The sequence below is a fragment of the Medicago sativa genome, chromosome 8 (genome assembly GCF_051527215.1).
Source record: "Medicago sativa cultivar Bolivia chromosome 8, Bolivia_mono, whole genome shotgun sequence".
NCBI classification, from domain to species: domain Eukaryota; kingdom Viridiplantae; phylum Streptophyta; class Magnoliopsida; order Fabales; family Fabaceae; genus Medicago; species Medicago sativa.
Window position 1 is genome coordinate 91,522,072 of NC_140756.1, and position 69,715 is coordinate 91,591,786.

The 69,715-nt window shown below is 33.8% G+C and overlaps 9 protein-coding genes across 42 annotated transcripts in view; 6 read left to right on the forward strand and 3 right to left on the reverse strand.

Annotated features, from left to right (window-relative positions):
* Positions 1-6,219: 6,219 nt before the first annotated feature.
* Positions 6,220-8,660, reverse strand: LOC146903242 (tetraspanin-8-like). The gene is made up of 2 exons (XM_085738786.1): positions 8,110-8,660; positions 6,220-6,651 (listed from the first exon to the last, which is right to left on the reverse strand). The coding sequence occupies exons 1-2, from the start codon at positions 8,611-8,613 to the stop codon at positions 6,355-6,357; spliced, it is 801 nt and encodes a 266-aa protein (XP_085594912.1). The 5' UTR covers positions 8,614-8,660; the 3' UTR covers positions 6,220-6,354.
* A 7,553-nt stretch (positions 8,661-16,213) lies between these two features.
* LOC146903243 (uncharacterized) lies at positions 16,214-19,844 on the forward strand. The gene is made up of 3 exons (XM_085733997.1): positions 16,214-16,368; positions 16,456-16,739; positions 18,883-19,844. Exons 1-3 carry the CDS (start codon positions 16,272-16,274, stop codon positions 19,684-19,686), a joined length of 1,185 nt encoding a protein of 394 aa, XP_085590123.1. The 5' UTR covers positions 16,214-16,271; the 3' UTR covers positions 19,687-19,844.
* Positions 19,845-23,564: 3,720 nt separating this feature from the next.
* On the reverse strand, positions 23,565-29,145 carry LOC146903244 (Cytochrome c oxidase, subunit Vib family protein). The gene is made up of 4 exons (XM_085738791.1): positions 26,652-29,145; positions 25,120-25,208; positions 24,958-25,039; positions 23,565-23,819 (listed from the first exon to the last, which is right to left on the reverse strand). The coding sequence occupies exons 1-4, from the start codon at positions 26,658-26,660 to the stop codon at positions 23,766-23,768; spliced, it is 234 nt and encodes a 77-aa protein (XP_085594917.1). The 5' UTR covers positions 26,661-29,145; the 3' UTR covers positions 23,565-23,765.
* Positions 29,146-29,279: 134 nt separating this feature from the next.
* On the reverse strand, positions 29,280-31,705 carry LOC146903245 (FLX-like protein). 3 transcript variants are annotated; one of them, XM_085738790.1, is made up of 3 exons: positions 31,063-31,705; positions 30,012-30,151; positions 29,280-29,883 (listed from the first exon to the last, which is right to left on the reverse strand). In XM_085738790.1, the coding sequence occupies exons 1-3, from the start codon at positions 31,509-31,511 to the stop codon at positions 29,705-29,707; spliced, it is 768 nt and encodes a 255-aa protein (XP_085594916.1). In that variant the 5' UTR covers positions 31,512-31,705; the 3' UTR covers positions 29,280-29,704. The 3 variants fall into 3 exon arrangements, with proteins under 3 accessions (XP_085594916.1, XP_085594915.1, XP_085594914.1); XM_085738789.1 differs by having other exon boundaries at positions 29,280-29,886; XM_085738788.1 differs by having other exon boundaries at positions 29,280-29,916.
* Positions 31,706-35,125: 3,420 nt separating this feature from the next.
* On the forward strand, positions 35,126-36,067 carry LOC146903246 (uncharacterized). The gene has a single exon (XM_085738792.1). The coding sequence runs from the start codon at positions 35,255-35,257 to the stop codon at positions 35,717-35,719; it is 465 nt and encodes a 154-aa protein (XP_085594918.1). The 5' UTR covers positions 35,126-35,254; the 3' UTR covers positions 35,720-36,067.
* Positions 36,068-50,461: 14,394 nt separating this feature from the next.
* LOC146903247 (uncharacterized) lies at positions 50,462-60,104 on the forward strand. Of its 31 annotated transcripts, none has more exons than XM_085738798.1 (21): positions 50,482-50,806; positions 51,198-51,268; positions 51,373-51,426; positions 51,607-51,636; positions 51,710-51,819; positions 51,947-51,991; positions 52,333-52,451; positions 52,813-52,917; positions 53,625-53,699; positions 54,436-54,476; positions 54,578-54,697; positions 54,830-54,889; positions 55,067-55,174; positions 55,804-55,882; positions 55,980-56,188; positions 56,424-56,462; positions 56,545-56,712; positions 56,817-56,868; positions 57,094-57,246; positions 57,812-57,918; positions 58,197-58,588. In XM_085738798.1, the coding sequence occupies exons 17-21, from the start codon at positions 56,600-56,602 to the stop codon at positions 58,255-58,257; spliced, it is 486 nt and encodes a 161-aa protein (XP_085594924.1). In that variant the 5' UTR covers positions 50,482-50,806; positions 51,198-51,268; positions 51,373-51,426; positions 51,607-51,636; positions 51,710-51,819; positions 51,947-51,991; positions 52,333-52,451; positions 52,813-52,917; positions 53,625-53,699; positions 54,436-54,476; positions 54,578-54,697; positions 54,830-54,889; positions 55,067-55,174; positions 55,804-55,882; positions 55,980-56,188; positions 56,424-56,462; positions 56,545-56,599; the 3' UTR covers positions 58,258-58,588. The 31 variants fall into 31 exon arrangements, 27 of the variants coding, with proteins under 27 accessions (XP_085594924.1, XP_085594919.1, XP_085594931.1 ...); XR_015023975.1 differs by lacking the exon at positions 51,373-51,426 and adding an exon at positions 59,692-60,104 and having other exon boundaries at positions 50,489-50,806; positions 56,545-56,726; positions 58,197-58,438; XR_015023976.1 differs by having other exon boundaries at positions 50,462-50,806; positions 54,830-55,174; positions 56,545-56,726; positions 57,166-57,246.
* Positions 60,105-60,972: 868 nt separating this feature from the next.
* On the forward strand, positions 60,973-61,897 carry LOC146903248 (uncharacterized). Its single transcript, XM_085738822.1, has one exon. It carries the CDS (start codon positions 61,100-61,102, stop codon positions 61,556-61,558), a length of 459 nt encoding a protein of 152 aa, XP_085594948.1. The 5' UTR covers positions 60,973-61,099; the 3' UTR covers positions 61,559-61,897.
* A 1,601-nt stretch (positions 61,898-63,498) lies between these two features.
* LOC146903249 (uncharacterized) lies at positions 63,499-65,820 on the forward strand. 2 transcript variants are annotated; one of them, XM_085734554.1, is made up of 2 exons: positions 63,499-64,019; positions 65,413-65,820. In XM_085734554.1, the coding sequence occupies exons 1-2, from the start codon at positions 63,752-63,754 to the stop codon at positions 65,592-65,594; spliced, it is 450 nt and encodes a 149-aa protein (XP_085590680.1). In that variant the 5' UTR covers positions 63,499-63,751; the 3' UTR covers positions 65,595-65,820. The 2 variants fall into 2 exon arrangements, with proteins under 2 accessions (XP_085590680.1, XP_085590681.1); XM_085734555.1 differs by having other exon boundaries at positions 63,628-64,034; positions 65,341-65,820.
* Positions 65,821-69,397: 3,577 nt separating this feature from the next.
* ATP3 (gamma subunit of Mt ATP synthase) overlaps positions 69,398-69,715 on the forward strand; it is a 5,147-nt gene continuing 4,829 nt past the window's right edge. The window contains exons 1-2 of the mRNA XM_085738823.1: positions 69,398-69,606; positions 69,691-69,715. The exon at positions 69,691-69,715 is cut by the window's right edge and continues 22 nt beyond it. Coding sequence (XP_085594949.1) covers positions 69,500-69,606; positions 69,691-69,715 — 132 coding nt within the window. The 5' untranslated portion in view covers positions 69,398-69,499. The remainder of the gene's footprint in view (positions 69,607-69,690) is intronic.

Below are 69,715 nucleotides of genomic sequence, written 5' to 3' on the forward strand. Positions count from 1 at the left end.
ATCTTCTTTTTGCCGACGATAGCTTCATTTTTTGCAAAGCTACCCCAGCTGAAGCGCAAATCCTAAAGGGGATTCTGTCCAACTATGAACAAGCTTCAGGTCAAGCAATAAATTATCGAAAATCAGCTATCGCTTTTAGTCAAAATACCAAGCAAGATGAAATTGATGCCCTCAAAACTATCCTAGGCGTCTCTGATACTATTGGGAATGGTAAATATCTAGGCCTCCCTTCTATGATAGGGCGCAACAAAAAAGCGATATTTGCTTACCTCAAAGACCGTATTTGGAAGAAATGTCAAGCGTGGAATGCACACTCTCTTTCTCGCGCCGGTAAAGAAGTTCTAATTAAATCGGTTGCTCAAGCTATCCCTTCTTACTGCATGGGGGCATTCCTTATTCCTAGTTCATTATGTGAGGAACTAGAAAGAATCATGAATTCATTCTGTTGGGGATCCAAAAAGAACGGTCGTCGCGACATCAATTGGATGAAATGGGACAAGCTCACTCTTCATAAAAGTCGTGGTGGTCTAGGCTTTCGTGACATGGAAGCTTTCAATCTCTCAATGCTAGGTAAGCAAAGTTGGAAACTCCTCACTGACTCAAACTCCTTACTTACTCGTGTCCTCAAAGCTAAATACTTCCCTAGAAGGGATTTCTTGGATGCCCCTCTTGGCCATAATCCAAGCTACACATGGAGGAGTCTTTGGAGCACTCAACCTTTACTTACCTTGGGTCATAGATGGAAGATTGGAGATGGTTCTAACATAAATGTATGGTCTATGCCTTGGATTCGTAGCATCCCTTCACACAAACCTTCAACTCCGCCACCCTCACTTTTTGAAGACCTCACAGTCAATCAATTGATGAATTCAGATTGCCTTTCATGGAACCATACGATGGTATACTCTGTCCTTAACAATCATGATGCTGCTGCAGTGACTACCATTCCCCTTTTCAACCGTGCAATGGTTGACACAAGAATATGGAAAGCAACACCTGATGGCAATTATACGGTCAAGTCCGCATTTCGTATCTGTATTGACCTTCTTCACTCATCTACTCCTATACAAGCAGATATTCCTTGGATGAACATTTGGAGCCTCAAAACTCCACACAGGGTGCGGTCCTTTCTTTGGCGTTTAGCACATCAATGTTTGCCCACTCGTAATAATCTCACTACTAGAGGCATCCCATGTGAAGACTCTTGTGTTGTTTGTGAATCCTTTGCCGAATCTCACATACACCTTTTCTTTGTATGCATAAAGGCAAAGGAATGTTGGGAGAGTATTGGTATGGGTAACTTGATCCGGGAGCTCCTACACCAAGCTAACAATTTTACCACTTTTTTATTTGATTTTCTGGACAGGTTATCAAACCATCAACAACTACTTGCCGTAATGCTACTCTGGAGTCTTTGGAAGAGTCGAAACACAAAACTTTGGGAGTCTTCCGATACACCAGCCACTGTTATTATTTCTCGAGCAAAGGACACACTCCGCGAATGGACTTGTATGCAAAGAGTTAAACCTCAGGTACAAAATTCGAACCACATCATCTCTTGGGTCAAACAGCCTTCCGGTGTGATAAAATGCAATGTTGACGCGGCAATTTTCCACAATAATACAATTGTTGGATATGGAATCTGTTTCCGAAATTCTGAGGGGCAATTCTTAATGGCAAAATCTGCGTTTTTTCCTTCCTCGATGACTGTTTTAGAAGCTGAAGCTACTGCATTGTTGGAGGCGATAAAATTGGCGGCCTCTTTGGGATTCCAAGCTGTCCACTTTGAAACAGATTGTATGACCCTTGCTGATGCCATTCAGACTACCTCCACTCACCTCAATGAAGTTGGAGACATTATTTCTCAATGTAGAGGTCTCTTGTTTTCAAATACCGACTCTAAAGTGTCGTATATTAGGAGGCAAGCAAATAGAGTTGCTCACAGCATAGCTAGAGCTTCCCTATCTCATCCTAGCCCCTATCTTTTTTATAGTGTACCATCCACTTTGTACTCTTTGTTATTGAATGAAATGCATTAATTTTGCCTTTGCTCAAAAAAAAAAAAAAGTTGAAACCCTTGATTATAATTTATTATTAATAAAAATCTTGATTATAATCTAAATTAAATAACTTAATATTTATTTATTTTCAAGGAATAACTTGATAGCGATATTGATTTAGAATTTTAATTTTCAGTTCTTTATATGTCCCTTCAAGTAATCCTAATCATTTAAAAATTTAACTATGTGCTAATTGATCTTTCATAAAAAATATATATTCTAAAAAATATCTTTGAGGATACTTCTTGCTGAAATAATAAGATTAAATCAAATATAGTAAAGTTAGTTTTTTTTTTTTAACTCAATATAGTAAAGTTAGTTGAAAGTTAGATATATTTTAACTTATAAGATTTTTTTAAAGAATTTATAGGATGTTGTTTATAAGATTGGAACAATTCCTCAAAAAAAAAGAAAAAAAAAAGGATTGGAACAAGAGTTCTGATGTAAAAAATGGATTGGGACAAGAGTGGAGGGAAGCGGACTCAGCCATGAAATTAACAATTGATAACGTAGGGTCTTGTGTTAAACCAACAATATTGTATCTATCCTCAGCCACATCACCAACCAGATAGGAAAATGTGGAAAATTACGTGCTGAAGTGAACCATGGCAAACTAGTCAAGTTTCAATCAACATTGGACGGACAATATAACCTCTTTCATCAATAATTCATATTATTACCAAATCTGAAAATGACACTCTGGCTTTCTCCACTAATTCTCTTTTTTGGTCATGTGGAATCCAAGGGCAGATAAAACTCACGTCCCATCCTTATCTTGAATATTCAGCTCTATGCAATTTGGTTTTATGTTCGGAAGGTAATCATGGGAATATTTTACTTGCTATCCCGACTGATGGATTGATAACGAAGAAAATGAAGAAATTTGCAGATAATTTTAGTTGCTGTAACTTTAATGAAGTTGCATATATGACCGACTAGATGTAAGACAAAATATGTACTATGTAAGTTTAACAAATGGAAAAGGTTATATCTCATCTCATATATATAAATGTTAACCCGTCAAGCTATCCTTAACTCTAATTAAACCCTAATTTTAATCTCAAAATTTCCCTCCTTTTTCCACACAATTAATCTAAAAAATCTTTATTGAAAATTTTTTTTGTAGGGATTCAAACCCAAGTCTTAATGGCTTCTTCTCAACAATTTCACCACTAAGTCATTGACAATTTTCTCTTACTTATAAATCTTAACCCGTCTCGCAAAATTAAACCTAATTTTAACATAATTCTCTCGCCTAATTTCCCTCCACACTTTTGCATTTAATGTGAAATATTTACTTTCTAAAATGTTATGTTAGGTTACAGTACCAAGACGATGTCATCAAAAATATTATGTTATGTTACAGTACCAATGGTCTAGTTCTAATCTAAAGATTTCCCTCCTTTCTCCACGAAATTAATCTAAAAAATCTTTATTGAAAAAAGCTTTTGGAGGGATTCGAGAACTCGAGCCTTAACGGATTCTTCTCAACATTTTCACCACTAAGTCACTGACAATTTTCTTGATTTAATTTTGCTTCCATTAATTGATATCCAATATCAAACACCCTGTTTTTTTTTTCAGGGAGTATCTCTTATCTCTTATTTATAAATCTTAACCGGTCAAGCTATACTTAACCCTGATTAATCTCTTATTTATAAACGTTAACCCGTATCGCAATATTAAACCTAATTTTAACCTAATTCTGTCGTCTAATTTCCCTCCACACTATATAGTTAAATTATGTTCCTAATTTTTTGGATGGAATCTCTTATCTCTTATCACTTATTCTTAAAGCTTATTAGGTCTTGCCATCACTTAACCTAATTTTTTCCCTCTAATTCTATTGCATTAATTGTTAATCACTTTAACCCTAAAAAAATTTCCCTCCTTCTAGTTGTCAAATTTGAATTTCAAATTTTGCATTAAAACTTGCCCACTTTCTCTCCCTTGATAACTACTCTTTGACCAATTTTATTCCCAATATAAAGGGTATCATATTTCCAAATCTCTCATGTTTATTGCTCCTCCTCACCCTATTATTCTCTCTATTTTCAGTCTCTCTTTCTTCTTCATTCCGTTTGTTAGCGACTATTCTTACTATATTAGACCTCATAATATATGTAAAGTTGGATGATTATCATGTGCTTACGTGAATTGATTGTTGAATATTTTTCATTCAATATTCAAGTTAGTTTGGGCATTGATCTATCATATGCCAATCTGTTTTACGAAAATTGGTTGGTTTATATAATTTGAGGTTGTTTAAATTTTTTGAATTTTCATATTATCAAATTCCATTTTTACTTTTTTGCAATTCTAATTTGCATATATAATAATATGTTGCTTTCTTTGAGGGAATAATTTGCATATATAAGTTTGCATATATAATTTCCATATTATCCAATTCCATTTTCTTTTTTACACCTCTAATTTGCATATTTAATTTTTAAGTAGGTTCAATGTGGAATTTTGTAATTCTAGATTTTTTAATTTCAAATCGAATAATAAGGATCTGAATTTTTTTTTATTTTAAGATTATATCTCTAATAAAAAAAATCAAGGGAATAATTTGCATATATAATTTTGCAAATATAATTTCCATATTATCCAATTCCATTTTTACTTTTTTACAACTCTAATTTGCATATTTAATTTTTAAGTAGGTTCAATGTTGAATTTTGTAATTTTGGATTTTTTAATTTCAAATCGAATAATAAGGATTGAATTCTTTTTTATTTTAAAATTATATCTCTAATAAAAAAAATTCAAAGATGATTAGTGTTACAATATTTTACAATATTTGGTGATACAATATTTTCCAATATCGTAGCTTTTTTCAGCGATAAATTTCGTTTTTGTTGCATTTTATATCAAATTAGTTCAGCTTATAAAAACCGTGCTGCGCACGGGTCGACAATCTAGTCTCTTATTTATAAACGTTAACCCGTATTGCAATATTAAAATTAATTTTAACCTAATTCTGTCGCCTAATTTCCCTCCACACTATAGTTAAATTATTATGTTCCTAATTCAAGGGATGGTTTAAAGATATTGATCAATGATGAGGACGGCGAAGATACCGATGTGACATCAAATGTGGTCTACAAAGAAGTGTTCCGTAATGTGTAGGACTTTGTTTCGTAGTATTGTTTTTATTTCATATTGGTACTATTTATATGTCGACAAACATCATATTTTCTTTTCTTCAATAAACTATGCCATTAAATTTATATGTTATGTTACGGTACCAGGGTCGATGTCATGGAAATATTTTAATATGGTACAGTACAAACATTTGTGGCAATTAATATTATGAATTGAATTATACTATTATTTCCATTCAACTAAACTATTTACATACATATTAGCGCTTATTATCTTCATCGGTATGACCCGGGTCAATGGTCTAGTTAGATGTAAAAGTTGCAAATGGAGTACAATACCACAAGTTACATGGTTTAAATATTTTGGATGCATAAAAATGAAGAAGAAATAAAAGAAAAAATCCGGTGTTTATAATGGGGGGGCCCTTAGTGTTGAGAGTAAAGCTCAAGCTATAGGAAAAATTCTCTAGTATAGTGTTAAAATGTCAACTTAAAGTACCAACTCTCTATTTGTGCTAATAGCTTGCTTTAAGGGAAGCCTAACAGTGGTAAAATGTAAACATAAGAATAACCACCGATGTGTAGAAAAGATGATAAAGTTGTGTTGAATGTGTGAAAATATTAGACCGGATAAGATTAGGAATCATAACTTTAACAGAAATGAGACAGCGCCTATTGTATTGAACATTGTTAATCTCAAGTAAGATGGTTTGAGAATGTTGTAGATTGCATATAGAAAGAGTAAATAAGAAAGTATGTAGATCAATAGTTAGAGGCAAACAGCATAAAAACTAAAGGAGAAAATATAAGAGGTAAATTGTTTGGGTAGAGATATGATTCATGACTGAAAATTATTATTATGACATCATTTGATTTGTGTAACTTACTCCTCCTAGTTGAATAAGGCTTAGTTGATGTCGTTTAATATAAGAGGTAAGCAATATAATGTGTGGGAACAGAAGGGAAGCCAGTGTGGCCAAACTAAGTCATGTCTAAGTAAGAGATAGTAGATGACAATTGGAAACTGCAAAGAAAAGAAAGATAGAAGACAATTGGAAACTGTAAGATAAAATTGAGCCATTTAAACAGCAAAGTCAAACTGTACTGAAAACAGTATGAAATCCATGACATAAAGTAAAACCATAAAGTAAAACCAAATGGCCTAAATCATCTACATGCTAATGATACTAATATCTCTTCCAACCGTCCCTCCTGTTATTCCTGAAAGCACAGCAACCAATGGAGTACACAATGATCAGGAAAATCAGGAATATGATGTTGACAACAGCCACCTTCTTCCAATTAGTCTTGAGGTTATCCAGTAAGCCAGCCTTGCAAGATTGGCAATTGAAGCACAGAACTTTTGGATCATTAGTCCAAGCATCACAGTCAGGGTTGGTGTATGTACCACTTGCGGGCTTCGTCCAGTTTGTTGGGTTCTGATAAGTAAAACCACAATCGTTTGAAGGCTTACAACATCCAGACTGCATAAAACATAAAAAAAATGGATATCCATAAGTCCGAAAATTTACAAACCAGAAGCTGTCTGAAATACATCAAACATTTTAGAATCAATTTTCTGAAATCAAGGAATTGCATTTGTAGTTTAGGGAAATGAATTCCAATCCTAGCGAAAAATTACTGGAAAGAAAATGCAGAACATCTGCTTTAAGCACATGGGAATGAAGTTTAAGCCATTGAAACTTAAATTGATCACAAATAAAGAGAGACACAAATTTAAACTATGTGATATTTTAATATGAGAGAATCTAAATTCACATGTCAGCAATCAAAATACCATAAAAAAATAAGTAATTAACACGACATAACACTATAAGGATCAGTATGTATGTGTCATACAGAAATTCAATTGTAAGTTGTCCTATCAAGTTAAGCAGAGTCAGTGCACTCAGTTATGTACGAGAAGAATCTCATGCAAAGAAGATTCTTATATGTGAATGTTCTTGAAGGAAGAATATTAAATTTTGACCATTAGATACCACCAATATTGCAAAGCAAAGGGAATTCAAGTTTGGAAATACTACTACAAGAAACAAGTGTACATTAAAAAAGTGATCAACTTTTAGCCCAGCAGCACTAGCATACAGAAAAGGGGCAAAAACTAACAAAAAGAAGATGCAAAAAAGTTCTACAAAAGATTCATTAGAAAAAAGCAAATAAAATAAGAACACTTTTCAGATAAAAAGCAATCTCAGTTTAGAAGTCCACACTTTTTCAGTAAGAAACCACGACTACCCAGAATATCCAATTTAAAAGTCCACTTTTCAGAAACAGTGACAAAATCAGAAGAAAAAAAGTTATACTCCCTCCGTCCCGGAATAACTGACCTATTTTCTAAAAAAAAGTGTCCCAAAATAACTCACTCATTTCAATTTTCAATACAACTTTCATCATTTCCAATACAATATAACACTAAATAATACTACTTTTATCATTCCCAATACAATATATTCCACTTTCCCCTTTATTTATACACTTTTCTTAATCTGTGTGAAAAACCAAAGTAGGTCAATTAAACCGGGACGGAGGGAGTAAAATTATCTTTTCTATTCAATACTAAAAGTACAATTTTATTATTATACCGTCTGCACATAAATTCTCACATTCCTTTAAAACCAAGAGAGACAAATAAATAAATAAATCAAGATTTCTATTTGTAATAAATCAGGACTGAGTTAAATTCAACTTTTCTCAACCCTAATTTTTTGTGATGAACACGATCAATCATACACAAAATTTCAACCCCAAATATAAATAACAAGCAAGTTCAAATTTTGACGATAACCCAGAAAAGCAATCAACATCAAGAACATAAAACCCCAAACATAAATCACATGCAAGTTAAAATTTTGATAATAACTCAGCAAATAAAACAACATCAAGAACATAGATTCAATAAAGAAAGATAAAAGGAAACTAACCTGAAGAGCATTCAAGTGCTGGAGGTAGAATTTATCAGCAGTATCATTGAGAAATTGGGAATGAAAGTCAGTGCAAAGTTTTCCAGATTGCAAACAGCTCTTAATCCTATTCCAATTACCATTATCATTAACCCTTTTCTGCAACCAATTAGAATAATCACCAAGCCTATACTCTTTGTAACCCTTATTGGAAAGAGATTCACCAGCACCTTTGTTAGTAACAACAAAAGCAAAGATGGTGAAAACGAATAGAACAACGATGAGCAAGAACATGAAAAAGAGATAGAACCAAAGAAGCCATGTGACACGACAACAACCACCAATAAAACCCAATAGAGAAACGAGTAAGAGAAAAGCACCAAGGATGATGATGGGTTTTTCAAGAAACCTTTCGCATTCTGAAGTGGCTTGTTTGTGGAGCCATATGCCGGTGAGAAGGATTGGAATTGAGAGAAGTAGGGTTAGGAAATTGAGAATTCCGATCAAGTTGTTACTGATCTTCATGATGATTGAAAAGGCAGAGAGAGAGAGAGAGAGAGAATGTGAATGATGAGAAGAATGAAAGGGTTTTGAGGATTTTATAGGCAATGTGTTTGTGTTTGTGTTTGTTTTGAGTGTGTTGAGAAAGACAGCTAAGGTAAGTTAAAAAAAAAAAAAAAAACGGAAATTTCTAATTAAAAGGGGAAATTAACAAAAACATTAATCAATTTAATTTCACACGCTAACTATCAATTAGTTTGAGGTAATGGCGGTGTTGTTTGTAGTATCTTCTTTTTTTTGAAGGAATATGTTTTGAGATAAACATAAAATAAATAGTCATCCGATTTAAATTAAAAATTACGCGTGGTTCGATTTGTGATATACTTTATATGTGGTTTTATTTGGTGATATTTTGGATATCGAATATAATTTTTGTTTTGTTTTGAAAAAGTCAAATTAATGTATTGGAATTGACATAAAAGATAATCAAATTTGAATCTTTGTATTTTTTTTTAATATTTTTTTTTGGTGTTCGGGGTTTGAAACCCGAACCTTGCATATACAAAAATATATAAAAAAAAATGTTAATTTCTCTTTAAAAAAAACAAACATGTTAATTTTTTTATTGAAATTGTAATTTAAAATATATTAAGGATGAAAATGTCCGGTTATGTTTTAAACATTTTTTTTAGGAGTTATGTTTTTACCATATGAAATAGTAAAAATATGAATTAAATTAAACTAATACATATTGGATTAAAAAATGTGATAACTATATTGTTCATGAATAAAGTACGGGCATTTTAAAAAAATCAATAATACAAGGTATAGGTTTTTTTTAGGCAAAATATAAGGGTAGAGAGGTTAACAATTTGAGTTGGCACCAATCAAGATATGTACATTCATCTATTATATTTTCCTTAAAAAAAAAGGTTAAATATTTTTTTATTCTTGTAAAATATATCAATTTTTTGTTTTAGTTCCTTTAAAAAAATTCTTCAACTTGTAGTTTTTATAAAATTTTCAATCTTTGGTCTTTATTTTTAACTTAATTTTTGTATTTTTGTTTTAGTCACTTTTTATAATAAATAAAAAAGAATGTTCGGTGGTTCAAACTCTGACCTTGTATATAATAATGTATTGTTTCCATCGATTTTTTTTTTTGGTTACAAAAGATTTGAAAGTTAAATGATATGAATTTCCATCGATTTTTTTGTTTCCATCGATTGATTTATGCTCACAAAACCAATATACGATTTTATTTGAATCAATTTGAATTTGAAACCCTGTTTATATTTTCATAAACAAAAAGCGAATAAAACCATTAAAACTCGTATTAATTTCACATGCTAATTATTCGTTAATACCTTTTTCAAAAACAAAAGCGGAATAACACCATTCCTTCCTTAAAAAAAACACTAAAAAGAACCATTAATACCAGAATTAATTCACAGGATTCAGGTTTTACGCGCTTCTTGTTGTTTTCTTAACGACGACGCATTACCTTTTCTTAATTTCCTTTCTTTGTTGAGAAAATTTCCTTTCTTTGTTGAGAAAAAAACGATTCAGAATCCTTTTCTTTTACGGATTTTCTATTTTTAAATTTCCTTATTGAATGCGCTAATTTAAAATTGTTTTGTTTCTAATAAAAATAAAAATTTAGGCCTCGTGAGTTTAGCTCAGTTGACTGGGACAATGTATGCAAGATTCGGGATTCAAACCACGACCACTACCAAAAATAAATAAAAATTTAGAGTGATTTGGTAACAAAAAAAAAAATGAACCACAACTTCCGTATAGATAATGCGATCTATATATAGATGCTTGAGGTTCGAATCCAAATTACTTCGCTTATTCATTTAGGTGTGAGTTTTTAGCCACTGTATTATCTACAAGAAAAATAATATTTAGGATGAGGGGCCGATACTCAGTCAGAGGCTCCAACTCGGGACCTCTTGAATTTAAGATTACCACTAGACAAAATATGAATACAAAAACACAAAAGCAACTTTTATCAAATTTATGTTGTTTGGAAAGTTTAAGTTAAAATTGATTTTTTTTGTATAGATAGAGAAAATAATAAATAGAGTTGTGTTATTTGAACAACCATTTGTAAGACAACTTTTAGTATAATCATAAATTTATAAAGAAAATGAGCTATTGCCACAAAAATCAAAGCAATAGAGAGAGAAAATAAAACATAATGTGAATGTGAAAGAGAAAATTGTCACAAAAATTATTAAAAAATGGTTGTACAAATATCATTTCTCTAAATAAATAACTGTGAATCACACACAAGTTTTTTTCCTGAGGGAAGAATCGTACGCAAGTTAAATCTTTAATAAAAAATTAAGGGGCAATTATATCATTTCTAAATAAATAACTGTGAATCACACACAAGTTTTTTTTCCTGAGGGAAGAATCGTACGCAAGTTAAATCTTTAATAAAAAATTAAGGGGCAATTAAACGTGGAGAAGTGGGGTGTCCGGGGTTCGAACCCCGACCCATGCATAAATTATGCAATGTCCTACCAACTGAGCTAAGCTCACGGGTATAGGTTGTTTTTTTTGTCCTGCTCTAAATTTTGCTTATTAAGATTTGTTTATTATTTATATTTTATACCAAAAAATATGATTTTTTTTTATTTATATCACATTTTGGATTGAGTTTTTTTTTATCAGACACTCCAATCAATAAATTTATTTATACATTAAATTTTCATTCTTGCCTAAAAGAAGGTATACTATTATACAAAAATGTTCAAAGAAAATGATTTATTTAAAATATTTTTACACGAAAATATTTATGTAATGAATTTATAGAGAAAATTTCTAACGAATCTTTTTTACAGAATTTTTTTATGCAGAAATTCTTTAAAAGATAGATTTATACAACAACGTAATATAAGTTTTTTTTTTTTTTTTTTATAATACTCAACTACTATCGATAAAATAATATAAGTTGTGTGGATGCTATGAAGAAATATGGTTTCGTTAGACATCAAAACATTTGAATTTTTCCCTTCCTTTATTTCTAATGCTCTACGAGTATATGCTTTCTTTGTTAGCTTCCTTTAGAGGTTTAGGTTCTTTTAACGGGATAATTGATAAGATGGTTGATGGTCAATACTTGATGGTTGATGGTCAATATTATATAGATCATGACTACCGTATATAATTTAATTGTAGTGTTTGATAAAATTAACAGTTTAACTAACTGATAAATATAAAATGACATAAAAGATCATTTTATTTTTATTTATTTTTTTAGGAACAAAAGACCATTTTATATTCACAATAAAATTTAGACAAATTAATACTTTAGATATTTAAAATTTAATTAATTTTTTATTTGTCGAATTTTTTTTACTAATTTCTTTTTTTTGTTGACAAATTACTAAAAAAAATTTGATTCAATATATTTTTATATATTATTATTAAATGTTTGGTGCAACGCCAACGTCCACAGTTTGAGACTGTTTGGATTATAAGCCAAAAACTTTAGAAACAATTCGGTTTATATAATTGAATTGTCTCCGACTATCTTTTAACTTGATTTTTGAAGGGATTTCATGGTGAATAACACATGAAAGAAGTAGACAACATAATTCAACAACGTAAAACAACTTAATAAGAGAAGTGATGATGAAAGGGAAAGTGTTCCAAGATGTGTCTTTGAAATTGATCTAGCTGACTTGCCAACTAACATGTTTCTATCGGCAGGGAAACTGGATCAAGTTCACAACAATCTCTCGTGTTTAGATCCGCAGAATAATGATGAAAGGCCAGATGTACCAAGAAGTATTTTTAAGCTTGATGTCGTTGCCTTGCCAACTGTCGTAATTCTATTTCCAGGGCAACAAGATAAAGTTCAAAACAACTTCTTGGTTTTAAGATCTAACATATAATATTTCATAGTTCTTTGTTATGTTTTACATAAAACAACCTCCATGCGTTGTGAATCACAAAAAAAATCATGTAAATGACAGGTTCAGATTATAAAATCCGAACTTTGCCTCACCCAACAAAGACCGCGTTATAGCACATGTAATTTAATTTAAACGACATACATTAAATATAACAAATTTCAAATACATTAAAAAATTAAATGACATAATACAAGAACATAAAACACATAATAAAACAAAACCTAACAGATCACATATCAGCCAAACAACTTCTTCATCTAATTCCTCTCTAACCAACGAAGCGTCAAACTCGATTTACCCCTTAATATTGTACTGACTAAATATCGAGAACAAGGTTTTGACATCGTCGTCGTTCTTCTGCTCCATTTAGGTGAACAAAGTGCTTCCAACTAGGGGTGTCTGCGGTTCGGTTTGGTTCGGTTTTGAGGCTAAAAGTCACCCGAACCGCAAGATAAATAAGTATGCGGTTTGGTTTGGTTCGGTTGACTTTTAAAATAAAATCTGAACTAAACCAAACCAAACCAATGCGGTTTGGATTGGATCGGTTGGTGCGGTTTTTTTAGACAATAATTTTTTTTGTTTCCAACATTAAAATCAAATTAAAAAGCTAAAACACAACATATTTCAACAATGTTTTAAATTTTATCCAACATTACAATTTTATTTTCATCCAACAATGTTCCCAACTACGTAGACCAAATTTAAACGCAGACAAAAAGTAATCCTATTTTATAATAAATGCAAAAGACCAAAAAATTTATCATTCTCTAAGAGTTCAAGTAGTGCATAAATACATTTTTTAAAGAAAAAATAAAGAAGAAGTTTAACAAGAGAAAAAATATGTAATTTTTTTAAAGTTTTCATTGAGTTTCTATGAGTATTGGTCCAAGTGATATATATTTAATTAGTGTTTTTCTTATATTGCGGTTTGGTTCGATCGGTAATATCAAAACCGCAAACCAAACCAAACCATGTGGTTGGGTAAAAAATTGATCTGAATACATCCGAACCAAATACGGTTTTTTGCGGTTTCGGTTTGGATTGGTTCAGTTTGCGGTTTTTCTATTGGATTGGTTCGGTTTTGAACACCCTTACTTCCAACTGGGTCGGTTGATGAATTTCGATACTCAACAATGTCCATCCTACTTGTGTCTCTGTGGTAAAGTTGACAGCTGATTTAATCTAGCTAATCCTTCAAGCCAGACAACGTTACATCAATCCGAACCCTGAACATATTTGGTTTTCGCTCGTTGTGGTAAACTACAGTCAACTTGGTGTTGAGATTAATGACTGAAGGGTCCATGATTATTTGATGTATTTTTATTACAGCAAATGAACCAAACACATCTATTTATACAAGTTTATGTGTGTCGTGGACCACAAAAAAATCATGTACTTAACTGGTTCGGATTGTAAAATATGAAATGTTCTTAACCTTACAAAGTACGCGTTTTAACATAGTCTAGGTAATATTATGGTTTTTTTGAAAATCTGGGTAATAAAATGTTTCAGATTATAAAATTCAAAAATTCCTATAATGTTTTTCGGAGTATATAATTGAAACAAAGGACATTTTGGAAGAAAAAAATAGGACGCACGAGAACCACTCTCCCCCTTCTCCATCCATCATCGTCACATCCTCCTCCATCTTCTGCATTGATTCTTCACTTCAGAGAGCTATCTCCATCTCTCCACAAACCCTAATAGTTGTAACTTAAGGTAATGTGAAATTGAATGTAATTTTCTTCAATTCTGATTCTGATTTGATGATTACATGTTCTTTAGTTGCGTTTTCATGATCACATGTTCATTAGTTACTAAGAAATTTTAGTTTGACGAATCTGTTTGTTGTTATTTTATCTTTAATATTTTGGTAATGATCTGTATGTGTCTTCATTTTCACAAAATTGCAGTTTGTTAAACTCTTGAATATTTTATTGACACTATTTTATTTAGAAGTAGTTGAACCAAAACGTAGATATTTTGATTGATATTTGGATCACTAGCCTTAATTCTTTGTATTTTCTCGCTAGGCTCTTCATTATTACTAGTCTTAATTCTTTGTATTTCCTTGTCTAGTACACTTAATTTGCTTTATTTGCCAAGATGGGACCTAAGTTTCTAGTAGATAGCATGTCAGTCTATATTGAAAGGGAAATCAATGCATGTATTAGTTTCGAGTCAATTTAAGTATTTAATGATCGACTTTATATATTATGTAGTTTAAATTTTGAATGATCAATTTTTGGTTTATTACGACTTAAATGTGGTGTATGCAATATGATTTATATATTTCAGTTTATTTTGATGGCGGTCACCCCAAACTTTTTTGTCTGGCTCCGCCGCTGCTTACGAGAGCACAATATTGCCCACCAAATCAAACTCAATCTACATCATCTGGGTCGTAGAGTTTAGAGTGGTCAGCCAATATTGACTTAAATGTGTTGTATGCAATATGAATGATTTTTTTAAGAATGGAAATTAAGTAGAAGAAAACCAATCGACTATTATCATTAATATATTCATTATAACGTGATGATTTGTTCGTGAGCCTTGCAAATTGAATTGAAATTTATAGGTTAGGTTAAGGAAAACGGTGAAAGGGTAAATAGGTTCTGGAATAGCTGAATTGAAATGGTTGAGGATAGCATGAGGAAAGGCACATGTGGTGTTTTAATTGAGCATTTAAATCTGAGCCATTAACTTTTAATCAAATGGTTGATAATTATTCTCACCATTCTCATATAAGATATATATATATATATATATATATATATATATATATATATATAAAATAGATCAGTTTGGACAAACTTTTTCTCTTTTCAATTATACCCTTACGTAAATTTGATCATAATGATATTTTGTTGGTGTCGTTCAAAAAGATAAAAAATTATATTATATTTGTTATATTTTTTTTGAAAGATATTATATTTGTTATATTATTGGTATCATTGAAAAAATAAGTATAATTTGTTACAATATCAAAGTACAAAAACATATATTATCTATACCTATAATTTTATTCAAAATCAATATAGTTTTGATAAAAATTCTATAAAAACCACTGTTTATAGTTTATATGCATTAACGCAATAAAAAAAAAGACCAAAAAAAGGACAGACGTACACGGAGTGTCCGTCTAAACGATAGTATATATAATTTTTCATGACATACATGGTAAAATTACAGATAAATTCATTTGCACAAAAAAAAAATAGTAATCTTTTTCATATAAAAATATAGATATTTGGTAAAATAGGTTATTTAATAAAATAAAGAAATATTACATTTTAAATAAAATACATTTTTTTGGCAAAAAAATAAAGTCGTTTATATATATGGTAAAATTAAAAGGGATAAAGCTTCACCAAATATTCGATTTCCATATATATTTTTTTTAAAAAGAACATATAGGTACAGTTAAAATATGAGAAAATATTTTAAGATTTGCTTGTAATTTATTTATTTTTATTTACATATCATATCAGAAGAATTTTTTTACCGAATATTCTATTTAAAAAAATTTATTTACGCAGAAAAAGATATATACCATCAAATTATATTTTTCTTTTTGGCAGGAAATTTTCATCAAACTAATATTATTTTGTGAGTAAATAAGAAACGTGTTCTTATATATTAAAGCTGGTCTTCTTCTTCTTCTTCTTCATATTATCACATGCGTTAGTTAATACCGGTTTTGTTTTTGTGTTTGTTTCTCTCTGAATATTTATAGTTTCAAATTTTTGTTCAATGGAGTTCAAATTTCGTGCTATCGACAACATCAATCCATCAGCCATGCAGAGTTCTCTTCCCACTGTCACATATCTCCCTGACCGATCTCTTCCAAGTAATTCAATCTGAAAATTCTTTTTCTCTTTTTCTTTTCCTATTAATTCTGATATTTATTTATTATTGTTGTTATGATGATGATCAGTGGACGGTGGTTTTGCTTGCTTCCGATCACCATTGGCCACCAACGAGGCGGCATTACGACGAGAGATGGAGAAGGAACAAATCCGGCGGGATATATTGCGGCGGATGGAGTTGGAAGAGGAAGTAAGGAGGGAGCTTGTAATGGAGGGGGCGTTTGGAACTATGCAGCAGAGGCCTCTCAATTCAAATTCTACACCGATGATGATGAATCCTGTTGCTGCTGATGTTGCTGTTGATGATCGCATCGGTGCTTCAAAAAGTGACAAGGACAAAGTTATTCTATTGGTTAGTTTCATAACTTGTTCTATTCTATTCTCTTCTCTTGTCATTATGTAGTGGAGAAACACTTGTGTGGACCTGGACCAAGAATTTTGGTTTGGTCACACACACAAGATTTTCTCCTTCTCTCTCTTCTCTTCTCTCTTCTACATGTTCTCTCTCTTCACTCTTCTCTCTCTTCCCTCTTCTCTCTTTGTGTGTGACCAAACCAAAATTCTTGGTCTTGGTCCACACAAGATTTTCTCTTCTGTAGTGTAATTGTTATGTTAAAACTTAAAATCCATGTACAAAATCATCAATTTAATTTATAACATGAAAAATAGATATCTTTAAACTTCATACATCCTTTCAACATCTCACTTTTTCTCATGTTTTTTCTTTCCATGACATCGTCAAACTATGACATCTATCACGTCACTTTATTTTTTCTCTTATTCACATGATGTGTAGGCCAAATATTTTCCTTAATGCATAAATCATCATCTCTTCAATTTAGTGCCTATGTTATTTCTAAGTAGTCTTTAAATTATATGAAAGTGTTAAATCTATTCTTAATAGTAGAGACCAAATTAATGAATTTTATATACTTTAAACTATTTATTGTCTTTTTATTGTCTTTATAGCCTTGACATTTCTAATCCAAGACATGATTGGTATCTGATACTTATTTGTATTTAACAACGACGCATATAATTGCATACAATTATTATTATTTTTTTCAATGGAGTTCCTTAATAGATTGAACAGTTGAAGTAAACTACTCATCATTCAAGATATTTTAAATTGATATTTTATTCTGTTGTATTCTATCACCTTTTTATTCTCTACTAGATTTTGCACACATGTTTAATACAAATAATTGAACGAGTGGTCAACTAGTATATCAAGGATTAGATAATTCATTAACCAAAAACTGAACTTAATTAACTACAAGTTTTAGGGAAATGCTAACCTGTGTCTTTGAGACACAAGTTTAGAAAACATAAAAATATTTTCTTGAAATTGTGCATTCAGTGTATTAAAATTTTATCTTTTCAATACAAAAGTTATATTTTAATTTCCTTTTTAACTTAATAACTTGTGCCTTAAAGGCACAAGAACTCCAAATTTTAACATTATTAACTATATGATTCCAGATTTTCTAATTATATGTAGACTTGAACGCTTAAAAATTAAGATTAAACCCTTTAAATTTCTCGTTAATAAAGTTCATTAGATAGAATAAGTTGCAATACTTGATATGTTTGTGAACTATTTTAACCGTTTAAAAAATTTGTTTTTGAAGGAACCGTTTAAAAAGTTGTAGTGTTTTGATGTCCCAAATAATTTTTGAGATAACCCTCCGGTCACTATTATAAGTAAAAATCTATGTTTTATGTTCATTTAATAAATGATGTATGTGGTTTATACTAGAGACCACATACATCATTAATTAAATAAATCTAAAGTGTATATTTTTGCTTATAATAATGACCGAATGATGTATATATACTTGGTGCCGATATTAAATTTTCTTATATGCGTAGGTTAAGTTAATGTTTATTGTTTGGTTTTAATACGTAGTTGATCCTTGCAAATATATTATTTTTCGTTTTAATCTATGTAAAAATGTTTTTTTTTCTCTTCGTTTTTGTAAATATACTATATTTTGTTTTTGGTCCTTGTTATGTTTTAACCTTAGCAATTTAATTATATAGGTATTGCTCGCTCTATTATTATGTAGAGTATTTGATCCGGTCCTTCTAACATGAGTGAGATAATGGACTGTAATACATATTCAACATAATAATACATGGATCAATGCCTATATGAATAAATTTTGCAAGAATTAAAACAAAACAACAGGGAATAAAAGCGATATATATTTGCAAGGCCTAAAATAAAAAAATAATAATTAAAGGAACTTAGTAAGCGACCAAAGTTCATGCTAGACTACATTTAGTTCTATCTATCATTTGTAGGCTACCTTTCATAAATAAAAAATTGTATGCTGCTTAGATCCTTGGTTTTATGTCGACAAAAAATAATGCAATTTAACATAATGTGATGATAAAATTTGAAATGTTGTGTATTTGAACAAGTAGTGGATGTTTAAGTTCTTAGTTGGTCAGTGAGCATGTGATGTTTTATTTGAGTATCCCAATTGCAGGCTAAGCCAGACCTTGGTCTCGATAGTGCAAAGCGAAAAGCAGTGACACATGTTGTTCTTGATGACGAGCCTTCTGCAATTGGTTTGAACAAAAAGCTGAAGAAAGAGTGGAGTTGCGAACTGTGTCAGATTAAAGCCACAAGTGAGAATAGCTTGAATGATCATCTGAATGGTAAGAAGCATAAGGCTAGAGAAGCAAGACAGAAGAGGGAGATTGACAATCACAACAAGAGTGAAAAAACTGCGAAAAATGCTACTGATACAGTTGTTAATACAACAATATCAAGGGTTGATGAGAATGGGGTTGATGCAGAATCAAAAACTGAGGAGCAGCATGTGGAGACTATGGCTGGTAATGGTTTAAATGAAACAGAATCGAAAACTGAGGAGAAGCTTGTGGATACAATGGTGGGAAAAAGTGTAGTTGAATCCAAAAACGAGGAGCAACTTGTGGAGATGGTGGCGGAGAATGGTGGAAGTGTAACAGAATCCAACAACGAGAAGCTCGAGGAAATGATGGTTGATAAAAGAGTAACAGAATCTAAAAATGAGGAACAACATATGGAGAAAAACGAAAATGTGGATTCTTTTGAGAGCATAAAAGGTGCTGCTGCGACTGAGGAAGTAGGGAGGAAAAGTGCATCGACAGAAACAATGAAGGTTGGAGGTTTATGGTGTGAACTCTGTCAAATTGGCACTACCTCACAAGCTGTGATGGAAGAGCATAAAAAAGGGAAAAAACACAGTAAGAAAATGAAGATGTTCAATCAAAAAAGTCTTTCATCAGCATCCTTTGTATCGTAATATGCTCCTTGGTTGATCAAAGATACTAGTGATGGAATAGAAATTTTGAATTTCAAATGAAGTTCATTCAGTTGTTAAGTCAAGAGGAGTTGGAACTTATGAAGGACTATATGTTGACTTCTAGCAACTTCATACATTTGACGTTTACTTACATTATTGTGTTTATGAACTTATTAGGTTATATCTTTTCATTACATGTCATTTTCGCTATGGTTTTTCTTTTTTAGTCGTTAACTAACTTGCTCAATGTAATAATGCTTGTTTGTTTTAGTTTTTTTTTTTTTTTTGAAGGAACTTGTTTGTTTTAGTTGTCAACTAATTCCGCTGATGTGATGCAACTTAGGAATGACTATGTTCAATCTAAATTCCATATAGTCATTACTCTAATGAGCATGTTTATCGAAGCAAAGAAACATGAAGTGGATCATATATTCTTATTAGAAGTAAACATAAATATCTTTCAGTTAAAAAAATGCTCATTTTTCTTTTCTTATATGGTATAGATGAGTCATCAGGGCACTGTTATATTTAGTTATCAAATGAAGAGAGCAACTTCAATGGATGATTTTCTTGTAGAGTTAAGATGATTAATCCACATTTTAACGGATACTTATAAAAAAGTATTTGCAATGCCTAGATGTTAGTCATCCAAATTATAATTTATAAATAAATACAAAATAACTAATGTTATATTTGTCAAATGGTTGTGTTTGTACTGCTAAAAAATAAGTAATGGACTAACATGACATACTTGTAGATACAGATACGACATTAAGTAAGTATATTAAGAGATTGATATGATATTATTAACGGAGTTAAGTAAGTATATTAAGAGATTGATATGATATTATTAACGGAGCATTTACGTTACAAACTATTTTGACTAACATGATGCGCAATTAGTTACTATTTTAGAATTTCGATACATTAAAAGACTATTATGACTATTCGTTATTTGAATTAGTTTTCGAAAACAAAAAACAAAAAATGAATTAAAATTCCCTTAATGTTTATGATGTTCCCCATCTAATTTTAAAATTGTAATTGTAATTTATTATTTGCCAAAAAATGACAGAACGCTAAAAAAAAAATCCAATTATTTAAAATAGGGTAAATATGTTTTTGATCCTCGTAAATACATCAAATTTTATTTTTAATCTCTTTAGAAAATTTCTTCGACTTTTAGTCTTTAAAAAGTTTTCTTTCACCACTTTTAATCTTTACTTTGAAACCAACTCGCGTGTAGCCTTCATATTTTTGAATGAAATTTTGTAGTGTAGAATGTTACAACAGTCTCTCCAACAAAATATTTTTGTTTAACAAAACATTAATTAAATATGAATTTTTAAACGTCACAAACATAAAAATTCATATTTAATTCTTAAAAAATAATATTTTATTGAGAGAGAGAGAGAGAGAGAGAGAGACCGTACATCATGGCATGGGATAGGCTTGATATAATCAAAAAGATGGAGGAATGGGTTTTAGTAACCTATATACTTTTTAGAGAAATGATATTTGTACTTAAGCAACTGAATTCGTTGCTATCACATATCTTTTAAGACTCGTTTTTGAAAGAATCTTTAAGACTCGTTATTTTTCTCTTTCAAAAAAGACTTGTTATTTTTCATGTAATAATTTACTTGATGCAAGGGTTGGAAGTGATGCAAGTTGACGTTCTTGATGTGCAGCAGAGCCCAGAAGTGCATTGAACTGTGTGTGGTAGGAGCAAGGAAGTGTGGCGGAGCTTAGGGTTGCTCGAGCTTAGGAATTTTGTTGGCTTAAATGCACTTTTCACCCCCTATGTTTCAAAAAGTTGCGATTTTGGCCCCCTATTAAAAAAAACCACTTTTCAGCCCCCCAACTTTACCCCTTTTTGCAACTCATAGGCCCCCTCTGATTTTGACTTGGTCAAAGCACAGGTGGCCAATAGATGGCCGCCACGTGGCATTTAATTAATTAAAAAAATAAAAAAACAAAAAATAATTAAAAATAATTAAAAAGGAATTTTGGCCAATTAAAAAGGAATTAAAAAGAATTTTTCCTCTTAATTCTCTCTCTTCTCTCTCTTTCCGTTCCTCTTCTTCCTCCTCTTGTTTTTCTCTCCTCCCCACAACTCACAAACTTACATTCCCTCTCACCAAAACCCCATTCTCTCTCTCCACTCTCTCCTTCACCGTCAAAGCAATTTCCACCTCCGATGAATTCGACAATATCATCCCAGAAGAAGACCTTCCCTTCAACCCACCAGAAATCCCGGAAGGCTTCATTCCACCAGAAATCCCTCCGATGAATCGCCGCCGCATCGTTTCTCTCTTCCCTACCAAAAAAAAAAGCTCTTTCTACACACCATCACAGCACAAGAAGCTTGCGGCTTACCCGAAAACACCACAGCACAACACAACAACCTTGTCTCAATCTTCTTCAAACTTTGTTCCTTTGTTTGGTGCCGATGCATCATGTGATGGGATTGGCGGTGATAACGTACACGCAGCTGAGGAGAGGGAACACGGTGGTGTCCATGGCTGGTAGATTTGATTTGGACTAGACTTTGGCGGCGGTGGAGAAGTGTATGGGTGAGGAAGAGAGAAAACTCTCGGCTGGAAGAACAGAGAAAAGGAGGAGGAGAAATGATTTTGTGATTTTGGACTTCCAAGGCGTATTTCCCATATTGCCCTTTTGGGAAGGACTAAAATACTTTTTTAATTCTTTTTTTTTACCGAAATTCGTTTTTAATTATTTTTTGTTTTTTATTTTTTTAATTAATTAAATGCCACGTGGCGGCCATCTATTGGCCACCTGTGCTTTGACCAAGTCAAAATCAGAGGGGGCCTATGAGTTGCAAAAGGGGGTAAAGTTGGGGGGCTGAAAAGTGGTTTTTTTTAATAGGGGGCCAAAATCGCAACTTTTTGAAACATAGAGGGTGAAAAGTGCATTTAAGCCAATTTTGTTCTATGTTTTGCATCAGCTTTCATGTGATAATATATAGAGGTCCTTTTGCGGCAACATTATGAAGCTTGTGGAAGAGTACAAATACAAACATTGCACTTTGGGAGAATAAAGTTGAACGGCCAGTGCCCAGTTGAGATTATTTATAGGGGAATATTTTATTGGACGAATGGAGGGCAGCTAGAGCAACTGACAGAAGCATAGGAACAATAAGCATTTCTATTTTCTAACTTGAACAAATAATGGCAGCAATTTGGTTGATGCTGAGTGATTAGTTCTATATCAGTTTGTAAACAAATAATTAATTGAAAACGTCTCTACTCTCTGCTCAGCTTCTTGGAAAGAAAATGAGTGAAGATGACAACAAACAGAAATTTTAAAGGTTTTATTTTTAACTCAAACGGCTGCTAAAGGTGTTAGAGACAAGGGAAGTTTGTGTTCTTTGGAAAAATAGAGGAGGTGTGGATTATATTTTAAAAGACCATACGAGATATTAATGTAATTTTCCTTAAATTTTAGTCAATAGAAAAGAGTTTGTTGAAACATGCGTTAAAAGAGAAGAATGTGGCTAACATCCTCAAATAAAGAATAATGCTAGTAACATACTATTTAACATACATCTCAACCCTTTTATGGTATGCTTAACCAGTGCCCCGGGGGCACCGGTTAGCAGGACCCTTATTTGAAATACATATGTATATGTCTCACCAATTTATGAGTCAATCTAAATGCAGTGGGCTGCGGGGCCCATTTAAAACCCTGATCATTATTCATCATCACTCACGATTTGCTTGACTAATATTAGTTCACATTTTCCTAATTTTAATTATCGCTTTCTTTATCAAAAGAGGGTGGGGAATTGTTAGGGTAGGTTGGAGGGATGGAGCTGATAAATTTAAGATTAAATTCAATCTTCTGAACAAAGAAAATAATCTATCAGAATCATTATATTAGCTTAAAATGAAAAATAGTTTCAAGAATTTGTGGAGCAATGAATATTCATAAACTGCCTTATTGATCCACACCATGACTCGGTAAAGATAATCAAATGTATTTAAGAAAATAAACCAACAGAATGTTCAAGAATTTCCATGTCTCAGAAGTCACAAGGGTATCAAACACACATGCTTTCAAAGAGGTCCTGGAAAAGTACCATTGTCCCTCTGTTCATTCCACTTGTCAACCTGCAATAATTTGCATCAAACAGAAATTTTAAATAGCGAAACACGGTAACAAAAAGAACTTCATTATAATATTTTGCAACGGACATTTGAGTGCAATACCAGAATTCAAATTTGTCACAAAATTTGACCTAAGTTGGTCTTTGCAAAACTGGGAAAAATATATTAGCAGTAATGTAATCACTAGTGTCATGCATGGAGTCTGCTGGGTTGAGTATATGTCTAGAGATTAATTAGAAGGGCGGATTTTATTTTATTTTTTTATGAATAAGCAATGTATTCCAAGCAAATTCACTAGCCTAATCCTAACAAAAAATACAGACATCGAAATTGGAACAAATATTAAGCATCATAGTTACAATTTACCAAGGACTGATGTATGGGCACATTTGCAAATATATGAATTCAAAAAAAGAGATAACCAATTTATCTTATTCAAATTATGTAACTAAAACGTTGCCAGTACAAAGCATGAAGATTAATTTCAAGCAACCATGGCTCTTGGAACAAGTTAACTTCATTGAAGATAAATGTCTAGGAAGGGAAAAAATGTAATGCCATCATTATTCTAGTCAATACTGAATACTAAAATAAATAAGTCCATTTGTCAACAAAGAAAATTGCCTAACATGTAAAATCCTAAAGAACTAGACGACATACATAAGACACGGTCCATTAGTCATGGAGATAATAAGTAAATATATTGAATCTTATGGAGGTTTGACATAAAGGGCTAACAGATAAATGGCACACGAGTAATCCAAAACCAGAATAATATATCAGCAAACAATTGTCAGAAAATAACTTCCATTAAACGATGTACTAGAATATATTGTAAAAACATAGATAGACAATTGCATCAATTAGTACTACTACATAAGGGCAATCCAAATGCATAAAAAGTTGAGAATTGAACTGGGAGTTCATTGATTCTTATCGCAACAACAAAAAATTCCAGTTCTTAAATGTTTAAAACTAGCTGGTGGAAAGGACTAGCTCTCATGCAGTGTTGAACACCATAAATCGCATTAAGTTTCACTAACATCAATCTTTACATTAAGGTAAATTTGCGGTCAGCCCGAACCAAGTAATCCAGTAAGTTAAGAAGCTTGCTAATGAAACAAAGTTAAGGGATGCTTACCCATTCACCGGGGCAAAGAGAACGGTAGTATTTGGCAAATTTCTCACATTCGCCTGAGTTTTCACCTTTTACTGTCATGCACCTGTAATTAAAGTCACGATTAAATTAAAGACTTAAAAAACTCATTTTGCTGAACATATAGCCAAGAGTCAGGAAATCCACCTGTGAAACTCTATGTAGCGAGTGAAACAGTGCCGGGTTTGATTAGTTGTAGGAAAACGAAAATCAACAGGTGCTGTTTTTAGCTCAATCTGGAAAGGAAGCAACACAATATTAAGTCAGGAAAAAGAGTGCAGGACAAGATATAAAGATATATGTGGCATTAAAATTAAAACACAAATGGGATAATATGTGTCTCGACAGATAGCTAGTGAATGATCATGTAACATACCATGTAGTTTTAAGCAATGAATATTAGCATGTCTTAAATATATGATCCATAAGAACGAAGAAAACGTAAACAGACAAAATACACATCTTGATTCAAAATCATATGTAAATTGTGTCATAGAGGGATCACTGCTATTACAGAAAAACTAGAACCAACATTAGACGGCTAACTTAAAACGCTGTGATCAAATGTCAAAAGGTGCAACAAAATTGTCACATGACATTTTTTTTTTTGTGATAACAAAGATATAGGTGAAATGAATCATAATAAGTAACATACTAGCACTATAAAGAAAATAACCATTGTGGAGTCAATATTCAAAAAATAAATTAATCCCCGAGGCAGTTGTGACATATTGACATACCACCGTCCACCAGCACAGTATAAAATGATTATGGCTATTAATTTAGACCTTTTGGTTTGATTAAGTAGAGAAGCAACCATACTAACAAAAACTACCATTAAATTAAATTGTTGGCGAGTCCTTTCATTTTGTGGGATGTTCAAACAAGCCTCCACTGAAACTAAGGTCCTTATAGTTTTGAAATTGTCAACTGCAATTCCAATAGATTTAAGAATTTACAATCGGATCCCTACCATTAGAGGACTGATTATAAGGATGCAAAAAAGTACAAGGGACACAGCCAAATATATGTATTTTTAGCTTATATTAATTAAGGGGTATTTCAGAAATGATATCGTTGAATAGGGTGAAAGTAGTTAAATTTCATATATTCAACACAGCCAAATATATGTATTTTTAGCTTATATTCGAGACTGGATTATTTGAAAATCCAAAAAGTACAAGGGACCTAAAGATTAGTTTAAGAGTAAATAACCAATTACCCCCCGAAATTATATGCAAATAGGTATAAAAGACCTATTTTTAATGACGTCAAGCAAATTGGTCCTTCTAATTTGACAATAAGCAATGTTATTAGATACAGGTTAGTAGAAGGACCAAGCTGCTCCACATAATTCAAAATCAGGGCTTTTTTTGTCTAATCTTAATCTATTAAAACAACACTGAACTATAAGAAAACCAGCAACGACATTAATTTAAAATTTAAAAATGAAATGCTGCAAACGTCACGTATAGAATAGAATTACATGCAATCTTACAGGAAGGAAAAATAGTCAAAGGAAACAAAACGATCGAATAGATCAGCGAGAGAATACACATTGTATAACAGATGAATATGCAAAAGCGAAAATGGGAAAGGAATCAGAATTACTGAAAAGCGAAAAAAGGAAATTAAATTGAAATTAAAAATGAATATTGGGTTGTGATTCAGGAACGTACCTCCGCCATGAGTGAGACAGACTCGATCGATCAGCAATTCAACAGAAAGAACAGAGAAAACGAAAGGAAATGGAAGAAAAGCGCAACTTTTTATAGAGGATGGTGATTTAACGGGCCTTCATTAGGCCCAATTATTAGTTGTATGAAAAATCATAGTTCAAAATTAAAATCTTTTTTTTTAAGATAGACGAAATGACAAAGTTATTGTAAACTCACACACAATGTCGCGCAGTTCAAATCCCGATTATGATGTCCGACCTAATAATTTCAGCATTTTTATGAATTGCGTTAAGACGTGTGGACTAGTTCAAAAAATTATTAACGAAAACTTATGCACAAATCATTTGGCTTGATTTTCACTTTCCTTTTCTTACTTTTTCTTTTGTGCTACTTATCATTCACGCACAACTTCAAAATCATTTAAAATGTTGAATTTGAATTCAAGATCTACGATTAAATTTATTGAGACTTGAGCTATCTCATCAAAGTGTTCTTAAGTTTCATACATTTTTGTAAGATTTAGAAAATTAAAAAAGCTCTTACAAAAAGAGTTTGACGTTTGATTTTTAGATCCATATTTTCGTTACTTTTATCTTGATCTTTTAGTATTAAAAAGAATTATATTTAATTCATCCAATGTTATAATATTTTAAATATTTATAGAGGAACATTTTATAATGTCATAAACATGTGTGCAAAAAATTATTCAATGTAGGAACCAAAGAGTGATTTTTGTAATGGGACGAAAAATAAAATTTAAAGTTTGTAGTAAACTGCAAAACATATTCAACACTTATAATATTGTTTAATATATCCAAGGTCTCACTAAATAATTACGTATATATTTGTAGCTCAGTTGGTTGAGTCGAAAAAAGTTGATTCAACAGTCAAAGCTGAATCCCTATTGTTGGAAAATTAAAAATTAAATCAAATGATTTATTTTTAACATATATGAGTGATTAATATATTTATAGTTTAATTTTGTAAATTTTTTATTTGTTTTCATTACTCTCACTTAAAAATGTCTTCTCCAACTACATTGTTTTGGGACGTGAAGTTGAGATTTTTTTGGTAGACAAAGGAAAAGAAACAAAAGAAAAGAAACCGAACTAATGCCTTAAAAAGGTCAACATAGATGTGGTCAGACCAGTCCGAAGGGTCATCAAAATTCAGCAATCTATCATTGGAATATGTTTTCCATCTTTGCATGATTGATTTCCCAAAGGCAGTGTGTTTGACATGAATATTTCAATTCTACTGCAGAAGATATAATATAACGAAGCTAAGGGCAGCATAGATGTTGTAAGGAGGAGACACAATATTACAAATTAGCTCAATGTAACGTAGAGACAGAGTATAAAGGCTTATAAAACTCTCTTGTTTGAAATAGTGGCCTTTTCTAGCCTGTGATTAATAGTAGCAAGCTCAACGTACATGTTTGAAATTTCAAGGTTACCTGCCATACTGAGAGCCAATTCCCTTCAGAATTTCTGGTAACAACCCCCAACTAGCATGCTCTGGGTTCCCAAAAAAAACAATGACATCCACATTAATAATAGTGAAAGTTTCCCCTGAGGGGGTGCCAAGAAACAAGTTTGTTGTCTCTATCCTCAAGAATATGGCAAGGAAAGCAAATGTTTAAAGTTGTAACCATCTCATAAATATTGGACAAAGCTGCATTAGGATTAACTTGCTTACTAATACAGTGGGTGTTTATCGATCTCCAAATCTACCAAAGGCTGACAACTGAAGTGTTGTTGGAGAGAGTTCCCAAGACTCATTTCATGATTTAGATAGAGTTAATTTCACTAAGCATGAATTGTTTGCAAATAAAAACTCAAACCATATAACCCTAAGGTATGCCATATTTGAAAAGGAAGCACACAATCCCTTACACAACAGAGGAAGTCTCCAACTTGGTTTTGTGACATCGAGGTCGAAAATTAGAAGCACCCATTTCTCTGCAATGAGTAGGGGCGAAATCGTGACAAATCCGTCAAAGGAAGAATTTAACCTTTTCAATGATTTTTAATTTCCGAATCCAACTCCTCGATTCAGTCCGGATCCCATTTGAATGCTGAGACAAAAGCCAAATGCAGCCCTCCTTTGTAAGGTGGGGGCGTGCACTCCCTTGTACAGATGTTTTTTAGTGCTGTTATAGGAATTAAAAAGCTAGTCTTGATGATGGTAAGGTTAGTTGTTATTAGTGTTGTTGAGATCTTAATAAGATTAAGTTCTTAAGGATATATACTTGTTGATGTAAGTTATTTATTGTTTGTATAAGATTGGATGAACGTATTTCTAGCTATTCACAGATTTTCCAAAAATTGTCGAGGGTGTTTTAATTTTACCTGCTTATATATAACTAGGAGAATGTCTTATGTGCCGGTTACCCCAGAATCATTTGGTTGAAAATTTGTTCTTCAACCTTGGTGACCTAGGTTCAATTCTGCACACCGAAAAAGGGAGAATATCTAATTTCAATTTCCTAGACCTAATTATATTGTGTATTTGTTGAAAATAAGTCTACTATCCCTGAGACTGAGAGTATACACAACCAGTTATAACTCGGGCATCTACAATTGCTGAAGGAAAAATCAAACTCAAGTTGGCAATTATGAAACAGTATTGATGTGAAAAGTTAAGTAAATCGTTAAACCAACACAGGAAAAGACAATTTGAGTGTACTTGTTAGCATGATTTGCAAACAGTCTCATCCTTTCTGATGGAAAAAAAATCCTAAGCATGTTTCATAAGATTTCTTCCTCCAGGTTAAAATCTTAAAAATCAACAATATATAGCTCGCTAATACATGGATATGTTTACAGGACTTACAACTTCACCTGCTGTAAGTTGTTTGAGAGACATATCTCTGACTCCATTTGCAGTCTAATTCAACAATTCGCAGAACTGTGTTATGTTTTAAGGAAATGAGCAATCAATAAAACCATCCAATCTGAGATTTACAGAGGAAAAATCATCACATCCCCATTGCATAGTACCAATAAAAGCTGAAGTCAAGCTGCATTTGATTGATCCTCACTCATTAAACTTCACCTCCCAGCAACTGATGGATCATATTGACCTGCCCAACCAGCACCGCTACCATCATTACTATTTACAACTCCTACTCCATTGCTGTCACCAACTGGTACCATAGACTCTCCCACTTGCCCAAAAGCCATTTGACCATGAACTCTCCCATAAGGATCAAGAAAGGCACCACTGCCATCTGCTGGGGGAACAGCTCCAAACAGATTAGGTGCTGTTTTCGTAGTATCAAATATCAATGCATCAGAAACATATATGTATAGGAGTATCGTAAACAGAGACAACAACCTACTGAAGCCGGAGACTTACCATTTATTCTTTTCTCAGCATTTGAAATCTCAGTCCGCAACATTTCAACTTCTCTTGCCATCCCTATTAGTTTCTTCTCTTTTGCTTTCAATTGATCTACCAGCTCAACATTTTTGCTCTTTTCATATTCGAATGTGTCACTATTAACCAAGCAGATTTGAACATTTACAAGAGAAGTTTAACATAAAAAATTCAAGGCAACAAACTGAGACAGAAAGTATGCAATGCAAAAGAGTAACAAATGATTTAAAATGTTGGGCATATAATGGCACAAATTGATAGATATCAAAATTAATTTCACCACATCCTCAAATGATATAGGAGTCCTTCGTACAGGTTTTGAACTGACAATAGGAAACTCAAACTATTATGCCACACATGATACCCACTTCAAAGATAACATGACATATCCTGAATGCAGTCATAGGGAGAAAGCAATAGTCCTTGTCAAGAGCATATGGGTCCTAACTTTTCTATTCCTGTACTCACCATTGATAAACTAACATGAAAAATTTCTTAGATTGTTTTAGATTGTTATGCTATGGGAAGGGGTAAAATATGCAGCTTTTGCTGATAGAAAACATTGTAATCTGATGTTTATTCTCATGGTATATATAATAACGAGTAAACATCCAAATTGATCCTTGAAATTGTATAGTTGTATCAACCTAGCCTCCCACATTATCAATATTCCAAAATGATTCCTAAAATTGAAAAATGTTAATCAAGTTTGTCCCTCTGTCTCGATCTGTTATCAAATGCCTATATAACATTATTCACAAATAGCAACATATGGATAAATTTGATTAAAAGCGTGCAATTTCATGATCATTTTGTAATATCGATAATACAGTCCTACAGTTAAAAGTGACAATTTGGGTCTTTACTCATATAACAACTAAAACAAACAAAATAATGTCATATCATACTAGGCAGAATCAGTTGCATACTGCATAGATCAAACAATGCCAATATGTTATGTGAAAAACCAATAATTCAGTATCGATTACATGAAGGTAATGCCACATACTGAACAAACTTCAATACTAACCGTATCCTCTGATGCTCTTGCACCAAACTATCCAATTCAGCGTGCAAATCCGGCAAACACTTAACGTCACTAATAACCTTCTTCAATTCCTGAGTAGCCAATTGAATTTCCCCACTCAATTCCTGTCTCGAAGCCGCTAAACTCTGAGCCTCAATATGCGCCTGTTGAAGCTCTTTCTTAACACTATCACTAGCTCTAATATCAACCTCCATTTTGGCAATCTTATCTAACAACACTCTAATTTGAATATCACTTTCAGTTTGTGTGCTTCTAATGTGTGACTTAATCTTCTGCACATCTTGTGCAGCGGATACAAGTGCATCTCTCAAGGCTTTGTGTGTGTTTGCTAATCGGCGATTGTCGCTAGCGAGTCGCTCGATTTCTGCTTCTTGAGCGGCGAGTTTGTTTTCTAAGAGATGAGGAGGAAATGAACCATGACTATGCCTCATTGTGAACTTCAATCGATGATGGCCGCGATTGCCTGTTGCAGGGGCGGTTATTGCTGAGGCAAATCGTGTTGAAATCGCGTCATCGCGCTCGCCAGAATTGGTCACTGTTTTTCTGATGGCCGGCGATGAACAACTTTGTCTGCGTTTTCCGGAGAGTTGAGTTTGGTGCGACTCTGATCCAACTTGTTTCTGATAAACAGCGAGAGCAAATTGGCAGCGTTTTTATTTTTCCTGCTGAGTTTTGTTAATTTAGGGTTTTAATTTATTATTAATTATAAAAGGGCTAATTTTATGATAAAAATAAACTGATTATGGGTTTCAAACTCGGTATTCCACCTAAAATGTCATCATATACAAGCTATTAAATTGTAATAATGGGGACCAAATACATATAGATAGATAGATTTGACATGGTTATTGTACCTATATAGATTGGGTCATGTTAACTTGTGCCCTTAGGGCACATGTTAAGCAACTCAAAAATGGAAACATTTTCTTAAATTTTGTGCATTCAATTATTGAAAAGTAAAAAAGTTAAAGTCATATGCATTAATTACAATAAAATATTTCTATTTTGAATCATTAACTTGTGCCCTGAGGGCACAAGTTAACATTTCCCATGTAGATTTGATGTCAAGACTTGTCTGGAAGAACCTACACGTCTTGAGGCCCATATATGAACTACTTGGCCTACATTCGAGCTCGACGAACTCAATCCTAAATTTTGACAACCCTTCCTAGTCATGATTGCCCTGGTACAAGTCATTTTGGCTCGGTCACAATAGGATTAACCATGTGGGCAAAATCTCGAGCATAAGATTGTGTCCATTGGTATAGACCTAAAGGAAGCTAACTGGACTATGAATACACCATATAGGAGGTGACTCTGATACAACCCTAATTCTCATCTGCCTCTTTGCATTGAAGAAGCGGATAAACCTACATACACACCACCCATTGATAATTCTAGGAGGAACACTTGGTGTCGTATATGGGCAAAAAAGAAAATAGTCACAGCAACCTCTGATCATCTGAGAAAAGATGGTATGATCAACAACCAATGTAAACATGAAGAGACGTTGACGGCAATTCAAACGACAATTAATGAGTTATGTCAGCAAAATGAATACATCAAAACGCAAGTCCAATAAATATAACATGAGAGGCTATCAAGAACAAGAAGTGGAGGTTCAAGATCCACAACCCCCTATATGCCCCAAAATATGGGATGTTGTGGTCATATTAAACTTTAAACCCTCACATTTGGAGAACTTTAACAAGAAAGGATATCTTCGAGAACATCCGCCAGTCTTCAACACTTTGATGGGCATAATAGGAGCCTTGGACCTTTGAAGTGCAAGTTGCTATTTGAAATCCTAAAGGAGAAAGCACTCAAGTAGTTTATGAGCTTACCTAGACATTCGATCACAAGGTACGTAGATTTCATTAACAAAATAATGCACCAGTTTTCTACGACTAAACACCGACAGGTAATTGCGACAAGCATGTTTAACGTGGGATAAAAATTTAAATCACGAGAATTAAGTATGCTTAACTCAAAAATTTACATTACACAAGATTAACGAGAACAAACATCATAGACAAACATATAAAAGAATAAACGATAACACTACTAGATCACAGTTCAAAACAACAAAATTGAACAACAAAATAAATAAAACAAAAAGAAAAAACGAGAGGTCTGACTCAAATGGGAGTGAAGTCCAAACCAAAGTATTGGTCCTCACGTAATATGGGATCTACCTTATTTTGTTGGAGATGAAACTCCATAGGTGGGGGGCTAAGGGTGAAACTTGGAAGAGAGTAAGTGATTTTCACAAAACCCGATGAGGCGATGAAAGTCTAGGTGATTTTTACCATAATCAAAATGTATCCCTAAATAGCCGCCAAGTCACGTAGCATTTTTAAATAGTGATGGAAGTCTAATACCAGAACGAAATCTCATTCTAAAGTGGAAATCCCTCAGTGCTGCTACTGATGATCGTAAATCTCTGCACAATCCATTGTGTTTATTCAAATCAAATGCTTAACCCTTATGATTTATATAAAAACGATCATAGTAAAATAATCACAATAATTTTTTTCTATTGAGTATGATCATTTTATTTAATCTATCTATAAAAAAAATAAAAGTAACTGAAAAAATAGTTATAAAGGAATTACTACCTGAATATAGGATTAGCACTATCGCCAATATAAAGAGCATTCATCCTTTATATTTGATTATTCTACATGGTCTCTGTGTTTTATTTTAAGTCTAACTTATTGTTATCACTTTAATTCACAATCTTAACTAGCAATATAATTTTACCCGGTGTGTATACACACACACAAACTTCATAGTGTATAACATTTTTGTCAAAAAAAGACTTCATAGTGTAGAAATAAGAAACACAAAAAGAGTGTCAAAATTATGGATAATGTATAGTTTATGAATAATGGTTGATACAACATGTAGGAATAATGTATCATCTATAAAATATGATTATGATATTAAATTATTAAACTTTTTTGATAAAAAAAAACAGAGAGAGTTTTGAATATATAAGACACCTGAAACTCGATATTGAAGGAAAATTTTGACATAAATATATGTATATTGTACCAAACAGAAACAAAAGAGACATATAAGTTGAATGTTCTAGTCCCAATCTAGTCTTTTGGCATGCAGCAACTTAAAACTTTTAGGGAGAGTTTGTCGTCCATCTGGTCCCACCAAGTTCGACGGATTAGTCTCTACGGTCGCGAGCGAATGATACCTGATTTACGCAAAGGAAAAAAGAAAAAAAAATGCTGTTATTCTTTGTTTAATCGACATTGGCCATCGCCTTATAAATTGTGAGAGTATGCAATACATAATTTCTATTCACTGAGAATGGTACCATCACTATTAAAATATCAAACGATTTTCAAGCATCCTATCTTAGAAGTCACTCCAAAAATATGAATCCAAAAGAAGAGTTCAGAAATGATCAATGATCCCCCACTGAGTAAGTCACTCACAAGGGTAAATAAAAGCATTCTTGAACCTTCTATAAGAATAAACACCTAGATATAGTAATCTAAGTGCAAATTGGTCACCATGCAAGAAAAAGTCAATGATATATATACCACTATTACCTTATACAAAATTTAGGAGACTTGACAGTGGCACCACCACTATTGGCAAAACAAAAAGTAGACTTTCGTGTGCACAGACAAAATCGCTACCTCACCTATAACCATGAGATGAGCTGTCCACTCAAAGGATCAGTAATAATAATAACATAATTAAAATTTTAAAATTAGCAAAAACACCATGCCATATTATCATGCATATAGTCAATAATAAAAAGCCTTTCATCCTCCACTATGGTTAGTGGCCATCATATGAGTCGACATATTGTATTGGCACATGTCATAAATCATGCGAATGTGCATGTTCAAGGCGCTTCAACCACAAGTTTATGTCCATCCAAATCCAAATATGCCACGCAAATATGATTTCCCCCACTTTCTAGCCTCAAACTTTAAATAATCATTCCGCATGTTCACACCAAAACTAGAGCATGCATTCAGCAGCTATAAATACTACAAAACCTCTTCAGAGTATCAACAACAAATACACTGCATACCCTCTAAAGTTTGTTCAATTCTATATAATAAATAGTATACTATATAGTTCGATATCCTTAATTTACCTTTGCTTGATTTGCTACTTCAAGACTCAAGCTGCTACAATAATGGCTGCACCTTGGTCGTGTTGTTTACTTGCACTACTTGTTTTGGTGTCAGTTATTGAATCAGAAAGCAGAGTGGCTAGGAAGGATTTGGGTTTGGACCTTGGTGGATTGGGAATTGGACTTGGTGCAGGAGTTGGTTTGGGAATTGGAGGTGGTAGTGGCTCTGGAGCCGGAGCCGGTGCAGGCTCTGGTTCTGGTTCTGGTTCTAGCTCTTCCTCAAGTTCATCGTCCTCATCATCTTCTAGTTCTGGGTCTGGTTCCGGGGCAGGGTCGGAAGCAGGCTCATATGCAGGCTCTCGGGCTGGTTCAGGATCAAGTGGTAGAAGTCGCGGTGGTGGTCGTGGTGGCGGTGGAGGAGGTGGTGGAGGTGGCGGTGGAGGAGGAGGTGGAGGCTCTGGGCAGGGCTCTGGTTATGGTGAGGGTTATGGTCATGGTGGGGGTTATGGTGAAGGTGGGGGTGATTAATTAAGGAAATGCATGAATTGACTAATATATAAATAATTAATATGGTTGACACAAATAAAAGAAAATATAAGTGTGTGTCAAAAAGAAAGAAAATATAAGTAGTAGCTGGTGTGGATCAAATAATATATACGTTAGATGGTTGATTCCATGCATCATGTGTGTTTTAGTGAAGAAAATCAGCTGTGTTTCAATTTCAACCTTTTGTTTTAGTCTTCCTGTTATGATTCCAAATTTCCAATATCTACTTGTAATTTGGTATAGCTTTAATTTTGAGTCGTATAGATGATGGCACTGTTGTACGATGGTTGAATTCAGATATATCATACATACAAGTATTGCTTTCTGTTTCATGCAGACTAAACTTCTAAATTTCCTTTCTAATAATTAATTGTTAGCAAATAACAAATTACACACTATTACCTCCCTTGATTTCCGCTAAATAACAAATTTAATTGGTTGAGGCCTTTTCTTGATAAATTCTTGATAAAAACTCTCTAGATAAATATTAATGCTTTATATCAATATAGTTGACAGAAAAAAGCAAGTGTCCATACATTTATAAAAAACAAGTGATGATATTATACTCTTTTTATATCAAAACCGATATATTATATAAGATATCATAACAAACTGATATATTAGCATTTAGCAAAGCAAATCCACTAAAACAGATAGAAGAAATCTGTAATATAACCAAAAAAAAAAAAAAAAAGAATACATCACAATTACACAAATATACCTAGCTTATACATGTGGATAGTATCACAAGTAGGCATGGAGGAACGAGCGAGGCTAGTGAGGCGTAGGCACAATAAATCGGAACTTTAGCTCCTATGTAGTCTATGTAGTGTGAGATATGAGCACAATTGGCCGAACTTGGTTACCGATTAACTTCGTTTGTCTATCACTCTACTGTTTGCGGTTATCATTTATTTGATCTTTTGCAACCCATTCTAACCCCTTCCTATACACCTTAGCCATCAACAGAATCACCTGTGTCATCGACTCATCCTCCTTCATACATACTACATAGTCATCAATCAAACAAACTTACGGGATCTAACTTTTCTACATGCAAAGTGCAATTCAATGCATTCCTTGTTAGTTGTACAACAACAACCAAATAAGTGGAGTGGGCATTTCTCATTGGTTATGATCTCCTCAAATTTGTTGATGGCACAACTCAATCTCAAGTCAAAAACTCATGGAGACTATGTATATTGGAGAAGGCAAGATCAACTTATTTTTCATGCCACTCTTGCATCCATGGATCAGAATCTTATCACTCTACTTGGCAGTGCACTAAACTTCCAAACAAGCATGGGATATCTGTTGGAACAAAATGTGTTTAACAATGAACCTTAAAGAGTTTTGATGATAACAAGGTATTAAAAATTGTAAATTGGACTAGCTAATATTTGTTCAAGTGTACAGGACCATAATTAAAAAGTTACATCATCATTGGTTCTGAATGAGCAAATAAAGAGCAAAAGAAAGTGAAGCTTAGATGATTCTGAAGGCAACGTGCTTCTGAAGTTAAGTCGCTTCTGAAGTAAGAATAGTGCTCCTGAAGACAAGAGGTCCAGAAGCCATATCATCAGAAGCTGCATCATCAGAAGCTATTTCACCAGAAGCTGAATATCAACTGGATTTGCAAAGATTCAAGAATTGAAGAATTATCACTGCAAAAGCTGTCTATTGGATTCGAAAATGCTACAAAGGATTAGTGGAATTTTGCAACGGTCATTTCAAAGGTGTTTGAAGGCATGTGCTTGCAATTTGGACGAAAGCGTTGACATTTGTACGAATTGTACAACCACGTTCTCCACTACTCTGTTTTGTGTCCACGCTACAAGACAAGAAAACAGCTCCAGAATACGGCTTCGCCTGCATAGATGTTCCTTTGGATAAGGAATGGATTTCAAATTAGTTCTTCATAGGACAACAACCAAATCAGGCAAAAGATCAAAGGTGAAAGATCAAGATTCAACAACGACTCTTTGGGTGCTGGCAATTTCACAACGTCTCTTTCACACCTCTATATAAAGGAGTGAAGACCTAGAGATTTGGTAATGCAAGAACGCTGAACGAAAGACTCATAACATTTTTACAAGTGTCAAACCTCTGCTGAAATTGTTCTGCATTCACTTAGAATTTCTGTGTCTCAAAGTCATATCTTAGAAATTCTTAAGTCCATTGAGTCTGTATCTGATTTGTATTGTAAGCACCTCTGATTGTATATCAAGTGTTCAACCTTAAACAATTTTCTGTGTAATTTTGTTTAGTTAGGAAGTCTCTTGCAGTTGTGCTTGAGCAGGAAGTCTCTTGATTGTGTTCTTGAGCAAAGGAAGTCTCTAGCTTGTGTGCTTGAGCAAAGGAAGTCTCTTGCTTGTGTGCTTGAGCAATTGTAATCAGATATTACTCTTAGTGAAATCTCCTTGGAAGTGCAAGGGGGACTGGACTACTTCCGGTTTGTGGAAGGAACCAGGATAATTGCTTTGTGTCGTTCTTCTTCTCTCTCTCTGTTTTATTCCGCTGCATTTAGATTCTGATTATCACTTCAGAAGCTGTCTCACTTAGCTTCTGATCAGTGTGTTCAGTTTTTAGGAGAAACGAAGAATTTTTCAAAAACACAATTCAACCCCCCCTTCTTGTGTTTTTCTCACCTTCAATTGGTATCTAGAGCCTTGGTCTGTTGTGTAACACTTAACCGTGCAACAGTCAAAGATCTGAGAAAAACATGTCTACTCCTCCTCCTAATGGTTCTGGTGATACTAGCTATAAACATGTCTCACATGATTATAGTGATAGTAAGAAATCCAGTGTTGGAAAGATTCCAAAATTCAATGGAGATGTTGAAGAGTTCTCTTGGTGGAAGACCAACTTTTACAGTTACATCATGAGCCTAGATGAAGAATTATGAGATATTCTGGAAGATGGTGTTGGTGATTTAGTCCTTGATGAAGAAGGAGCTGCTGTGGATAGAAAGAAACATACTCCAGAACTGAGGAAACTCTACAAGAAGAATCATATTATCAGAGGAGCCCTTGTCACTGCCATACCCAAAGCAGAATACATGAAGATGAGTGACAAATCCACTGCTAAAGCTATGTTTGCTTCTCTCTGTTCAAATTATGAAGGGAGCAAGAAGGTCAAAGAAGCAAAGGCACTCCTGCTTGTACATCAGTACGAGTTATTCAAAATGAAGGATGATGAAACTATTGAGGAGATGTACTCAAGGTTTCAAACCTTAGTTTCTGGGCTACAGATTCTAAAGAAGAGCTATGTTGCTTCTGATCATGTAAGCAAGATACTCAGAAGCTTACCTGCCAGATGGAGACCAAAGGTGACTGCCATTGAGGAAGCTAAAGATTTAAACACTTTAAGTGTCGAAGATCTTGTTAGTTCTCTCAAAGTTCATGAGTTAAGTCTTAATGAACATGAGTCTACTAAGAAGAGTAAATCAATAGCTCTTCCATCCAAAGGCAAGTCATCAAAAGCTCTCAAAGTGGTTGAATCTGAAGAGGAAGAACAGTCAAGTTCAGATTTTGAACCAGATGCTGCTGAAATGGCCATGCTCTCAAACAGACTTCAATATCTGGCCAAGAAGAACAGAAAGTTTCTCTCCAGAAGGGGTAACTCCAGAAGCTCAAAGAAAGAAGATCAGAAGGGATGCTTCAACTGTAAGAAGCCGGGACACTTCATTGCTGAATGCCCTGATCTTCAAAGAGAAAAGTCAAAGGACAAGTCAAAGAGGTCTACATTCAAACCAAGCAAATTCAAGAAGCAGATTAAGCAGAGTTTAATGGCAACCTGGGATGATTTGGGTAGTGAATCTGGATCTGATAAAGAGGAAGCTGATGAAGATGCAAAGGTAGCTGTTGGGTTGGTAGCAACAGCAACTTCAGAAGCTGGATCAGATTCAGACTCAGAAGATGAAAACGAGGTATATTCCAAAATTCCCAGAGATGAACTTGTTGAGTCACTTAAAGAACTTCTTACACATTTTGAAGTAAGAACCAATGAGTTGAAGGATTTAAAAGAAAAATATGCTGAGTTGGTACAACAGCAAAAATCAACTCTATTGGATCTGAAAGCTTCTGAACAAGGACTTAGGGGCTTTGACTTCATGTGTAAAACATATGAAGATCAGCTCAGGTTCTTATGTCAGAAGCTACAAGAAAAGTATAATGAAAAACCTTTAAGTAACCATGAAATTGCTCTTGAAGATTTTATTATATCTGGCATTGACAGAAGCAGAGTAGCTTCTATGATTTATAGCATTCACAAGAACAATGGCAGAGGAATTGGTTTTCCATAAGTGAAACTTGAGAAAACCAATCTAAAATCTTGTTATGAATGCATCAAGGAAGGATTGAAAACCTTCTTTGTACCAGAAGGGGCTGAGTTGGAAACTGTTGTTCAATCAGAACCTGAAGCTTCTAGTTCTAAGGCTAAGATTACTTCAAAGCCAAAGAACTCTAAGTCAAAGGCTATGATCAAATCTGATTCCAAGACTTCAAAGGTTAGGATCCTGAAAAGATCAGAACCTATTCCTCAGAGTCTGGTGAAACCAAAATCTGGGGTTCTGAAGTCTAAGTTTCAGAAGAAGACAGTTACTGCTTCTGAAGTACCAAAACCTAAGGTGATGGTTAATCAGAAGCAACCCAACTCACAGCACAAGGTACAAGAAGTGAAGAGTAAAGCCTCAAGTACTAACCTTCCAGGACCCATAGAACAATGGGTACCTAAATCTAAAAATGTCAATGATGCAGGTATGTCTAAGAGCAGTGCCAAAGCAAAGATCATGGTACCTAGACAGCGGTTGCTCAAGACACATGACAGGAGACAAGTCCATGTTCCTCAGCCTAACAATGAAAGAGGGAGGAAATGTGAAATTTGGAGGCAACCAGTCAGGCAAGATCATAGGTACAGGAACTATTGGTAATTCCTCTACCTCAATTAATAATGTATGGTTGGTAGATGGTCTTGAACATAACCTTTTGAGCATTAGTCAATTCTGTGATAATGGTTATGATGTGCTTTTTGAAAAACCCAACTGTACAGTAATCAACAAGGAAGACAAATCCATTGTGTTCAAAGGAAAGAGAGTTGACAATGTCTATAAAATCAATTTTTCTGAACTGGCTGATCAGAAGGTGTTTTGCCTACTATCAGTGAATGATAAGAAATGGATGTGGCACAGAAGGTTGGGACATGCTAACTGGAGGTTAATCTCTAAGCTTAGTAAGTTACAACTTGTGAAAGGGCTACCAGACATTAACTATCATTCAGATGCACTCTGTGGTGCATGTCAGAGAGGGAAAATTATGAAATCATCTTTTAAAACCAAAGACATTGTTTCAACCTCAAGACCTTTAGAATTACTTCATATTGATTTATTTGGACCAGTGAGTACTGCATCCTTATATGGAAGTAAATATGGATTAGTCATTGTTGATGATTACAGCAGATGGACTTGGGTGAAATTCATAAAGAGTAAAGATGTTGCGTGTGATGTATTCAGTAGCTTCTGCACTCAAATTCAATCTGAAAAAGAATCAAAAATTTTGAAAGTCAGAAGTGATCATGGTGGAGAATTTGAAAATGAGCCATTTGAAGCTTTTTGTGAAAAACATGGAATTTTCCATGAATTCTCTTCTCCTAGAACACCACAACAAAATGGGGTTGTAGAGAGAAAGAATAGAACTTTACAAGAAATGGCCAGAACCATGATTCATGAAAACAATTTACCAAAACATTTTTGGGCAGAAGCAGTGAATACAGCATGCTATGTTCAAAACAGGATCTATATCAGACCTATTTTGGAGAAAACAGCATATGAACTCTTTAAAGGAAGAAAACCCAATATCTCTTACTTTCATAAATTTGGATGTACATGTTACATTCTGAACAACAAGCTCTACCTAAAGAAATTTGATGTCAAGGCCCAAAGAGGAATCTTTTTAGGTTACTCTCAAAGGTCAAAGGCATACAGAGTGTATAATTCAGAAACACTCTGTGTTGAAGAATCTATGCACGTTAAATTTGATGACAAGGAGCTTGAAGATAAAACTTCAAAGCAAGATGAAAGTTTTGCAGAGATACAGGTTCCTGAAGTTACTCCAGAACCTGATCAGATAGCTGAATCTGAAGATAGTCCAGAAGCTGAACCCACATCAGAAGCGCAGGATGAAGCTGCTTCTGATGAAGCACAAGATGGCTCACATCAAGAAGATCCTCCCAGAAACACATTCAAACACAAGTCTTCACATCCTGAGGAGCTAATCATTGGAAACAAAGATAGTCCAAGAAGAACTAGATCACATTTCAGACAAGTAGAGTCAATGATTGGACTAATCTCAATGATTGAACCTACAACAGTTGATGAAGCACTTTCAGATGATGGATGGATCCTAGCTATGCAAGAAGAGTTAAATCAATTTCAAAGAAATGATGTGTGGGATCTGGTACCCAAACCTCAGCACAAGAACATTATTGGAACAAAATGGGTATTCAGAAACAAGCTGAATGAGCAAGGTGAAGTAACAAGAAACAAAGCCAGGCTTATTGCACAAGGGTATAGTCAACAAGAAGGCATTGATTACACTGAAACGTTTGCTCCAGTTGCAAGATTGGAAGCAATCAGGTTACTTCTTTCCTATGCAGTTAATCATGGCATAATATTATATCAAATGGATGTCAAGAGTGCATTTCTAAATGGTGTCATAGAAGAAGAAGTGTATGTCAAGCAACCTCCTGGATTTGAGGATATTAAATATCCTGACCATGTTTTTAAACTGAAGAAATCACTATATGGCTTGAAACAAGCTCCCAGAGCTTGGTATGATAGACTAAGTAATTTCTTAATCAAGAATGATTTTAAAAGAGGACAGGTTGATACTACACTCTTCAGAAGGACCCTTGGGAAAGATATTCTTGTTGTGCAAATATATGTTGATGATATAATATTTGGTTCTACTAATGCATCTCTTTGCAAGGAATTTTCTGAGTTAATGCAGGATGAATTTGAAATGAGCATGATGGGAGAACTGAAGTTCTTCCTTGGCATTCAAATCAATCAATGCAAAGATGGAGTCTATGTTCATCAATCAAAGTACACAAAGGAGCTTCTGAAGAAGTTCAAACTTGAAGATTGTAAAGTGATGAACACTCCAATGCATCCTACGTGCACCTTAAGCAAAGAAGATGAAGGAGCTAAAGTAGATCAGAAGCTGTATAGAGGTATGATTGGTTCTTTGTTATACCTCACTGCATCTAGGCCAGATATTTTATTCAGTGTATGCTTGTGTGCAAGATTCCAATCAGATCCTAGAGAATCTCATATGACTGTTGTCAAGAGAATTTTCAGGTATTTGAAAGGAACAACTAATCTTGGACTCCTTTATAGGAAATCCTTAGATTATAAGCTAATTGGATTCTGTGATGCTGATTATGCTGGTGATAGGATTGAAAGAAAGTCAACCAGTGGCAATTGTCAATTTCTGGGTGATAATCTTATATCCTGGGCTAGCAAAAGACAAACAACTTTTGCTATGTCTACAGCAGAAGCAGAATACATTTCAGCTGCAAGTTGTTGTACACAACTACTTTGGATGAAACATCAGTTGAAAGATTATCAGATAACTGCTAACAGTATTCCCATTTATTGTGATAATACTGCTGCTATTTGTTTATCTAAAAATCCAATTTTGCATTCAAGAGCTAAGCACATTGAAATCAAACACCATTTTATCAGAGATTATGTTCAAAAAGGAATTTTAGATATACAATTCATTGATACTGAAAATCAATGGGCTGATATATTTACTAAGCCTTTAACTGTTGAAAGATTTGATTTTATAAAGAAAAAGTTGAACATGCACTACGTGTCTGATTAGATGATTGCTTGCTCCTGAATAGGATTTTAGGTTCTGAAGTTAGTTCAGAAGCAGTAGTCCATCAGAAGCTCTTTATTGAAGTTCTGAGGAAAACTCGCTTTTGATGATGACGTCAGCATCTGAAGTCCAGAAGTTGGATTTGTTGCTTCTGAATAGTTGAATTAGTGGAAACGTTGGGAGTTACTTTTTAAAAGTAACTTCTGGCCCACTAACTTGGTAGTTACTCTGTGAACTTCTTACGTGGCCTGTATGTATTGGTGTATAACTAAAAAGGGCAATGATGATTTTAGCTTTGAAAGTACTTTTCACGCGCCCCCAACTTTGTCATTAATGTTATGTTTGTTTGTCTCTTTTGAATTGCAATCGTTTTACTTTTAACACTTTGTCAATTCACACACTACTCACTCACAACAAACACATTTGCTCTCAAACTTCTTGCGAAGTAAGCGCATTCTCTCAACCTTAGAACCCTAAAATCTTCTTCAAATCTTCGTCAATCATCAAATGGCATCATCAAGCTCAAAAGTTTCAGAATCTACATCAAACATGCAAAGCGCACCAGAATCTGGGTCAGTCTACAAAGAAAAGACTATGGATATTCCATGGAAATCCTTAATAGTTCAAGTAGAGTCACCGGTGGACTTTGCTTCACTCAAGAAGTACGAAGTGGAAATGGAAGGATTGATAGAAACTCAGAAGTTGTCTGAGTATTTCAAGATGCTATATGGGCCAACGTATGTGAACTTGGTCAAAGACTTTTGGTTAAGAGCTGAAGTGTACAATGAAAAGCCTGCAAAAGTCGTAAGCAAACAAGCTGGGTCAAAGAAAGGGAAAATGACCATGGATATGAATCCTACATCATTTGATAGCTTAGAAATAAGGTCTGAAGTGATGGGCATTCCTATAACCATCACTGAGGACGTTATAGCTAAAGCTTGTAGAATGAAGCAGAGGGTAGATTCCAAGAAATAGTCAAGAAGGAAGATGTTCTGCTACAAGGTTACTACAACACTCTTCTGGGTGGGAAGAAAGATGTCAAGCCTTCTGAAATGGAGATTCACAACAGGATGTTGGTGAAATTCAGTAACGACTGCTTCTTTCAAAGAGCAGGAGGGTCTGATCAACCTAACAACCAACAGAAGCTAGCAATTTACTTCATGGCTATTCTGGAAAAGATAAACTTCCCAAGATATGTAATGGATCATCTCTGCTGGGCAATAAATGAAAGCACTATCAGAGGAAGGAAGCAAGTGCCTTATGGAAGATTATTGTCTGAGATCTTTCATCAAGGAAGAGTGCTGAATTTCTTGAGAAATACAAGGAGTGCTTCTGATAATTGCTTCGAAGTTTCTACTGCAGATAAGACTATCAGTAGCAAGACATTGCATTCTATGCACATATTCAAGACAGCCCCTAAAGATGAGAAATGGTTAGAGATGACAACTGCTGAAACTGAGATAAGCAAGGACTTTCCTCCCATCTTTAAGGAAAGTGACTCTGATTTCCTAGTTCAATCAGTTGCTAAGTATGTCCTGGAAGAAGATACAAGCACTCAGGAGGAAGCTGTTCCTGCTAAAGTAAAGAAGGTAAAGAGTGCCACTGCATCAGAAGCAACTACTGATAAGGGCAAGCAAAAGAAGGATGTTAAAAGAAAGAGGGGGAAAGCTAAAACAGTTTATCACAAGGAAAAACTGGATGAAGCTTTGGATGAAGTAGAAAAAGAGGAAGTTGAGCCCAAGCTGAAGAAGAAAAAGGCACCTGTTGATATAAAAAGCTCTATGGTTGAGCTGACTCCTGCCAAGGCCAGAATGGCTAAGGAATTTGCTGCTTTTAAGTTAGCAGATTTACAGGAGAAGAAGAGAATTAGGGCTGCTTCTATTCCCGAGAAAAGAAGTAAGGACAAATCAAAGTCCATCATCACAGAAGAGCATCTGAACAAAGCTCTTGAGGGGGTAAAGGGAAATGAGCATAAGGAGAAGGCATCTGAACTAACCTTCACTCCAATGGTTGTAGTGACTTCTGATATGGAGAAAGAAGCTGATGAGCAAGCTGTTCAGATGCTAGCTGAGATAAAAAGGAAAGAAGCTCAGTACAATCTGGAAAGGGAACAAAGGCTCAAGGCTTCAGGACTGGAGAATTGTGATGAATTCTTCAAGAAGAAATATGAAGAAGTCAAGGAAGTGGCTGTTAAAGCTTCAGAAGCGGTTCTGAAAGCACCTAGTGCTACCACTTCAGTAGCTGGCTCTTCAGTCAAGGTATGTCAGATTCCAGTCACCTCTGCCCCCATCTCACCCCTTTCACCACAAGTAACTGAGAAAGAAGAAGACACTTCTGTCTTAGACAGTCTTGCTCTCCACTACTCAGGTGAGTTACCTATAGACAAATCTACCTCAGAAAAAGCCTCTGAAACAACTCCAGAAGCAGCTGCTTCTGAAAATGCTGTTTCAGAAAACTCCCATCAACACACACCTGAACCACATAAACCCACAACACCCCCACAATCACCAACAGCTACCATTGACCCCCAACTCAACACTCAAACATCAACTTCACCACAACAACCACCAACTGAAACTGAAACCCAACCAGAGCACATTGAACCCCAACCAACTCCCATGGATATTGACAACTCTCAAGTCAATGTCCAAGACCTAACCTCTACCGCACACATTGCTTCTGACCAGCCATCAACCTCAACCCCAACTCAACACATCACTATTCCAATTTCTAGCCATGTTCAAGACCTTGAACTTAGTGATTCTGATCCTGAAATTCTTGAACAACCACCCACAAACATCCTGGAATCTGGATATTTTGATGCTGAGCTACTCTCTATTCTCTCTCAAATGCATAATCTGGTGGATCAAAGGAGGACAATTGATCTCACCAACGCATATGAAGACTCCTGGACATCACTTCAGAACCCGGCAACTGAGCTTATTGAAAACATAAAGGCTAAGTGCATCAGAGTCAAGCAAGCTTCAGTCAGAAGGCTTATGGAAAATCTGAATCAGAGTCTCATAGTTAGAAATCCTACACTGCTCCTGGCAAACCAGCCTTTCTTCTTAGAAATGGACTACTTGACCAGAGAAGCAAGGTTGTGTAAGCTTCTGAAGAAACAGATGGCACAGCAGCAGCAAGAGGCTAGAGAAAGGGAACAGGCTCTTCTCCAAAGGCAACAATTTCTTGAAGAACAGTTGCAGAAGAAAATTGAAGAAATGGAGAAGATGAAGAAACAACAACAAACCAACCCTTAGTTGCACACCTTAGTGTTATCTCTTGTTTGTTGTTTGTTTTAAATTCTTAGTCCTTGCTTCTGAAACCATCTTGTTTTTCTATGTTTCTGAATGTTTAATGGTTCTGACTGCTTAGCTACTTCTGATTTATGTACAATGCCTGGATATTCTTGTTCTTTTACATTGCACTGATTGACTTAGTTATTTTCATATTATACTCTCTTCATGTTTGAGTTTTTCTCAAATCTTTGTGTCTTTAATGCTTATTTTCTTTTAATCTTTTTGATAATGACAAAAGGGGGAGTATATGTGACAAGTATTTAAAGGCTCTGAGCCCCATTTTTTTTTGAAAAACTTCTATCATTTTTTACCTTATTGGTATAAGCTATGAACGAAAGAAGGAGTATCAAAATTAAATTGAACCATTCTTCTTATCTCCTAATTAATTCTTTCAATGATTCATTCTTTAAAGCTCTGATAATTTTATTGTGCGAAAAATGAATTTAATTAACCTGGATAGAACTTAAGGGGAGCTTACAAACCTCACCTTAAAGACTATCAGACTCAGGGGGAGTTTGAGCTTACAAACCTCAGATTCTGAGCTTACAAACCTCAGAACCCCAAAGTCAACTTGTTAATTAGATTAACAACAATTGATCAATTTTTAAATACTTTTGTTTGTCATCATCAAAAAGGGGGAGATTGTTGGAACAAAATGTGTTTAACAATGAACCTTAAAGAGTTTTGATGATAACAAGGTATTAAAAATTGTAAATTGGACTAGCTAATATTTGTTCAAGTGTACAGGACCATAATTAAAAAGTTACATCATCATTGGTTCTGAATGAGCAAATAAAGAGCAAAAGAAAGTGAAGCTTAGATGATTCTGAAGGCAACGTGCTTCTGAAGTTAAGTCGCTTCTGAAGTAAGAATAATGCTCCTGAAGACAAGAGGTCCAGAAGCCATATCATCAGAAGCTGCATCATCAGAAGCTGCCTCATCAGAAGCTATTTCACCAGAAGCTGAATATCAACTGGATTTGCAAAGATTCAAGAATTGAAGAATTATCACTGCAAAAGCTGTCTATTGGATTCGAAAATGCTACAAAGGATTAGTGGAATTTTGCAACGGTCATTTCAAAGGTGTTTGAAGGCATGTGCTTGCAATTTGGACGAAAGCGTTGACATTTGTACGAATTGTACAACCACGTTCTCCACTACTCTGTTTTGTGTCCACGCTACAAGACAAGAAAACAGCTCCAGAATACGGCTTCGCCTGCATAGATGTTCCTTTGGATAAGGAATGGATTTCAAATTAGTTCTTCATAGGACAACAACCAAATCAGGCAAAAGATCAAAGGTGAAAGATCAAGCTTCAACAACGACTCTTTGGGTGCTGGCAATTTCACAACGTCTCTTTCACACCTCTATATAAAGGAGTGAAGACCTAGAGATTTGGTAATGCAAGAACGCTGAACGAAAGACTCATAACATTTTTACAAGTGCCAAACCTCTGCTGAAATTGTTCTGCATTCACTTAGAATTTCTGTGTCTCAAAGTCATATCTTAGAAATTCTTAAGTCCATTGAGTCTGTATCTGATTTGTATTGTGAGCACCTCTGATTGTATATCAAGTGTTCAACCTTAAACAATTTTCTGTGTAATTTTGTTTAGTTAGGAAGTCTCTTGCAGTTGTGCTTGAGCAGGAAGTCTCTTGATTGTGTTCTTGAGCAAAGGAAGTCTCTAGCTTGTGTGCTTGAGCAAAAGAAGTCTCTTGCTTGTGTGCTTGAGCAATTGTAATCAGATATTACTCTTAGTGAAATCTCCTTGGAAGTGCAAGGGGGACTGGACTACTTCCGGTTTGTGGAAGGAACCAGGATAATTGCTTTGTGTCGTTCTTCTTCTCTCTCTCTGTTTTATTCCGCTGCATTTAGATTCTGATTATCACTTCACAAGCTGTCTCACTTAGCTTCTGATCAGTGTGTTCAGTTTTTAGGAGAAACGAAGAATTTTTCAAAAACACAATTCAACCCCCCCTTTCTTGTGTTTTTCTCACCTTCAATATCCTTACCAAAGCCTATGCAAGCAAAGCAAAACCCGGGCTCCACAAAGGCTCTCCATCTATCTTTGAATACCTTCAAAGTATAACGACTCTATCAGATGAGCTTGGTGTGATCAACAATCCTCTAGATGACATTGATCTGTCATTCACAACCACAATTCTCTTCTTGGGAAAACCCGATTGGTTTTGATCAACCCGTGCAGCAGCATTGGATTTCAGTGTAGATTTTAATGATCAGAGTACAATTGCTTTAACATGTACTTAGTACAATCACTTCATTTGGATTACAATTTTACATACATTTGTGTCTCGGACTAAGCTAAGATCCATCTCAACTAGACTTCTGCCCTAGCTAGAGTCACAATGAAACACACGGAATGTTCTTCAGAATAAATTCAAGACTAGAAGTTGGAAACATATTTTTAGAGAAACTAACCAAGTAGTTGATGCCTTGGCCAAAAATGACATTAGCCTTAATTACCTTCTCATGGGGGTGTTTGCGGTGTGGTTTGAATCGATTTTGAACTCATCACGTGTCCAAAGGAAATATTAGCTATTCGCAAAAAGATCACGTCAGTCAAACAAAACGTCATCAACCGACTTTCCGGCCATTCCTTCTAAATAGCTCAATTGTATAAAAACTCCTCCTGAAACAACGCACTATTTTACTACGTCACACTAACCTTAATACTTGAACGAATGAGTGCTTGCAGGCAGGGTCGGCCCTGTGCAAGTGCAACAAGGCCTCAAACTTAAAGGGCCTCAATTTTAAAAAGGGAAAAAAACTTATACCTTTGGTCAAAATCCGCTAAATGTCTTTTTACCATAGGTAAAAGTCGGAAAGACAGCAATTTTGCAATTTTACCGTCAATTATACATTGTCAATGCCTACTTGTCTGGAGGTAAAAGTCATGTTTGAATCATTGTTCATATATTTAACTACAACATAGTTGTCTATCGATATAAGTGGTGTTAAATTTTTTTTCAATTTTTTTTAGATGAAAAATTGTCAAGATTGTAACAGAGCCTCTGAAATGTCGGGGGACGGTCCAGCTTGCAAGTACACTACTCCGTTTAAGATCATCTCGGATCACATACATTTACCAAACAGAAATCACCCTAAAATATGGTCATTGACAAACGAATCTAAAACAGAAGAGTTCGGAACTGTGCACTGATCCTCATTTTTTTTTGTTTTTTTTTTTTTTTATGCACTGATCCTCATTGAGTAAGTCACTCGTAGGGATAAATAAATGCATTCTTGAACCTTCCGTAAGAATGAGCACCAGATATAGTAATCTAAGTGCAAATTGATCATCATGCAACAAAAAAAGTCAATGATATACCACTACAAGCTTATACAAAAATTAGGAGACCGGCAGTGGCACCACCATTGGCAAGCAAATAGCAGACTTTCGTGTGTTTAACAAAATCCCTACCATAACCATGAGATGAGCTGTCACAAAGGATCACTAATATATCTACTAAACCAAATATGAAAATCAATGTCCGTGGAAATTACCCTTTTGCCCTTAATAAGGGCATTTTCGTCAATTAGTAAATGGACTCCCCTTGCCTATATATATGTGAAAAGAAAAAAAAAACAAAAGAAGGGGGACGAGAGAAACGGGAACGGGAGAGGAAGAAGGGGAGAGGAAACAGGAACAGAGAAAGAAGGGTGGACTAATTGCATCAAATTTCATCTCCTTCTCCTTCTCTCTTCTCAAACACGGCCTCACCCTCTCTTCTTTCTTTTCCATCAAATTTCATCAATCTAATTGCATGCATGTCTCCAAAAAGTTTTTTTTTTTTATGATTTTAAGGGTTTGATTTTGTGGGTTTGGTTTATTGTTTGTTGATTTCTGTCTCATTGGTTCTTTTCATTGAAGGTAATTTCCTTATATCTGATGAATCTAAAATCATGATCAACTGTATTTTTTTTTATTTTCTGTTCTATTCTTGCTTTGGATATGAGATTGTATGTTAAAGGTTTTGATTTTTGAAAAAAAAAATTCAGTCAGACGGTGATTAGGGTTCCAAATTGAAGTTTCTGGGTTTGTTGTTTAGTGATTTTGTATTTATTGTTTCTTTTATGATTTCTTCCCCATTTTATGGTCCTGTTATTGAAATCAATTTGTGAAATTGTTGTTGTGCTGTTTGGGATGAAAAGCTAGAAACCATAAGCTGTTTGTGGGATGAATTTGTGAAATTGTTTTTTCTTTTTTATTCAACATTGATTCTGGTTGCATGTTTTGAGAAAGTTGTTCTTATTATTTTAAGGGTTTTATTTTAAGAGAAGATTGATGCAAATGGAAAGAAGAAGGAAGAAGGGAATGCATTGTTCAAAGCTGGTAATTGTTGTGTTCTCAATCATGTGATTTTATTTAAATAAATTATTTATTTCAGATTTTTGCTTTATAAGTTATCAATTATGACTTTTGTTTGATGTAAAAAGTGAATTGATGTAAAAAATAAATGGGTTGGGAGAGGCGCTCACCAAGTGTTTGAGGTAATGTCTCAATATGTGAAATAAAATTTCTCAATTTGTATAGTTTTGAACTATTGTTATCAGATTGTTTAGAAAGTAGCAGTTAAGTTGTTGTGGGGTATGTTTGAATTGATGTTTTAGTGTTTGGGTTAAAATTGAAGTCTTTAGAAGCAATAAGCTGTCAATTAATTTGTTTTGCAGAAACTTAAGTTGGAATACAAGTTGTTGTAGGTATGGTTATTTGTTCTTTATATTGGAGTTTTTGTCTTGCTGCGGCCGTATTTAATTTTGGCATCTGATCCAGAAGCTTGCCAAGCGTTTTTATGGTTCGTATAAGCTGGTCAGGCGGATAGCTGAAACCATATGAAGGTGACCCAAATACAACAGCCCTGCATCTGCCAAATTCTGCATAAGGTAACTCACTTCTGATTCACCCTTTACAAGTTCTGGATTAGAAGGATATCTCTAATGGATGGTCTTTTATGAAGTGCTATATATGAAACTTTGAAATATAAGACATTTTGTGCGGTTTGAATTTCAGGAAATAATAAGTGTTTAAGCTGCGTGAAAATTTTCAATATGCAAGGTAATTTTCTGTGATGTACTAATTATGCATCAGGAACTGTAATTAATTTACATCTGTTGATATATCATGATATGTGTGATTTTTCAATGCAATTGTGTTTGCAACTTCCAAGCACTTGGAATTAGTAGGCATTTTCTACCGTTTGAATTTCCAGATATAATTAAGCGCTTACGTTTAACAGTCGATGTTTCAACTGATTGAAATGTTTGTTAATCTCCGTTCCAGACTTTCTTTTTGGAAGAACCTTTTTCTGTAACTTTGCTTCAGCCTGAAAAGAAAATAGACACAGGGGAAAATAGTTCCCGTAATTGCTGTGATGTGTGTGAATTTGACAATTTCAGGATATGTTGAGGATGATATCATTGTGAATTTTCTCAAAAATTTTAAACCTGATGAAATCCACACTTTGGACAATGCTGATCGTCGGTGTAAAAAGCTGAAAGGGTTGGCTTTCTCTAAGGTTTGCAGATCATTTGAAACTTCTTTGCCAAGCTTTCATATTTTATTTCTGTCATACACCTATAACTATATATGAGAGAAAATTATAATTTACTGAAATAGATTCTTAAAACTCATCCCAATCTCTATCCCTACTTAGCATCATAATCTGTAATTTTGATTCAAGGGTTATTTCCTGCATTTATTGAAGTTTCAGTACGAAATATATATGTTTGTCCAAATCAGTATGAGAAGAAAATGATATGGTTTCCAACTAATTAGTACATCATAGTATTATAAATAACAATCATTCCATTCCGTTCAACATATGAGAGGAACACGAGATTAAGTTTCAACGTATGTTTTTAATATTTTTTGCGTAGAACATGAGAAGAACAATATGGGACTGGTTGCATTTTAGTGACTGTCAACTATGGCTGTGCATGCTCTTTCCTCTGAAACGCAACTGACAGTTTCGACACAATTAGGTATTTTATCTCTCTTCTATCTTATATATATCTGTGTGATTATATTTAGTCAAAAATTGTTGAATTCATTTGTTGATTCAAATTCTGGTATATCATGCTATTTGTTTTATTGTTGAATTTAATTGTTTCAAATTCTGGACTATACTTTGAGCACAAGGTTGTGGTAAGAAACTGAGAAACCCCTTCAACAATTTTAACAGCGTGCTCATGTTTTTGTTTTATTGCTTCATTTTACATTTTTTAAAGAATAAGTTACTTGGTTTTCATTTTGGTTGAAAATATATGTGCAATGGACTTTATTTCATGTTCTTGAGCAGACCTCGCTTAAGTTTTAATATATAAAAATTCATGTTCAGTGAGGTAAATCACTTCCAAATTCTGACTTTATGTTCCACCCTCTTGAAGATTTACAAGTTATTCAATATATATGACATTCAATTGATTCTCTTGGCTTCAAATAAAACTTTTTAGATTGTTCTGAACCAACTGAGGTAATTCTTAAGTCATTTTTAACACAACTATTATCCATAAATATGTGCTTTCTTTACAACTCTACTTGGTAAAGAGGTCAATCCGAAGTTGGCAGCTACTGAGAAAGCCTTTTCATTATCAGTATGGACAACATCAATGGTCATTTTTTGTTGATGTGGATTAGTTCTGATTGCTTTAGGGATGCTTTCATTTTGGCAATTTTTGACACAATGCAGGGTGTTCTATTTGTAGTAGTGCTTTGTCTTATACTGTTGATTCGTCCATTTCAGTGGCAGAGTTTACTGCTCCCGGTGAGTCTGTCAATTCAACAACCTATGGTTTGAGATTTTTCTTGGGGCTTTACAAAGTCTAACAATATCTTTTCAGGTTTTGCCTGCAAAAATGATTGATTTTCTAACTTTATGAATATAATGCCGTTATTGTTACTTTTGTTCTTATAAAAATGAATTCTGATTTGAATATATGCTCAAATACAAAAAAATTTAATCTTTTTAATCTTAAGTTTTTGAAATTACCTTAAAGTATTACTCCCTCCGTTTCAAAATGAGTGTCGCTTTAGCCAAAAAAATTTGTTTCAAAATGAATGTCACTTTCGGTTTTCAATGCAATAATAACTTTTTCTTTTCAATTGTACCCTTCAATTAATACTATGTTACACTACTTCCAAAGTATTATTTTTTCTTTAATGAAAAACAAACCAATAGTTGATTAGGATAATTTGGTAAAATTGCTATGACATTTGACTACTTTATTCCATTCCTTAATCTGTGTGCAATTGGCTAAAGCGACACTCATTTTGAAACAGAGGGAGTACTTAGTTTAAAGCAAGTTACCTTTTAAATAGAATTTAAAAAAAAAATCAACTTAAAATTATGATACTTTTGAATTGATGAAGTATTAGTTAGTTTAAATTTTCATGCCTGTTTACAACTCATTCTAGGGAAGTTTTTGAACCATTTCAACCTAAAAAGTAAACTCTTTTAACCATGTAAAGTTTGATTTAATTCTGTGATTTTTATTGTGTAGGTATGAAGAGGGTTAAAGAAACTGTTGAGGAGCTTCTTGGTGTTAGTTTTCTTTTCTTCAAATACTTTGAATAAAAAAGTTTTGATTTTTCCATTGTTTTGCTTTACATTGAAAAAAAGTTTTGATTTTATTTGTTTTTCAGGTTTATGAAGGAAACCAAAGGTTGGCCCTTTATTAAAGAGGGTTCTTACAAGCTGCTATTGAAACTATTCTTTGTAAAGAATTCAGAAATTTTACGCTTATTTATTATTTTTTATTCACAGTAAGTTCTCATGATATTCATAAATGGAAATGTGTAATTATACATTGATTTTTTTAACCAAACTGAAGTTTTGCGCTGAATTTTTGTCTGTCATAGTTATATATAACCTAACACGTTCATTATCATTTGTAGGCGGATATATTTTTAGCACCTCAATTACATGCTGCATCTAAGAGATTCGACATTCACGTGGTAGTATTCTATCGTCTCGATATTTTTGTGGGGGAATAAGGGATTGTAATGAGTATTGCAATTAGTGAAATTTTGAAACAATGGGAAACAGCTGAAGTATTATGTATGTTCTTTGGAAACAGCTGAGGTATTATGTATGATCTTAGGATGATGGAGTCTATATAATATGTTTTGTAGCATCAGAGAGCATGGAAGGCTTTGAATTGGACTCAGAAGTTGAGTTTATTGACGATAGTTATCTGTGGAATAACATCTTCATCAGAGATTTCTACAAATAAGCTTGAGGTTACTTCTCTTGCCTAGAATGTCAATCTCAATTTTTACTATTTTTTATGTTACATGTCCTCCTTTTATATGGTTGATCCCCTTTTAAAATGATATTTAGTCCTGTTCCGGGTAGAGCTTCTAGGATCTCTTCCCGCAGTGTGTGCATGTCATTTGGTTTATGTAAAACTATATGCATTAGGTGGAAAAATTAACGTAAACTCTATAAATTATATTTGGAGTACTTTCTCCATATTCTGTAGCTAGATTATGAATTGGTATATATGACTGAAGTATTACAAGTTGGTCTTATGATGAATTGGTAAATTTTTATACAGGGTTCTCAGTGGTATGCTTAAAATTTGATTTGAATAATTGCAATCTTTTTCGAGAAATTAGAAGTAGCTTAGCTTTTACATTTATGCAGAATATTAATAATGTATATGATTTCAAACCATGCCCTTATTGATAGCTAGAAACGACTTGGCTCTGTTGTGAATTAACCTTTCCAAATTTCTTATGGTTTTTAAATGAAGATACTAACAGCACCAAAAAATGTATGATTAAGTAATTATTGCTATAATTCATATCATCTTATTGTATATTTTTTTCAATGTATATTCATTATGGTTCCTATGAATTGATTACAGGGAAATGATGATGATAATGATGCATGGTTTGTTGAAATTTCTTTTATGGCTCGTGTTTTTTCCTGCATAATTCTATTAGGTACCTTAAAATAAACTATTATTGTTTTATGAAAACTTTGTTTCCTACGTTACATTTTTTTTTTATCTATGTGACTTTTACCTTTTTCATTTTGAAGGACTTTTAATGATTGTGAGTTTTATGATATTGAAATGCCTTGGAGCTGATTATGGCGAAATTCACAATGTCATTGAAGCGCAAGAAGTAACTGAAACCAAAGCATTATAAAGAGAGGCCATAGTTAGTATGACCAGCTATGCGAGTTCAGATGCAGCTGTTCCACTTTCAATCCCACTAAATAAGTGAAACCATGGGACAATTTTGAATGTGAGTCAGACTGCTGAAAACTATGTATTATGTGCATAAAAGGCATTTTCTGTCAAATTTGAGGGAAAATTTAACACTGAAAATCTGAAAAATAAAACACTTTATGTTTAAAAATATATAGTATTATTTGTATAGTAAAATAGATAGATATACACCTATGTATTTAGGTAGGAATGCTATTGCATAAAAATGCCATTGAACAAATTTTGAAATTCAGTGGTTATGTATTTTGCAGGAAACAATGCAGTGCCTTACACCAAGAAAAAAAACTCAGGTTTGTATTGAAGGGAGATCTTTTATATAATAATTATAATGTCTATTATTACATTAAATAGTGATCTCTTGCAAATTTTCAGGGATTAAGAATCAAGGGAAACAAATCTCATTTAAAGGCCATGAGTGAAAATAATCATGAAGTTATTGTCAAGTCAAATAGGTCTGATTGTTCATGTGTACAGAGTGTTGAATCTTCCTTTGTTGCTGATGTGGACTCTACATTATGACCTAAAGAAGTTGAAACTATGGTAAAATTTCAAAGGTGATATTTATGAGTTTAGATGTGGTTGTAAAATGTCTTGCTTTGGCTATCTTCCTTCATTTTCCTGATTTCTTTACATCATTTTTGCAGGTTGCGAGATTATATGAGTGGGCTGTGTTATGAGGGCAACTTACATATCCAGGTTAGCTTCTATTATTTTTTGGTTTATTTCGTTGCATTTTGTTTCTTTGTAGATGATCTTAGGTTTGCCTCTTTAATGATTTTAATGGTGTTTTTTTACAATACTATATAACTTCATTTTACCAGCTCATTCCGTTTACAATATGCTGGTTCTTTTATTTAGAGTTAAACACAAGATTCATTGTTTTGTTCCCTAAAAATAGTCTTCTTTTATTGTTGTGTGCAGAATATCCAATTTTTGTATATTTTCACATTATGCACTCATCTGTCTATGCTCTTTGTGTTTCCACCATCTCAGCATATTGGTGATGATATTGCTTTTGTTGGAAAGGACATCTGGAATTTGAAGACATATATGGTTGAATATGAATTCACATCTGTAAGTTAATATGTTTTGCCACTGAGAACCTCAATCCTTTTTATCTAACATTAGGTTTATGGTTGAATTTGAAATCGCATTGGTAAAATGTCTATACTTGAACATTCTTTGTTTTGATCAAGCATATATGAATGTGAAGTTTTCATGTATTTTTCAATGAAGCAATTATGTGTGTCATGTGTGTTTGGCGTGACATGTAGAACTGATAACTGCTTTGTTTATATATGCGTGTCATTGATTTCTTCACACCTAAGTAATCCATATATTTCATCCAGTGGACATTTGGTTGCAATTTTGTTACAATGTAGTTTCTTTTTAGTATGCTCCAGGGTTATTTTTACATATAGTTTCATCGCCTGCTTATAGGTAAACACTTTGTATAGACACCATCGGTTTAAATTTATCAAAAGTTGGCCTTATAACAGTTTCATAGCTTTGCTTTGTATGCTGGATACCAAGGCAATAATCCAATTTATCACTCATTGTTCATTCTTCTTTTTATTCCAAACTATATTTTCACTGCTAATGTAGACAAGAAGTGTGACATTATTTGCTAATTTGCTAGGACAAGGCAAGGCTTCCATTCCAACATGTTTTGCCAAAGAGTATGGTGTTGCCCTTGACGACTACGTACTGTTGCGTGATCCGAAGCGAAATGTCACCATTGTTCAGGTTGAAAAGAAGAATGGGAAAGTTTACCTTACATTATAACTTTGTTTTTGCCAATATCATTGTGATGAGAGGAAAAAAATTCGGTTTATCTTTTGTATTTTCAACGTTCTGTTTGTACGTTTTTAAAACACACTAAATAGCAAAACTCCAATTTCACAGTTTCTCTTATTGTGAAGGAAAATATCGATAAGTAAGGATCATTTTAATGAATTTTACATCATGCTTTGGTTCAAGTTTGAACTAAATGTTTGACATATGATTCTTGATTATTATTCCAGAAATACCGACTTCATACGCGGAGAGTTCCAGCTGCAAGTGGTACTGGTCACTCTGTTGTAGTTCTTGGAGGTTTATGGATGCCTCAAGAACAATACAATGACTCTTCCAAAGGTGATAGCATGGAAAACGATGATGATGAAAAATCTGAGAATTATAGGATACACTACTTCGAACTAAAGATGATAATGTATGCCAAGAAATGTGTAAATTTTGACGTCAAATGGCATTACATTATATTCAAGTAAGGCTTTGTTTACCCTTTGATTTGTAATGTTTGATTGTATTCTAGGAGAATTTGATTGGACTTGGATTCTTTGGTAATTGGTAGATCTCATCTGTGTGTCTGATTGACGTTTAGTTCTATAAATGGATTTGTTATGTTCCACTTCAATTGTTGTTTATTAGTTTCAGTCTCAGAGTTTCAGCCCTTCTCAACAATCATTGAGTTGATCTTATTTATTTTTTAAATGTTAGTAGTAATGAATTATCACATATAATCACAACTTTGGAATAGGCTTACTAACCTTTTAATAGGTTTTTCTCAACACAAAAAATCTTTTAATTGGTTAATATAAGTTAATCAATTGTATATCAAGTGTGAGTTAGAAGTCCTACATCGGTTTAAAAAGTGTAGGTTGAACACTTTATAAGTGCGATTAAACCCTTCGTCTTAAGGTTTTAGATAACTGTGTGTCTATCTCATTTGTCTGGTTGCTCTTATCTAATGTGGGTGGTCCCTCGGAATCCTCTCGTGACACAACATAATGAAAACACAAGAGACATTGAGTTGTGGAGCTATGATATGTAGTCGTGACATGAACTAGAATACACTTGCATGTTATAGAAGCAATTTAAAATTGACAACATGAAACTTGGCATACTGTTCATAAAATATTGGACGCTTTTCTTCTCATAAGGAGTCCTGTACTATGAAAAAGGCTCTAATTCTAATCATTTTAAAATGCTTTAGTACACGTTCCAAGGGTTAGCAAATCAAGTTATAGGGAAATTAAGCTCCACTTAATTTGTTTCAATCTCTTTTGTGCAAAAATGTGTGTATGATTAAAATATAGAGATGACGAACAAAATGTGCACCAAGATAACTAGACTTATATACTGTATATTAAGATTGTTGAATTTTGTTTTATGCTAAAGCTCTAACACAGATGTTGTTTTGGTTTCTGCTATTATAGTTGAGAAGAACAAATTCATTATTTTGGTGATTGAGTTTTGGGTGGTGCTAAAGGTCTAACACAATTACTGTTTTTGCTTCAGTCATTCCCGTCTTAAAAATCTATATCTATTTTATTTTGGAATATGATTTCATACTTTTAGTATTTGGAATAATTGCTGGCATCTATTTCTGAATTCAATTGGGTCATTAGGTATAACATATTGCAAATCAAATCATATTCTCAAAGTTAGAATAGGTTGTGTTATTAGAAAAATTATGCATGATGTTAAATTTTATAATTTTTCTATTATATTCTGTAGCATTTCCCTAATCACATCTCAAAGAGCATATTGAAAAGAAAGTATCTTCGCATGAAACTCGAAGATGTCGAAACTCACAAGATTTACAAATGTAAAATAAGGACTGCCGGAAGAAGGAATACTGAAAAGTCTATGTGTGGTGAATGGCATAAATTTGTCATCGATAGGGGTTTGAAAAAAGATGACAAATTGATTTTTGACTTGGAGAATCCACCAACAAAGATGTGGGTTGAGCATGTACGCATCCACTAGCAAGTTTTTTGTAAATGAAATTTTCCGATTATGAAGTTGTTTTAGCTATAATCTCATGAATGCATGCTGCAAAAGCAATATTTTGTTATTTCGGTTACAATTTAAAGTTAAATGACTTAGACAATTTTATGTTAACATGGTTGATAGTTTCCCATTTTCCATTTATTACTCGTGACAAGTCGTCTTCATCTATTATAGTCTATAAATATCTGTTATTTCGCAGTTTATCCATCCAATATAATATTTTTCCCAAAAGCATAAACATTATAAGCAATCATTCATGAGAACAAAATATTACATATTGAAAGTAGGGGGTGGATCATGGTTTATGGTAGACCTATCTAGGATTTGATATGTTATGGATCATGGTTTATTATATTTATATGCATGTAATATCTATATTTGGAATCAGTTTACTTTTAAGCGTATTAACAAATATGTGTTTGCCAACAAAATTAACCGAAAAAAGCAATCCACCCCGTGCGAAGCACGGGTTTGTAACTAGTATATTTTTTGAAATGTATCGCTAATATATTTTAAAATTTAAAAATGAGCAAAAATACCAGAGCATACCTACGTAGCACCGACACTTCTAACTAAAGACTTGTTTATTGTTCGACTCATCAATGTCTAACACCGACACATGTAATTACATATCAGTGTTAAGGTCGAGTCTGTGTGTTTGTATAACTGTTTCATAGTACCATAACAATAACATGCATAGTCAACAATAAACAATTTTTCATCCTCCACTAAGTTGAGTGGCCATCATATGAGTCGGCATTGTATTGGCACATGCCATAAATCATGCCAATGAGCAAGTTCAAGGCGTTTCAACCACAAGTTTTTATCCATCCAAATTCAAATATGCCACGCCAATATGATCTCCTCCACTTTCTAGCGTCAAACTTAAAATAATGATTCCGCATTTTCACACCAACACCATACTCTGCAACTTAATTTCACGCCATGCCATTAACCATAGCATTCAGCATCTATAAATACTCCAAAAACCTTTAAGGCTTCTTCATAGTAGCCAACAAATCAAATACACTACATACCCTCTAAAGTTTGTTCAATTCTATATTATACTATATATATAGTTGGCTTAATTTGCTACTTCAAGCTATACATTATAATTAATAACAAGGAATCAATGGCTGCACCTTGGTCATGTTGTTTACTTGCGGTGCTTGTTTTGATGTCAGTTATTGAATCAGAAAGCAGAGTAGCAAGGAAGGATTTGGGTTTGGACCTTGGTGGGTTGGGAATTGGACTTGGTGCAGGAGTAGGCTTGGGAATTGGAGGTGGTAGTGGCTCTGGAGCCGGAGCTGGTGCAGGCTCTGGTTCTGGTTCTAGCTCTTCCTCAAGTTCATCGTCCTCTTCGTCTTCTAGTTCTGGATCTGGTTCCGGGGCAGGGTCGGAGGCAGGATCATATGCAGGTTCTCGGGCTGGTTCGGGATCAGGGGGTAGAAGTCGTGGTGGTGGTCGTGGTGGCGGTGGAGGAGGTGGTGGAGGAGGAGGTGGTGGCGGCGGTGGAGGCTCTGGGCAGGGCTCTGGTTATGGCTCTGGTTATGGTCATGGTGGGGGTTATGGTGAAGGTGGTGGTGATTAATTAAGGAAAGACATGAATTGATTAATAAATATATAGATAATATGGTTGATTTAAATAAAAGAAAATCTTAGACTATTTGGTGTGATAAATTAGTAGCTGGTGTGTACCTAAATAATGAACATGTAAGATAGTGGATTCCATGCATCATGTGTGTTTTAGTGAAGAAAAATTAGTTGTTTCAATTCAACCTTTTATTTTAGTCTTCCTGTTATGATTCCAAATTTCCAATATCTACTTGTAATTTGGCATTAGCTTTAATTTTTTGAGTCATACGTAGATGATGGCAATGTAGGGTTGTATCATGGTTGAATTCAGATATATAAAAGTAGCATTACTTAATTAAGTGTGATATCTTCCGAAATTGATTAATTTCCGGCAGAAATATGTTGTGGTTTTATGCTGCTTGCTTTCTGTTACTGTGTTACATTCAGACCGAAAGTTCAAAATTTCCTTTCTAACTGAATTGAGATAAACACACAATAATTGGTTACAGTTGAACTTTGTTGCTCATGAAATTTCAAGGCATATTCATTAATGAAATGAATATGCAGTACTACCTATATTTGTCCATTGTCTAAGAATCATCAATTTGGTCAGCTTTTCCCATTTCTAATTACACGCAGATAAAAGCTTTTCTTTACCGCATGCAGGTAAAAAGCTTAGTTGCTGCATGTAGTTTTGGTTTCTCTACTATAAGCAATTTACTTTACAATAAGATATATCAATAGTTGACGGAAAAATCACGTGTTGATATTCTTTTTAAAAATCATAAACCAATATATTCTATAATATAATCAAACTGCTGGTAAATGCCAATTAAAAAGCGGAGAAGTCTGGAACAGAACAAAAAGAATAAAAATGCAGAACAAGACAGAACCCCGAAAGCAACAAATGAAAAACTCCCAAAACAGAAGTTAAAGTCATGATTGCCCCAAATCTGCAACGTCAAACAGATCCGGTTTGTGCGTGTACATGCAAAGAAGAGCTGTGATTTTTTTATTTTTTTTAAGAAGAAGAGCTGTAATTTAAATTACTAATTTGCACTCAATTTGCTATTAGTTTTATAAAGCAAAAACGACACATGCTGGTAAATAAATATTGTAACTTAAAGCACATAACTTAAAACATAAAGGTCTCCTTGAAAATTTACTTTAGGCCATATATTCACTTGGAAACACATAATGTGCATATGTAGCAGCAAGCACGCAACATGGTAAAAAAGTTTGTGCGCGTCTACCATGTTGCCTCTTTTGAACGGATTTAAATTCGTCTGTCACCAACCAAGTGAAAAGGCGATATGAATTCAACATTTCATGTCATCGAAATGAAGACTTTCAAGGGTCTCGGTTCAACCACTTGAGTTACGCCTTAAGGACAATTATGTAGAATATTTTTTCTATTCTTTCTTAGGCATTGATGAGTAAGCATGCATGTCATAACATGAAGTTCTTTAACGTATATCTAAATATATGCTTATAGAGAAAGTGAAGAGGAAATTTGCCATTCTACAGAAGGGTTACAACTGCATATACAAAATATAAACACAAATAGTCCAGGAGCTATATTAACATATCAGTTAACAAATGTTGAATTTTATAAATCAATGGAAGAGCAATAATTACAAATAAAAATTAATTTCAAACAAAAGTTAGCTTGGTATAACTTTTCCAGAACGTTCTCAGAATATGTTTTACATCTTGAATTAACGTGTTTTAGTGGCCCCTGCAAATAAACATATATTATATCCATAATAGCACTTCTTGAATTTGGTTTACACGTATCAAAATCATGTATATCCCACTATATGTACTATACATTATGCTGAAGTGAGTGGCATGTACTGTTACTAATGGACTCATCTCAATAACGACAAATAATGTACACATATCAAAATTATTTTGTGCTATAAAAATTTCTACCAGAAAAAAGTTGACTTGTGCCACAAGTGACACCCCCACTTCCTACATTGTCCCATTTCCATACGCATGCACACCTCCCGCATTTACACATGCTTGCCGACGTACATTAGCGCTACCATGATCTCATCTATAAATAGCATGCATATCTTAACACACTTCTCTACAATTAAAACATTCCAACTTTAAATCAATATTGGCTTTAGCTAAGTTCAAAGTATAATTTCAAATCTCGTGCGGATATATATATTTGGCTTTTATTGTTTGATCTGTGACAATGGCTTCAATGAAAATTTTAGCTGTTATTTCTTTGCTTGTTGCAATTAATGCTATTGCATGTGAAAGTAGAGCAGCGAGAAAGGTCCTTGGGTTGGACTTGGGTGGTGTGGGAATAGGGTTGGGTGCTGGTTTAGGACTTGGACTTGGTGGTGGTGGTGGTGCTGCTGGCTCTGGTGCAGGTGCAGGGTCTGGTTCAGGGTCTGGTTCGGGTTCTGGTTCTTCTTCGGCTTCAGGATCAGGATCGGGATCAGGGTCTTCTGGAGCAGGTTCTGAAGCCGGCTGTTGGAACACTAGTTAATTCTAGTGAAGAAAATTGGAAAGAAAAACACTATGAAAGAACTAGTGTGTGGGTGTGACTTAAAAATGTCCCTCATTGGAGGGTCACCCCAACTAGTAAGTGTTTATATATGGGCAAAGTGACCTCCAAGAGTGTGCCCTTGAGGTACCCAATTTTGTGAACGGGTGAACGCTTACAAAATATATATATCACGCGCGCGACGCCGCCCGACCGGCCGGCCGGCCGGGTCGGGCCGGGCTTGGGTCGTGGATTAAAAAAAATGATATATATATTTTTTGTTACTTGAAAATGTTAAATTAATTAATTTAATCATTATCCGTAAGCGCTACGCGTAATAAATAAATTTGTTACGATCCGACCCGATCTAAATCGCGTATCCAGAAACTTCCGGATATATCCAATTAAGAAACAAAACGCGTTTGCTTAAGGATTAAGCAGACTTAATCCCCAAGTCACTCGTTTTTTGTTACAAACTCTCCCTATAAAAGGAGAAGTTCGCCCCACTCATTCTTCACACCGAAAAGAATTTCATTGAGTTGTCGGGAATTCTTTTCTTCTCTTCTCCCTCCGACTTGTGTTAACAAGTTTCTTCTGCTTCTACTCCTCTCTGTCCCTTTAGGTTTCAAATAGAGCGGTTACGTACCGTATCGAGTGGATTCGATCAATCGATTGAACCATATTTTAAGAATGTTCTTAAGACCATAGTCCCTTTTTCTGTTTAATGTCCCTTCGGAATTAAGAGTGGTCTTAAGTTCATAGTCCCTTCGATAATATATGTCCATTCGGAATATAGAGTACTATTAAGATCATAGTCCCTTTTCATGATACAAATGTCCCGTCGGAATTAAGAATGATCTTAACAGTATATAAATTATTTCAATAATTTTCTATTTAATGAGAAATGGTGGTATCACCATATTTGAGTGGTCGTGGTGCCATATTGATGTTTTGGAGAAGTTAAAGTTAGAATGGTGGTAACACCATATTTGAGTGGTCTCAGCACCATAATAGAATGGTAACAATACCATATTAATTGAGTGGTTTCAATATTAAAGAGTGGTCTTAGAACCATATTTGAGGGTGTAATTCTCGAACGATTTTCTACATTGCATTAGTTAATCGAACAGTTGTAGCTGGGCTTGTTTTATCCTGGAGGCGGCGTGGTTGATAGTCTACCTTGCACAACATTGGGTAGTGCCACGAAACGTCTTAAAGAGAGCGACCTGGTCGTGACTCAACCTAGTAACAACTTCGGTAGATAACAGAATTTGGAAATCCAAATTTAACAGTTTGGAAATCCAAAAACAACACCGGCTCCCATGCAGGATCTCGTGCAGGGTCAGGGGCTGGGTCAGGAGCAGGTTCTGAAGCCGGTTCATATGCAGGTTCTCATGCTGGGTCAGGGTCTTCTGGAGCGGGTTCAGAAGCCGGTTCTGAAGCCGGTTCATATGCAGGTTCTCATGCTGGGTCAGGGTCTTCTGGAGGAGGCTCTGAAGCTGGTTCATATGCCGGATCTCATGCTGGATCACGAAGTGGAACTTAAGTAAAATCATATCCATGTTATAATAAAACTTCACCTTCACTATGTGATGATTAAGCATGCAACAATATAATTTCAATAATTAGTTCAATAGACATTTTGTAATTCAATTCTTCCCTTATACATGTTTGTCCATGGTGCAATGTTTCTTCCTTTATGTTTCTTTCATGTAATAATCATTATTATATATAAATAACGAGCGGAGACTCTTCGTTCTCATGCTAAATTATATACGTGTGTCCAATATTAACAGACAAATCCTTTAAATTGATGTTGGAACTTGGATGCTTATCCAAACGACACTTTGCTGCCTTATTATATCATTCCTGTTAAGCACAAATTTCATTTTCAGTCATGATTAATTCAAAAGCTATGATCTCTAGTTTGTACGTGAAAGAAACAAACACACACATATCTTCTCTTAAAAAAAAAAGAATATAACTATCTTTAATTTAATCCATAAATTACCACTCTCCAATTTACTTTAGAGACTACTAATTAGGTCTAAATTGAAAAGGGAAGACTCAATTTTTTACCTATCTTTTATGGGCAAAAAGAAAGATCGGTGTGTGTTACATATATTTTTTTAAGGACATATTGCTACATTTTGTTGTCTGATATGGTGTGCGTACACACAAGCTAGTGTTGTATATATTGGTCACAAGATCAATCGTGTAAGGCTTAACTAGGCATACACACAAAAATATTATTCAAAACTAACATCGAGACGTGTACGTCTGTCTGCTCTTTTTATTGCGTTAATACGTATAAATTATGAACATTATTTTTATGAAAGTTTGATTAAAAATATTTTGATTTTAATTAAAATTATAGTTATAGATAATAGATATCTTACACTTTTGTATTATAACAAACTATACTTATCTTTTTCAATATCAACAACGGTTGTGGTAATTGATGACCGCTGCAATCAGGACCAGACTTTGAGGTGTGCAAACCGCTCAATGCAGCTGGGCCTCCCCAAGGAATAGGCCTAAAAAAAAAATATAGTCAAATAATACTACTAAGTACTACCCCACTACTCCCCAGGTTTCCACTTTCCTATTTTGTTGTCTTGTTAGGCCTATTAGAATTGGGTCATCTTACATTTGGTGTTAGGTGAATGTTTTTTTGGGATGGTGGTTTGAGGTTCCTCATGTATACAGTAGTGATTTTCAACTTTGGGTGTACAACATATATACGACACCTTGTGTTTATCTTTTAAAAAATTTAAATAGAACATTGTTCTTTAAAAAAATACATTTTTATTTTATTACGGGTCTCTTTTCACTTACAGAACCGAGCCTCCGAATTCGTAGGAACGACCCTGGTTGCAATCATGTTTTATGGCTTATGTGAATTCCGCTTAAGGTCAATATTTTTATTTGGCGTTTGTTCCTGAATAGATTAGCAACTAAGATGAATTTGTTTAGGAAAAATATCTTGGATTATAATGATTTTTTTTGTTCGACCGCTAGCGGATTGGTTCAGGATCGTGATCATTTGTTTTTTTCTTGTGTTTTTATGGTCAACTTTGGCTTTTAATATCAGAATGGTTAGGCATCTCAACGACTCTTCAAGATTTTTTATTTGAGCATTTTCTTTGGTTTGGGGGTCTTGGGGGTTTTTCCAACAACTCTCGTTTGACTTTTAATATTATTTAGACTGCAGCTCTTTTTACTATTTGGAAGGACCGCAATAAGAGACATCTTCACAATAAATCGGAAGAGCTTCTATCTTATTGGAAAAAGGATAAACTCCAAGCATTTTGGTGGTTTAAATTTTATTGCCTTGTTTTTTATTTTGAGTATTCGATTTGGAGGTTAAATCTTTTATTATGTTTTCAGGTTGTAACGTAATTTTATTTTTTTGCTACTTTGTCGTAGCTTGTGAATTGTCTCATTGTAATTTTTTGGATTCTTTAACTTCCTTTGCCACATCTTATGCTAGAGGAGCTTGTGGTGATTTTTTAATATAATTTGTTTATCTTCTTCAAGAAAAATATCAACAATATAGTAAATATACCGTAAATTCTTATATTTTTTAACGAAACCAATGAAGTAACATTTTTATAATCAAATTTATTTAATGGTATAATTATAGCTGAAAAAGTCAACCAAAAATCATGTATTCTGTTTATATATATAAAGAAAAATATTAACTTAATATTTTAGAGAGTAAACGTCTCTTTGCCGTAGTTATGGGATTGTGGCGGCAGGTGCCCCGCTATGTTATCAATATTTGGAAGCATTTTTTGAGTCTTAGAGTTCAGTTTTGATGAGTCGTCATGACCTAACTCATCCAGAAAAAAAACGAGATTTCTTTGTTATGAATATCATCGAATATTTGATGTAAAATTACATAAGACATGAACAATTGAATGCTTGTTTTTTGGTATAAATTGTACATCCATCATGCACAATTATGAAATACTAATCCCTTTGAGTCGGTTAGGACTGTAATGGATGACAACGTTCTCTCTTAACACTTGCATACTCTAGACTAGATTCAAATCAAAGATACTTTGCCCTTTTATATTTTTTTTAGTAAACTACTAAGTTGGTCTCTCTCTTTGTAAGTCATTCTTAAATTAGTCCACGACTCTATTAATATTTCAAACTAGTCATTGTCTTTGTAAATAGTTTCTCAATTAGGTCATTATCTTTATGTTTTTGTCACTTGACCAGGGACCTAATTGAGAAAGATTAGAGTATCTAACATTTGTTACTTAAAGGAGAGATTTGTCTTATAATCTAAGAGACCAAAATATGGAATGTAAACAACTTAAGGGATTTATTAGGGGACATACAAAACTTAAGACCTTGTTTGCAAGTTTAAAGGGGAAGAGATATGAGGGATTTGGTGGAAAATGAAAGGGTTTTGGGGAGGTTCGTTCTTCATCAAAATCCAAAATACTCATATTTTAAGGAGCTCAAAAATTTTATTAGATGAAGAATTGAATTTATGTTGTTATAATATTTTTAAATTAAAAATATATTAATAATATGAATTAATTTATCATTCTCTAACAAAAAAATATAAAAGATTTGTCTATTCTTTGCTATATCCGCCTACGTTTAAAAAATAAAACCAAAATATTAAGAAAAGATTTAAAGGACAAAATTAAACTTAAAAAATAACTTAAAGAATCGAAAATATAATTTAGCCTTTTTCTAATTCTCTCAATAAAAAAATTAGCCTTTTTTCTAATGTATGATTGTATATTTCATGTCAACTAGTGATTTTGATTTTGTAAAAAAAAAAAACTAATGATTTTGATATATCGAGTACTTTTTATCTCATAAAATAGTTTTATGATGTGTTTTTCAACAAAGATAAATTTGAGAAAAAATATTAAAGATACGAAAACATCAAATATTTTGAAGAAGAATGATATTTTGACATCTAATTTTCAACAACTTTTTAGGGACAACCTTTTTCCTCCATTCTTATTGGACAATAACAATAGAGAGAGAAAAAGAAAGAGAGAGAATAAATGTATAATGAGAGTATGAAAGAGAGTTTTCACAAAAGTTGTTGAAAATTGGTTGTCAAAATATCATTCCTCTATTTTGAAATATACATTCTAAAAAAATCAAAAGAAAAAAAACTATCATTTCATCACTATTATAAACAAATATTTATTTCTGTCAAAAATAAACAAATATTTATTTTAAAAATTTATTCAATAATTTTTAAAAAAAAAATATAGTCAAATCAATAAATTAGAGAAATGTGTAAGTTTGTGACAACACGAGAGCATAGTGTCTCATTGAAGAGTTAAGCAACAACATTCATATTCGTTCATTTCACTACTAGCAACAACAACAATAAAAACAGAACTGTATTAAAAAGCTAGGGTTCCTCTCTTTCTCTCTCTCAGCGATCAACGAAAGAATCTCAAATCGATGGCGATGGCTGCTGCACTCCGACGCGAAGGGAAGCGTTTAGCTCCTCTCATGTCTTCCCAACCACCAATCAACACCACTCTCCGATCTCCTCTCATCTCTCCCTTGTTCGTTCTTTCTCACTCTCTCTAATTTCACCATTTTCTCTTTAATCCTTTTCAATTAGCCTCTTCATTTCATTTCTATTGCAGAGATCAATCTTCTATTGGAGGAGCT

What these genes read in the sequence shown, in the direction of transcription:
- LOC146903242 (XM_085738786.1), bottom strand. Translation starts at nt 8,613, where the DNA reads ATGAAGATCAGTAACAACTTGATCGGAATTCTCAATTTCCTAACCCTA. An exon ending in AGCACTTGAATGCTCTTCAG is followed by an intron (nt 6,652 to 8,109) that starts GTTAGTTTCCTT and finishes TGTTTTATGCAG; the next exon opens with TCTGGATGTTGTAAGCCTTC.
- LOC146903243 (XM_085733997.1), top strand. Translation starts at nt 16,272, where the DNA reads ATGGAGTTCAAATTTCGTGCTATCGACAACATCAATCCATCAGCCATG. An exon ending in CCCTGACCGATCTCTTCCAA is followed by an intron (nt 16,369 to 16,455) that starts GTAATTCAATCT and finishes GATGATGATCAG; the next exon opens with TGGACGGTGGTTTTGCTTGC. An exon ending in AGGACAAAGTTATTCTATTG is followed by an intron (nt 16,740 to 18,882) that starts GTTAGTTTCATA and finishes TCCCAATTGCAG; the next exon opens with GCTAAGCCAGACCTTGGTCT.
- LOC146903244 (XM_085738791.1), bottom strand. An exon ending in CGCTACATAGAGTTTCACAG is followed by an intron (nt 25,040 to 25,119) that starts GTGGATTTCCTG and finishes CTTTAATTACAG; the next exon opens with GTGCATGACAGTAAAAGGTG. An exon ending in CTCTTTGCCCCGGTGAATGG is followed by an intron (nt 23,820 to 24,957) that starts GTAAGCATCCCT and finishes AAATTATTGCAG; the next exon opens with GTTGACAAGTGGAATGAACA.
- LOC146903245 (XM_085738788.1), bottom strand. Translation starts at nt 31,511, where the DNA reads ATGAGGCATAGTCATGGTTCATTTCCTCCTCATCTCTTAGAAAACAAA. An exon ending in CAAGAGCATCAGAGGATACG is followed by an intron (nt 30,152 to 31,062) that starts GTTAGTATTGAA and finishes CTTGGTTAATAG; the next exon opens with TGACACATTCGAATATGAAA. An exon ending in TGCTGAGAAAAGAATAAATG is followed by an intron (nt 29,917 to 30,011) that starts GTAAGTCTCCGG and finishes CTACGAAAACAG; the next exon opens with CACCTAATCTGTTTGGAGCT.
- LOC146903246 (XM_085738792.1), top strand. Translation starts at nt 35,255, where the DNA reads ATGGCTGCACCTTGGTCGTGTTGTTTACTTGCACTACTTGTTTTGGTG.
- LOC146903247 (XM_085738793.1), top strand. Translation starts at nt 56,600, where the DNA reads ATGAAGTTATTGTCAAGTCAAATAGGTCTGATTGTTCATGTGTACAGA. An exon ending in CTAAAGAAGTTGAAACTATG is followed by an intron (nt 56,713 to 56,816) that starts GTAAAATTTCAA and finishes TCATTTTTGCAG; the next exon opens with GTTGCGAGATTATATGAGTG. An exon ending in GAAATGTCACCATTGTTCAG is followed by an intron (nt 57,919 to 58,196) that starts GTTGAAAAGAAG and finishes TTATTATTCCAG; the next exon opens with AAATACCGACTTCATACGCG.
- LOC146903248 (XM_085738822.1), top strand. Translation starts at nt 61,100, where the DNA reads ATGGCTGCACCTTGGTCATGTTGTTTACTTGCGGTGCTTGTTTTGATG.
- LOC146903249 (XM_085734555.1), top strand. Translation starts at nt 63,752, where the DNA reads ATGGCTTCAATGAAAATTTTAGCTGTTATTTCTTTGCTTGTTGCAATT. An exon ending in AGCAGGTTCTGAAGCCGGCT is followed by an intron (nt 64,035 to 65,340) that starts GTTGGAACACTA and finishes CAAATTTAACAG; the next exon opens with TTTGGAAATCCAAAAACAAC.